The sequence below is a fragment of the Eschrichtius robustus genome, chromosome X (assembly GCF_028021215.1).
Source record: "Eschrichtius robustus isolate mEscRob2 chromosome X, mEscRob2.pri, whole genome shotgun sequence".
Lineage (NCBI taxonomy): Eukaryota > Metazoa > Chordata > Mammalia > Artiodactyla > Eschrichtiidae > Eschrichtius > Eschrichtius robustus.
The window spans coordinates 105,729,499-105,800,558 of record NC_090845.1 but is presented as its reverse complement, the minus strand read 5'-3'; the positions used below and the strand labels follow the sequence as shown (position 1 = coordinate 105,800,558).

The following is a 71,060-nucleotide window of genomic DNA, read 5'->3' as shown; positions in this document are numbered from 1 at the left end:
CTTTGGGATTTTCTATATATAGTATCATGTCATCTGCAAATAATGACAGTTTTACTTCTTCCTTTCCAATTTGGATGCCTTTTATTTCTTGTTCTTGCCTAATTGCTCTGGCTAGGACTTCCAGTACTATGTTGAATAAAAGTGGTGAGAGTGGGCATCCTTGTCTTGTTTAGCTTTTCACCATTGAGTATGATGTTAACTGTGGGCTTGTCATATATTGTCTTTATTATGTTGAGATACTGAAACTTGTTCTAACAGATACCTTTAAAATACTCAAAGAGGGCTTCCTGGTGGTACAGTGGTTAAGAATCTCCCTGCCAATACAGGGGACATGGGCTCGAGTCCTGGACCGAGAAGATCCCACATGCCACGGAGCAACTAAGCCCGTGTGCCACAACTACTGAGCCTGCGCTCTAGAGCCCGTGCGGCACAACTACTGAAGCCCACGTGCCTAGAGCCTGTGCTCTGCAACAAGGGGAGCCATCGCAATGAGAAGCCTGCGCACCGCAACAGAGAGTAGCCCCTGCTCGCCGAAACTAGAGAAAGCCCGCATGCAGCAACAAAGACCCAACGCAGCCAAGAATAAAAATAAATAAATAAATTTATTTATTTTAAAAGAATACTCAAAGAATTAGAGTTGAAAGGAATCCTAAATATAATTTTCTAGGCAATTTCTAAATTATTACAGATGTGATCTTCAGAGGAAAAGACCGTGATATGGAAATTCCCTTTTTAAGCTATTGTAGAATGTTAATAATACTCATTTTCAGAATTCTCTTAAAACAGGATGAAATCTCTATAGCTGTAGTGTGTTAGATTCTTGCTCTGGGGAGACAGAACAGTTGCTGCTCTACCGTATGTCTGTTCCTCAAGTAGAATGAAATTATGAAGTCTTCCCTCAGCCTTCTTATCTCCAGTTTCTCTCTCTTTCCTTATGGTTCCTGTTTCCCTGCATTTGCCTTGTGGTTTCTTCGAAAATATAAATCCTTCATGCTGCTTTCAGTGTGAATAGCATTTTGTTAACTCGAAAGCTTTATGCAAATGTAAGTGATTATTCTACTATTATGAAGGTGGTTGGCCGATAAGCTATACTGTTAAAAAAGCAGTCCGGTGCTGGCTTTGAATGGTTCTTAGACAATCAATTTGTTATTGAAAAATTTTAAGTGTATATTTTTATACTCTGTGGTCCATATTTTACCACTTTTCTGATTCTTACTACAATTTTTTTTAAATTCAGCTCTGATGAACATACACCAGTAGAGGACGAAGAGCCAAAGAAAAGCACCACTTCAGCTACTACTTCAGAAGGTATTTTTTAAATATAGGACATTTTTATTGAGAAGTTTAAAAAATACGTTTATAAATAGTTGAACATTAGACTTTACTCAAATCGCCTGTCATCAATTCCCTTTCAGTATTTTTAATACAATAAAATTGATGCTCAGAAACACTTCTTTAGAAGTTAGTTTTTTATTTGTATTTTATGTAGAAGAAAAGAAGAAGAAGAAGAAGTCTAGTCATTCAAAAGAAAGATCCAAGAAAAGGAGGAAGAAAAAATCATCTAGAAGAAAACACAAGAAGTATTCTGATGATAGTGACAGTGACTCTGATTCTGAAACAGACTCCAGTGGTAAGAAAGCCAACATCCTTCTGTGAGCCTTGCTTCAAAACTAGTTGTACTTCTTGAAAGCTTATTTTAGAAGAAGGTTCTTAAAAACAGTAATAGCCAAGAGTTTTAAACACTCACTGACTTTGTGTTGGGCACCCTGCTAAGTGCTTGATATGCATTATTGCTATTTAATCCACACAGTCACTGTAAGACACATCTTAGAGATGGAGAAATGGAGGCCCAGAGCAGGTTATAAGTACTGCACCCAAGGCCACACAGTTGGGATTCAAACCTAAGCCATGTGACTACAGATTGGTTGTGTGTAGCTGTACAAGGCATGTGGCACCGAACCAAGTTGGGGTTAGTCTGTGAGACGTGTGGTGCCAAACCAAGCCACAGGGGGCTGCCTCAGCCCAGTGGAGCGGCTCTTTTGTGAGATTCTCACACTCAGTGGGCGCCTTTGTGCAATTTTCAAAAAGGTGCACCACAGGGGACTCCCTCAGGCCAGCAGCTGATTTATGTGTCACACTTCCTGTGGGGCGGCACATCACAAAAAAGCCGCCTTTTTGCGCCCTCTCCTGGCTGATGACTGACAGAGGGTGCCTCTTCTGGGGACACGTTACACTAAGGCACCCCTTCCTCTGATGTCACCTGGGTTTCCTGGCCCTCACTGTCACCTTTCTTCCTCACTGCTGGAAGGCTGAGCTTTCTTGAAGCGCAAATCTGAGCATGGCGGTCCCTACTTAAAATCCTTCCGCAGTTCTCCATGGCCTTCAGGGTAAAGTCAGATCCCGATTGATCTCTCGCATCACACGTACCCTGTGGCTCTCCTGCAGCGTCCTCTTTGGCCTAAGAATGACTTTCCATCTCCTTGATACTGCACATCCTTTCTCTTGACTCTGTCGCTTGATACAGAGAGTCCATCTGCCTACAATGCTGGTCTCTCCCTGCACGCGGCTTGGCTTACTCATTGCTATGATGGGCATGCATTACTTTTGTAATGAAACTGATTTTAAAAAGAACTAGCTTAAGAGTCACCTTTTCCTGGTCAACCGTTCCTCAACCACCCTCCCCAAATCAGCCTGATTTTGAGACTCCTCTGTATGCCCAGAGCACCCCATGCTTCCCTCTCACTCAGATTCTACTTGCCTCTTTCCCTGTGTCTCCTCCACTAGAATGAGCTCCTGGAAAGCAAACCCCCAAACACACACATCATGAAAATACTCAAACACTGAGAAAAGTAAAGGGAGTAGTATTATTAATGCCATGTACAGTACTTGTCACTCAGGTTTAACATTTGTTAGCATTTTGACATATTTGCTTCAGATAGGGATTTTTTTGTTGAGATAGTCAAGGTAAATTACAAATACCACACTGCCACCCTAAATATTTCTGTATACACCTCTAAACAATAAGGACATTTTCGTATCTAACCACAATACTATTATCTCATGCAAAAAGGTTAATAATAGTACCCTATATAACCAAATGCAATTTTAATTTCTATGTCCCCCATGCCTAGCACATTTCCTAACAAGTAGAAATAAATGTTTGAATGAATTTGAATGAATTAATTTCTCTGTAACAACAAATGGAAGAGTAATAAGATATTTATCTACTCAAGAGTATTGGGGTTTTAGAATTAAAAATTTTTTTAATTATAATGTGCTTTAATTTGCAGATGGAGATACAAAAAGGAGAGCAAAGAAAGCCAAGAAAAAGGAAAAGAAGAAGAAACGCAGATCGTCAGTTTTTTTCTTTAATTTTTATTATGGAAAAGTTCAAAAATATAGAAAATTATATAAAATAGTGTAATGGACCTCCATGTAACCATCACCCAGCTTGAACAAGTATCAACTCATTGGCAGTCTCTAATGCCCGCCCCGCCATTATTTTGAAACCAATACCAGATATCATTTCATCCATAAAGCTGCGAGTTTCTCTAAAAGATAGACATTCTTTAAAAAAAAAAAAAGTACAATACTGTTAATCCGCCTAAAATGTTTAACAGTAATTGTTCATTCAATTCTCAGTAGTTTTTGGTATAGTTTATTCAAATTAGGATCCAAACAATGTACATAAATTGTGATTGGTTGATATGTCTCTTACATCTCTTTAAATAGATAGCTTCCCCTTCCCTTTTTGTTCCTGCAGTTTTTTTGTAGCAGAAACAAAATCATTTGTCCTGGAGGGTTTCCTGCGGTATGGATTTTGCTGGTTGTATTCTTAGTGTTCTTTTAACATGTTTTCTATCCTTTGTATTTCCTGTAGATTGACAGTTAGGTCTAGACACTTGATAAGGTTCAGATTTGAGTTTCTGGCAGGAATACTTCATAGGCGGTGCTGTGTACTTGCAGCAGGAGGCAGATAATATCTGGTTATCTCTTTTTGTCATATTAACCGGCATCAGTAGTCATTGTCTAGGTCCCTTATATCATTGCCAAGTGGTGATGGTCTACTTCTGGCTTTCTTTCGTCATGTATTAGGTAGAATAATTCTATATGAGAAACCTACCCTCATTAACTATTTGGTTACTCTGAAGTGTAGTTGGTATAGTAAGGGCAGAATAATTGCTTACTTTTTTTGTTTTATGAGTTTTCAAAATAATGAGTTGGGGTTTTTTAGTACCATTATGAACCCAAGGATTCAAACATATTTGATGTATTTTAATCCATTACACTGAAAATTGTTGGTGTTCAAATTGGTAAGAGCTGTTTTTTATTTTTTTTAATTTTTTTTAATAAATTTATTTATTTTATTTTATTTTTTTTGGCTGCATCGGGTCTTTGTTTCTGTGCGCAGACTTTCTCTAGTTGCAGTGAGCGGGGGCTACTCTTTGTTGCTGTGCGCGGGCTTCTCATTGTGGTGGGTGGCTTCTCTTGTTACGGAGCATGGTCTCTAGGTGCACGGGCTTCAGTAGCTGTGGCATGCGTGCTTCAGTAGTTGTGGATCGCGGGCTCCAGAGCACAGGCTCACTAGTTGTGGCGCACGGGCTTAGTTGCTCCGTGGCATGTGGGATCTTCCCAGACCAGGGCTCGAACCCATGTCCCCTGCATTGGCTGGCGGATTCTTAACCACTGCGCCACCAGGGAAACCCAAGAGCTGTTTTTTAAACTGCTTTATTTCTGCTACCTTTCTACAACATGAGAACTATATTTTATTGTTCCCTTAGGGATCTTTTTTTTTTTTTAAATAAATTTATTTATTTGTTTACTTTTGGCTGCATTGGGTCTTCGTTGCTGTGCGCGGGCTTTCTCTAGTTTTGGCGAGCAGGGGCTACTCTTCGTTGCAGTGCCCGCGGGCTTATTGCGGTGGATTCTCTCGTTGCGGCACACGGGCTCTAGAGCACAAGCTCAGTAGTTTTGGCGCGTGGGCGCTAGAGTGCAGGCTCAGTAGTTGTGGCGCACAGGCTTACTTGCTCTGTGGCATGTGGGATCTTCCCGGACCAGGGCTCGAACCCGTGTCCCCTGCATTGGCAGGCAGATTCTTAACCACTGTGCCACCAGGGAAGCCCCGGGATCTTTTTTTTTTATAGTGAAACATGATTTGGTTAAATAAGTTAGATTTTTTTAATTAAAGTTCTTCTCTAATAAGTTTGAATTAGCTGAGCACCCAGATCATTTCAGTCAGTCCTTCATTGCCTTGAAAAAAATAAGATGCCCTTTAGCATGGGAATATTAAATCAATTTATAGCAAATTATAATCATTACAGGAAGAAATATAAGAAAAAGAAGTCTAAGAAGAGCAGAAAAGATTCCAGTGATTCAAGTTCTAAAGAGTCCCAAGAAGAGTTTCTGGAGAATCCCTGGAAGGATCGATCAAGTAGGTTCTTCTGATAGACTTCGACTCAGAACAGATAAAACATTAAATTAACTGATTAGTCAAAATGTGAATATGTTTCTGAACATCTTTTGTGCAGAGCCTGAAGAACCCTCAGATTTGATTGGCCCAGAGGCTCCCAAAACACTTGCCTCTCAAGATGATAAACCTTTGAAGTAAGTTAAGAGTGTGTTTATAATCTCTAAAGTACCGTACCCAAAAGTATGGTCCTAACTTCCTCTTCCAAGCTTATCTTCCTCTACTCCCTTATTTAGATGCCAGGTTCCAACTGAGCTGAACTAAAACTTCCCTGTATTCACTGTGCACTTTCACGTTATTTCTCCCCCCAATGTGCCTTCCCTTCTTTCCCCAGCCCTGATTTCTTTACTACCCCCAATTTCTTCCTGTTAAAATGCTTAACATTCTTCAAAGCCCTTTTCAAAAGGAGGGGGCATATGCTGATTCCCAATATCTTCCCTCCACAGGTAGGTGTGATTCCTACCCCTCTTTATTTTTTATTTATTTATTTTTTACTTTGTTTTATTTTTTTTATTTATTTGTTTGTTTGTTTGTTTTGGCTGCGTTGGGTCTTCCTTGCTGCACGCAGCCTTTCTCTAGTTGCAGCGAGCGGGGGCTACTCTTCGTTGCTGTGCACGGGCTTCTCATTGCGGTGGCTTCCCTTGTTGCAGAGTACGGGCTCTAGGTGCACTGGCTTCAGTAGTTGTGGCACGCGGGCTCAGTAGTTGTGGCTCGTGGGCTCTAGAGCGTAGGCTCAGTAGTTGTGGCGCACGGGCTTAGTTGCTCCACGGCATGTGGGATCTTCCCGGACCAGGGATCGAACCCATGTCCCCTGCATTGGCAGGTGGATTCTTAACCACTGCACCACCAGGGAAGTCCTCCTACCCCTCTTTAATCCTTTAGTCCTCATAGCGTTTTCTTTCTTTTGTGCAATGTGTTATATATTCTACGTTGTATTAGTGTTATATTCTTATTAATATGTAAGTGCCATAAGAACAGAGATTATTTTTATATTACAAGCTTTGAGTTTAATAGCTATTCAAGAAGAATTCAGTGAATTGAATGAAGGGATGGTAGTTTTCAAAGTCCCCTTGAATGAAAGTTATTTGAGAACCGTTACTGTATAGCATTATTATTGGTTATAAGTCTAATAAATATGTTAATTTGAGATATATTATTTCTTTACTTTTTTTTTTAAAGGGAAAAAGGTAAAAGGAATTCGCTGGAGGCAGAAGCAATAAAGGCAATAGCTGTGGGGAAAATTGATCCATAATTGTAAACCATGAGTATATGCTCACTAACATCAGTTCTTTTATTCTTCCAAAGTACCTCTGCATTTCTGGGTTAGTGATATAGGTCACAGTGCAGTGTTCCCTAGTTAAGTTAAAGTAATTTACATTGGGCTTCCCAGCATGCTGCCCAGCAACTGTTATTCGTACTGTTCTCTGAGAGAAATGGTTTTTTGTGCTCTCTTTAGATGATGAACTTTTTATAATGAACCTTTTCTGAATTCTATATTACTTTGTAGCTATGGCCATGCTCTGTTACCTGGTGAAGGTGCAGCTATGGCTGAGTATGTAAAAGCTGGAAAACGTATCCCACGAAGAGGTGAAATTGGCTTGACAAGTGAAGAAATTGCATCATTTGAATGCTCGGGTTACGTAATGAGTGGTAGCAGGTATGTTCTTGGCATTGAGGTCAGTTTCCTTTCTCACTACCAAAATTATATTTTGGTGACAGATTTTCATTAAGTGACCATTCCTGATGAAAAGTAAAGTATAAATATTGGTTTAATATTGGTTTTGTTAGTATAAATGTAGTTGTCTAAAATTCCAAGTAGGTATGCAACTCGGCTGTGTCTCCAACTTCAAAGAATCAGTCTTTTCAGTGTCCTTTTCTAATCCATATTTTGGTACAGATAGTTTATCCTCCGGAGGATATAGTTAAATTCAGCTATTTATCACTGCCCCACGAGGAATGTGGCATTCTGGTAGTTAGGAAAGCATTTACATAAGACAGTGTTTCCTGTTTTATGAGTTTGTCTCTAGTTCTGTGTGGAGTCAGAGAACGTGGACTCTCTAGTTCTCTGGACTCTGAGAATGAAGAGCAGAAAAGGATTATGACAGAGAACAGAGATCAGTTTTAGCATGAGAAAAGGAATACAAAATTGGGAAGAGAAAGCAAAGTCCCAGGAAGAGCAAGGAGAGTGAACTAATAGGGTATCAGTACCAAGATCAAACTGAATTTTGGATTTTTTAAAACTTCATAAACTTTTAAAAGTGGGTAAACATTTTTAAGTGAAATTGGAGGCAAATATTTGTGGAACCCCTGAAGCATCTCCAGAATCTTGGAATTCTGAGGACTGATATTTGAAAACATTATACCTAAGGACTAGTAAGACAAGAAAAAGAAATTAGAGGCATAAGAATTAGAACAGAGGATATAACACTGTCATTTTTTGTGAATGATATGATTTTTTACATAGAAAATCCTAAAGAATCTTCAGATGAATTACAAATAATAGGAAGGTTTAACAAATAGTTGGATATAATGTTAATACCCAAAAATCAATTGCATTTTTATGTACCAGCAACAAAGAACTGGAAAATGTAGTTAAATAAAAAGAAAACATTTATAATAGTATCAGAGAATATGAAGGACTTAGGAATAAATCTTCACAAAAGATGTCCAAGACCTTTACAGGGAAAACTATAAGACATTATTAAGAGACATTAAAGAAGACCTAAATAAATGGAGAGGTATCATGTTCATGAATAGGAAGGCAATATTGTAAAGTTGTCAGTTCTTCCAAAATTAATCTGTAGATTCAGTGCAGTTCCAATCAAAATCACAACTGAGATTTTCATGAAACGTAATAAGATGGTTCTAAAATTTATATGTTAGACTAGAGGGCCAAGAATAGCCATCTTACTTCTGAAGAAGAGCAGGAAGGTGATTTGCCCTACCATATATGAGGGCTTATTATGAAGCTTGCAGCACTTTGGAAGAGTGGCGTAACAAATGAACTGTTCAACGGAATAAAATACAGAGCCCAGGGGCAGAGCCATACATGTATGGAACTTTGTTATATGAAAGAGCTGGTATGTCAGATCAGCGGGGAAAGAATGAACTAGGCAATAAATGGATCAGGAAGAAAATGGTTATCTGTATGGAAAAAGATGAAAGTAGAACCCTGTATCACCATATTTAAAAATCATTGCAGCTAGATCAGGAGTTAAACGTCAAAAACAACTTTAATACTCTTCGTATAAAATATGAGGAGATTTCTATTAGATCTTGGGGTGGGGAAGCATTTCTTAAAGAAGGCCAAAAAAAATGCACTAACTATAAAATAATATATTGATAAATTTGCCTGAGTTAAAAATAAGAACTTTTGTTTATCAAAAGACATCTTAAAATAAGTAAAAAGACAAGTTCCAAGCTGGGATGAGATCTTGTAATACACACAACTGATAGTTAGTATTGAGAGTATTTAAAGAATACCTATAAACAATCCAAAAGAAAAGTGGGAAAATGACACAAACAGGCATTTGTCAGAAGGAAAAAATATATGGCCTACACATACAAAAAAGATGTTCGTTATCATTGGAAATGGAAATCAACATATGGAAATACCATTTTACACCCATTTGATAGAGGTAAGTTCAAAGTTCTAACAATTCCAAGCATTTGAGAGGATGTGGATCCACAGGCTCTCTTAAGCATTGCCAGTGGTGGTATAAATCAGTACAACGATTTTGGAAAACATTCTGACATTATCTTGGGAAGTTGAGCATTCACATATTTTATGACCCAGCAACTCCATACCTACATACCCAAGAGAATCTTTCCCATGTACTAGGAGATGTGTACATTGATGTTTATTACAGCATCATTCACATGGCACTTTCCGTTCCAGATAAACTACTCACTATACCCTGAGCAACCTAAATACATTGTCGTCTCCTTGACTTACCACCTGCCACTCCCCCACCTTCACACTAACCTGAAATAATCCTCCCCTCTTCTCCTTACTCAGTTTGCTCTGTTTTTCTAGGCATAGTTCAAGCTTCATCTTGAATTGATTGTGTAGGATTGGGTACATATACATAAAAGAGGCAGGTTTTCATGAAGTTTTCCTTCTAAATAGGCAGACCTTTTGAAGATGATGTAAGAGTTTCCCTCTGCCTCGACCCCTATACTTTCCTGATTTGGTCCTTGTGCTAAAATCCCTTCTTTCTTTTCTTTGAGCTGCAACTGAATTCTAAGGAAGTTAAATCCACCCACAAAACTCACCCAAAAATTCGATTGTAGATTTAAACCTGGTTCTTTTGGTTGTATGATAAATTAGAACTTCGAAGAAGTTCCACCTGCTAGATGACAACTTAAATCTTATCTATCCTACTATCAGGTCTACATATCACTTAGGAAGTTTAATAATTTGCCTGTTCCTAGTTGTTTTACTGGAAATAACAGAACCAGACTTAGGCCCTTAGTATTTGAAATTAATAACATTCACCCTATTGACAGAACCGCAGAGATCATTATTTGAATACTAGAAATGAATCAAAGGACATGTCAGCAGATAAAATGAATGATCTTTTGAAAATCTAACTCATTACAGAAACAGTTTCTATTTGTCGGCTTTTTAAATAGACTACTCTGTATTACGAAAGGATTAGTGAGGAAGCACTATGAAAATAATTACTGAGAAATTAAGCCAAAAATAAAATTATCTCCAGGCATCGCCGAATGGAGGCTGTGCGACTGCGAAAAGAGAACCAGATCTATAGTGCTGATGAGAAGAGAGCCCTTGCATCCTTTAACCAAGAAGAGAGACGAAAGAGAGAAAACAAGATTCTGGCCAGTTTTCGAGAGATGGTATACAGAAAAACTAAAGGGAAAGAGGACAAATAAGGATTTTCTGATTGTTCATCAGACATTTTTAACAACAAAAAAGAAAGTTTGGGTTCCATATATACACACAAAAATATTATCATGATCTGAAGAAGCTTTACAGTGCTATACTGTGCCTTCTATTTAATTCTTTCAGTCCTTCTATAAAAAGCTGCTTATTGATGTAACTTTAGCAAGCTCTTTGGGTTATTTTGGATTGACCAAAACAACCTTCTGGTTTAAAAATCCAAATTATGAATGAAACTCTACTGTGTTGGGGGAGGTGGCATTGAGAGAAGGTGCTGGTGAGGTGAGAAACTGAACTCTCACACCATGGGACAGTGCTCCCATTGGCTCTACATGGTGCCCACTCCCCAACCCATCCCAACTGAACTTGTGAGAAATTATCATTCCTCTATGTTGAATGTGTTATAAATGGACTTGATAGAAACACACAGGAGGCCACTTTTGTTACCAAAATGAAGGCATGGCTGAAAAAAGCAAATCTGGAATTTGAAGGTTGACTTGTATATTACAATATTATTGTCAGCTCTGGAAGTAATGTATTTTGATTTTAGTCCCTACCTCCACCCCAAAACCAACAAACAAACCAAAGAGCAAACTAACCCACAGACTTGTTGAATTGAAAATGTGAACATTAGTTTTAAAATTCTTAATAGGTTAATTAAAAATGGTTATTTCAAATATAAAATATTGGGAAGTCTCCTGTTGTGCCAGTGTAAGTACATTATTTCCGTCTGAGCTGTGTTTAGATCATTATTTGAATACTAGAAATGGATGGGAGTCAACAATGGTCAGGAGTTTAATAAGGAAAAATATAATGAGTCATTGTTTTCATTGTTTTAACTTGGTTGCTTCATAAGGATGAAGCTAAAATGATGTTAAACGTTTTTAAAGTCTGTCCTTTGTAATAAGCAGATTTCATTTTAAGCATTGCTAAACTTCTCAGTTTATTTTTTACATCTGTCATTCAGTTTAATCTGTAACTTCATATAGAACCCCTCACTTTCTCACTTTTTTATGGCTACTGTTGGCTTTTAAGTTTGGGAGAAATGGAAAATTCTGGGACTGTGAGATCATGATCTTTTTCCTTCCCTCCTTTTGTTAAAGTTTAGTTGTTAGGACATACGAGCGAAGGGGGAGGGGATAGTAGAAGTTTTGGCTGTTTTTGTTAAGGTTGTTTTGAGCTGCATTATTATGTGCCTAGGATAAATTTAAATTATCTGAGTGATGGGGAATTTCTGACTTTGCTGTTATAAAGTGCCCTCTCTCCTTACAATAAAGTTTTTTTTTTTAAAAAAAGGTTTTTTTTTTTTGAAGAGAACACTGCATTTATTTAACCCCATAAATTATAACATCTTAACACATGTAAAATTTTTGTATTTTTAAAGTGCTTTGAAAGATATTTTTTTTTAACAAGTGGAAAATAATGTTCTTTAAAAGACATCAAACTTTTAGTGGAAAATGATATTACCAGAAGCATGTAAGGATTTGTTCATCCTCTTCAAGAAATGGGATTTTTATGTAAAATATATATGTAGCACTGAATGCCAAAATGATGGCTATGTGTGGTTGGAATTAAAAATGAGATTTGCTAATAAACCCATCGGGATGGTGTCTTAAGTCAAGAACGACCTTGAGAGGGGAGAGGGAGGGGCGTTGGGTAATCAGTGCTTCCGGAGGTGAACTTCCTTGCCTTGTGATGGGTTTGAGTTAGTGGTCAGGACAGCCATTCAGACTGACAGTCCCCCGAACTTCTGCGGCTTCAGTGACAGGGACAGGAATGTGGTTGACTTGAATATTCTTCAGGCAGCCAAAAAAGGATTTCCACGCAGGAAGCTTCAGGGTTTTCAAATTAGCTGGGACACCTCCAATGTGCAGATGCTCCTGCGTGCGGGCAGTGGGGACGGGGTGCTGTCCAGCGGTGGAACTGTAGTCTGCGTCCAGTTTCAGGTGCAGGATGTGCTGTTTTATGGTGACTGTCGCTGAGTGCCACTGTCCGTCACACAGAGATTGCTTTGGTGTGACCGATGTCAGGATCCCACCTGCCTCACTGCCCACAGAGGCCGTGACCTTTCCTGCCTCCATATAAACACATAAGTGCTCCCCAGGTTGACTTCCGATGTGAATTAGAGTTCCAGTGAGACTTCTCGGGCGAATGCTGAAAACAAGCTTAAATTCTGGCCCCAAAAGCACGGAGTTAGCTAGGATGACATGACCTCCTTCTTGAGAAAAGTAGATGCCTTTCTCCAAAGAGCCATCCAAGCAGGGAGACACCCCAAAGCTTGCAGAAGCAGTGTCCAGGGGTTTCAAATCCAACTGAAAGTTCCTCAGGCATCCCACAAAGCTGTTTTGGGGGAGGGTCTTTGGTTTTCCTGATGGAGACGATCCCAGGTAAACTGGTGCTCTGAGGCTGACGGTGGAATTTCCGGGCAAACTTCCCTCCCGGGCCCTTAGACCATCCACAACCAAGCGCCCCCTTTCTCCATCTTGCCCAAATGCCACCGTGTGCCACTTCCCATCACTGCACTTTGCTCTTGAGCTTCAGTTTTTTTCCTCCTGCGCCCAGTGCAAAGACCAGACGTCCTTTCGAAAGATAAAGAGCCATGAAGGAGTTCTTAGTGCCTGTGTAAAACACGAGCCCTCTGGACGCCGTTGTCTGCAAGTCCACGGCAAACTGTGACCTGGGTTTCAGCAACTCCTGGGGAAGCATGAATAGCAAGTGGCTGGTGGGACTGTCCCCAAACCTGAGGGCTCTGTGGCTGGCCTGGGCCTCTGGAAGTGGTGGGCAAGACTGGGCATCTCCCCTCACCTTCAAGCTCCTTGGGGAGGCGGCTGGTGTGTCACGCAATGGCTGGTGGATGTTGAAAAAATTTAAAAATTAAAAAGTAAAAAAATATTTTAAATAAATAAATAAATATCTTTCAAAGCACTTTAAAAATACAAATAATTTACATGTGTTAAGATGTTATAATTTATGGGGTTAAATAAATGCAGTGTACTCTTCAAAAAAAATAAAAGAAAAAATGTTTTAAAACAAGGCAGTGAAAATATACTTTATATACTTTATCAAAGTATAGATAAAATTTTTACTACTTAACATATGTTCTAGGAAAATGTCTAACTTTAACCCACAATTAACGAACCAAACAGCCAGTTGGCATGTAGCAACATTTATGATCCCTGAATTTGAAGTGATTTCGATTTATCATCATTGTTGCCTAGCCTAATAAATGTATTATTTCCAAAAGTTAAAAGGAAACTAGGTCCCAAATTTGTGAGTCATAATCCATCCACTTCCCTGTGTAATAAAACCTAAATTTATATTCCCCATTTAAAAATTTTGTTCTCAGGAATTCCCTGGTGGTCCAGTGGTTAGGACTCGGCGTTTTTCACTGCCGAGGGCCCGGGTTCAATCCCTGGTCGGGGAACTAAGATCCCACAAGCTGCGCAGGTGGCCAAAAAAAATTTAAAAAAAAAAAAAAGAAGAAAAAATAAAAATTTTGTTCTCTAAGAACATTACTTTTTGTTACTGGTTCCTAGAGACTGAATGGGTTTGTTCTCTGATTTTCATTCAGTAGGCAAGGTAGTTTAAATGCAACAATTTTGTGATATATGAATATTGTGGATTTTCATCGGATTCTTCTGTCTCCTCCACAGAGTAGATACTCAACAAATGCTTGTTGAATAAATGAAAGAAAATATATTAATTTATTTCAGAACTTTATCATATCTTTCATCAAGGTTTTTTCAGGAAAGATCTGCCAAAGAATAGCTTCAGTAGCATGTTCTTTGGGAAAGAGGAGGGAAGAATAAAAGGGCTAAAAGTATTTTATTTTCAGCCTATTAGAGTTACTGCTTCAAACTGTGTTTTAGTCACCTGAGCCATAAGTCAAATGGGAGGGCTATTGTATTTGAAATATATTTTTTGTTCTCCAAGGAGACTTACCTAGTTTCCCCCCTCCTCACCTGTTGCTCTGATGAGATTTTCCCTCCTTTTTAATTGATTGCACAAATGCAACAGTTAAAAAAGAAGAAGAGGGGCTTCCCTGGTGGCGCAGTGGTTGAGAGTCTGCCTGCCAATGCAGGGGACATGGGTTCGAGTCCCGGTCTGGGAAGATCCCATATGCCGCGGAGCAACTAGGCCCGTGAGCCGCAATTACTGAGCCTGCGAGTCTGGAGCCTGTGCTCCGCAACAAGAGAGGCCGCGATAGTGAGAGGCCCGCGCACCGCGATGAGGAGTGGCCCCCACTTGCCGCAACTAGAGAAAGCCCTCGCACAGAAACGAAGACCCAACACACCCATAAATAATAAATAAATAAATTTTTAAAAAAAAGAAGAAGAAAGAAAAATTACCCCCAGTCTTACCCCGTCAATTGTCTTTAGTATTCTGTGTTCCCTTCCAGTGCTTGTGTACATAAATACATATTCTGATGTACCTGTAAGTAACCACTCATAATTTTGTATTTGGTGTTTTAAAACCTTGCAGCCAGGCAAGACAACCTCACAGGGATGGTAGGAACGATCTGGCGTGAGGATGGGAAGAAGACAAGAAATAGTAAGGGTGGTGATTGAACCTTCCCTGTTTCATTGCACCCAATCCTCAAACCACCCTGGTGCCATCACAGTTGTAATGCTGTGTTGTGTTAGGCAGCACGCCCAGTTTCATAGTTTCAGAATGTATTGTTTAACAGTGAGGCTTAACTTGCAGTAAATAAAGGGGTCTGTGAGTAGGGAAACCCTTCAGACTGGTTATATTATGAGCTGTAGAACTGTTGCCATTTTTCTGTTCCCTAGTTGTGCCCATGAAAGAGGTGTGTCCAGGCTAGAGACTTAGGCTCAAATGGGGGAACAAGCAGCCAAGGACCAATCTCAGTTTGGTCTGACAGGTGAATTTTAGCAACTCCCTAAACTCAGCTTTTGTACCTGTAAGACTCTGAGTGATGCAGATAGTGATGGGAAAAACCTTTTAGAAAATAGAAGACAGGGCTTCCCTGGTGGCGCAGTGGTTGAGAATCTGCCTGCCAATGCAGGAGACACGGGTTCAAGCCCTGGTCTGGGAAGATCCCACATGCCGCGGAGCGACTAGGCCCGTGAGCCACAACTACTGAGCCCGTGCGTCTGGAGCCTGTGCTCCACAACAAGAGAGGCCGCTATAGTGAGAGGCCCGCACACCGCGATGAAGAGTGGCCCCCACTTGCCGCAACTAGAGAAAGCCCTCGCACAGAAACGAAGACCCAACACAGCCAAAAATAAATGAATAAATAAATAAATAAAATTAAAAAAAAAAAATAGAAGACAACTTACTGGTTACTCTGCTAATGTGATGGAAGTTGCCAACTGGAAGATGAATGAATGCAAAGAAAACCAATGCAGCTGGATTGTGTGCCACAAGTTTATTATTCAATAAATATTCCGTGGTTTGATGTGCAGTATCGTATTTTTAACACTCCGATGAGAAATCTATTCCTAAAATATTCTGGAAGATTCTGACACTGTTGAATTGGAAGATACTTGAATTCATTAAAATATATTTGGCCTCAATAATGTCCCTCAGGTGTTTTTCTTGAAAGTGAGTCATTCCTGGTCTGCAGAGGAAGAAAAACAAACACAACAGAAGTTTTTAAAATGAAACAAAACATTGAGCCAGGGATTGATTACCTGTATACTCTGTTACATTCCTAGTGAGCAAAATGCCTTTTGTGGGTGGGGGACAAAGGTCATCTCTGTTCCTTAGGCCCCTTCAATAAAAGGCTTAATGAGTTTATATGTAACGATTCTCTAAGAGAGACGCTGTACAAACAAAAGGAATTGTTATATGTTAGTTCCACGTGACTGTGAAGTTTCACATAGAAACAGTAGACATGACCTACCTTGGCCCCACCCTACTCCAGCAACTAATCCTCACATTTATAATCACTGAAAAAGGAGACACTAAAAATAAAAACAATTTTCTAGAACAAAGGCAGACTCCTACTTTCAGCCCATCTTAATGGAGTAGGTGGTCCAAAGAAGAAAAGTGACCATTATGTAAATTACCTGTGGCTGTGGGCCTGCTGGGCTCCTGGAGTGTGATGAGTTTTCCCACCACCCTTTTAAAGTAAGTCTCTAAAAACCGTAATTCAAAAAGACACATGCACCCGAATGTTCATTGCAACACTACTTAACAATAGCCAGGTCATGGAAGCAACCTAAATGCCCATCAACAGACGAATGGATAAAGAAGTTGTGGTACATATATACAATGGAATATTACTCAGCCATAAAAAGGAACGAAATTGAGTCATTTGTTGAGACGTGGATGGATCTAGAGACTGTCATACAGAGTGAAGTAAGCCAGAAAGAGAAAAACAAATATCGTATATTAACGCATGTATGTGGAACCTAGAAAAATGGTACAGATGAACCGGGTTGCAGGGCAGAAGTTGAGACACAGATGTAGAGAACAAACGTATGGACACCAAGGGGGGAAAGCAGTGGGGGGTGGGGATGGTGATGTGCTGAATTGGGCGATTGGGATTGACATGTGTAAAGTGATGTGTATAAAATTGATGACTGATTAAAAAATTTAAAAAAATATATCTAACTGGGAAATAAATAAATGTTAATGAACAGTGCTTTGCCTTACTACCAGCTAAAACTTTACTCGTTTGAATAAAGCTATGACCAATTTTTAAAAAAAATAAAAAATAAAGTAAGTCTCTAAATGTTCATTACCTGTGAACAAATGAATGGCTCTCAAAGACGTAAGAGACATCAATGGGTGTATCCTAAGAGAAAAAGACAGCTGTCAGCCAAGACCAGTCACACCAACTCATGATTCTTTCCATTGCTACAAGTGTCCATAAGTAGACTCTTCAATTTCTAGAATTCATTTTCCCTGTGAGTTGGAGGTCTGTAGGTAGTAGTTCTTTTTCACTTCAAACCTGTGTTCCCCAAAAGATCTTTTTGGCAACAAATACCTTAAGAGTATCCACAAAATTGAAAACAAGTCAAGAGAGGCTGTGCTCTCATTACTAGGAGCATGAGGAAGTCATGTGCCTTCTTTACGTGCTCCAGTTTACTCAACCAACAGTACCAACTTACCTTGTAGGGATGGCCTAAGAATGAAACCATATAGATGAACATGGTTCAAAAACATTTTAAAAGCAGCATAAAAATCTAGGTTGTAATGCTGTCTCAGTGGTCCCCATCCAGTGTCCCCTCCAAAATTATACTCGGAATTCTGAGTGAGAGCCAGGCTCCCAAGCCCTGTCTCTGTGTGGTCTCTTGTCATGGTCTCATTCACCTCCAGCAGCCTCACTTTCCGATCTTAGAGCTCACCAGTTAGCAAGACAGCTGATGGCGGGATATATGACCAGGAGAAGTGAGAACTCACAGATTTTACCTCTTTAGATCACTCCAGGTTCCAAACCCTCCAACTAGGTAAGTTTGTACTAGGATAGGATGAATATAGGACATAGTTGGCTCACTGTGTCGTCATATATAAAGCCTTAGAGTCAGGCAGAGCCTCAAATAACTTTGAAAGGATGAAGGCAGAGGGGAAATAACATTTTTATGTCTGCTGTATTCCAGGCATTATGCTTGGTACCAACCCTGTTCTAAGGACCCTAGCCTTGGAGTCATACATGTTATTTGGACTCCTTTCACACCAGCTATCAACATATTTCATATTCACGGTCGACCTAGTGGCTACAAGCAGTCATTCCTTCAAGTATTTATTGAGTGCCTGCTATTTACCAGGCTTTGTTTTACAGCAAGACAGAAATCCCTGCCTTTCTGAAGCTTACATTCTGGTGGGGGAGCAGAGTATAACAAGATAAGAAGTTACATAGAAGATCAGAAGGTGATAAAGTGCTATGGAGGAAAAGCAAAATCATGGGGGTGGGTAGAAAGTGCAGTGGAGGAGGTGAGCGAGCAGGCTGTGCACGTACCTAGGGGAGAGGGTTCCAGTCAAAGGGAACAGCAAGCGCAGAAGCCCTGAGGAGGGACAATACCTGGCTTATTTAAGGAGTAGCAAGATCAGAGTGGCTGGAGCAGAGTGAGGGGGAAGGAGTAACGGGAAAGTCGAAATAACAAGGAACCAGATCACACAAGGCCTGTAGGCCCTCATTACTCAAAGTATGGCCTGTGGGCCTGCAGCATCAGCATCCCCTGGGAGCTTCTTTGTAATGCAGAAGTTTGAGCCCCAGACCTGCTGAATCAGAATCTTCCTTTTAACAAGACCCCTGAGTAATTCACATGCACTTTGAAGTTTGAAAAGCATGTTGGAACATTCAAAACAGACGCGTGACATAACTTCATTTTTCCAAGGCTCACTCCGGCTGGCTGAAAAGAGACAGGATGCGGGTAAGGGTGGAAGCAGAGAGACTAGTTAGAAGCCTATTGAAATAAACTTGGTGAGAGATGATGGTGTCTTGGCCCAGGGTGGTAGAGGTGGAGTGGGAAGAAATGCTTGGATTCAGGGCCTTTTTTTTTTTTTTAATTTTTTTTTGGCTGCGTTGGGTCTTCATTGCTGAGCGTGGGCTTTCTCTAGTTGCGGCAAGCGGGGTCTACTCTTCGTTGCGGTGCACTGGCTTCTCATGGCGGTAGCTTCTCTTGTTGTGGAGCACGGGCTCTAGGTGCGCGGGCTTCAGTAGTTGTGGCACGCGGGCTCTAGAGCACAGGCTCAGTAGTTGTGGTGCACGGGCTTAGTTGCTCCGCAGCATGTGGGATCTTCCCAGACCAGGGCTCGAACCCGTGTCCCCTGCATTGGCAGGCGGATTCTTAACCACTGCGCCACCAGGGGAGTCCCATCAGGGCCTATTTTTGAAGGTAGGACCAACAGGATTTCCTAATGGATGTGAGTGAAAAAGAAGAGTCAAGGATGACGCCAAGGATTTTGGCCATCAGCTGAGATGAGAAAGGCACAGGTAGGTTGGACTTGGAAAGGCAAATAAGAAGTTCAGTTTTGGATACAATAAGTGAGATGTTTATTAAACATCCAAGTGGCAGAAATCTGGGCTGGAGATAGAAATTTGGGAATCATAAGCTAGAGGTGGCATTTAAAGCCAGGAGACTGGATAAGATCATCAAGGAGGTGAGGCTAGAGAAAAGATTCAAGGCCTGAGTTTTGGGACATTCCAACATGAAGAGGTTGGTGAGAGGAGGAGAGGCCAGTAGACCAGTAGAGCAGGAATGGTCAGTGAGGCAGGAGGAAAACCAGGAGAGAATGTTGTTCTAGAAGCCAAATGGAACATTTCACGGAGGAGGGAGTGATCAGCTATGGCAAGTGCTGCAGATGGGCCAAGCAAGACGAGGACAGAAATACGACTGTTCTGTTTCACAAAGAAGGGGCCCATCAATGGCCTTGACAAGAGAAGTCTCTATTCTCATCGAAGCCTCACTGAAGGGAACAGGGCAGAAAAGGAAAGCGCTTACCGGAGGTTTGTTTGTGTTGATCTTGATGGTGAAGTAGACACTGGCAGTGGTTCGTGCTATGGGTCTCCGAGCAGTTGGGATGCTCCAGTGTACACAGTAGATGTAGTGGAAGCTGTGAATCACATCTTCCCTCTTTAAAAACTCTGTGTAGTGCGACCAGCGGCCTTGATACTCCCAGTTCTGTTTCATAGGAAAAAATAAAAAGCACACAAAGGAAGAAAAGCAGACTTCTGTTCAAGCTGTCTAGACGAAGGCAGCGCACAACAGTAGGGGTTACAGCCCTGCTTCTGGATCCATTTCTAACACTTCTGACTGGGATTCAAACTATAGTCAACTCCCGCTTATCTCCACAGGTAGGGGAGAGAAAAGGTGGAGCTAAAATGTCAAATAAGTGAATAGTGCAGACATCGCTTGAGATTGGGCTTTGGAGCTCAGGGGCCCACGCTCAGTGTGTGTGTACATACACACCACACACATGTACACGCTAACCTCCTTCCAGACCTTTACTTGGAAGGCAACTTTGGTTAATTGGAAAATAATTAGAAAGTGCTTAGAACACGTGTTCTGCTCACTCTACTCCAGAAGACCTAAAGGTGTGACTAGAAAGTAAGGGGGCTGATTTCACAAGCTGTTTTGGAAAATCAGACTCACTTCATTGCAGCCCTAGGTGGTAGGTAAAATAAGGTCAGAAAAGGAATAGATCAGGCAAGGGATCATTCAGATCCCTCAGATCCCTTGGAGAAGCTTCCCCCTCCAAAGCACAGATCTTACTAACACCTAGGATCCACACAGGCATGATGTAGCCTTGAGTCTGGGCACCAGGCCTTGAATGCCAGAGGTGTTCCACAAGTTCAACGGAACACCGTTGCACTGGCTATTGGGGCACAGAAAGCTTCCTAAAAAAGATCTTGAATTAAGATGAAGGTCCACAGAAGGAAGGAAGTAGGATTGTCTAACAATCCCAGTGATGTAGAGAGAGAGTTTGGGAGGAAATGGTAAAAAGACTTCAGGCCTTCCTTTAAAAAAAAAAAAAAATGTAGGCTGGCCTTCTGCCTCAGCTAACTTTATTTCAAACTTATACCCAATTGGCTGTTTCAGTTAGCCAGAGAGGAGCACCAGACTCTAGATTCCTTGAGATCAGTTCTGTGTCTTCTTACATAGATCATTTTCCCTTTCAGTGAAGGAGTCCGACAGCCAACCCCATGAGGCCCGTTGGAGCATGTCTTTTTTTTCCCAACCTTTCTGTGTTATTTGATATACTTTTTCAGGCCTAATGTTTAATCTGTCACACAATCACAGACTTTGTAGCATTGGAGTGGTCCCTAAAGATCATCTAACAAGGCCCCTCACTTTGCAGATGAGGATCCTGGGGCCTAGAAATAGGAAGGGACAATCCCACACAACAGCTGGGACCCAGGCTCCCGAGCAGCCAGCTCGGAGGGCTCCCGAGCAGTGCTCTCTCCACCCCATCAGATGTCTCAGTTCTAGGATTTTCTAAAGCAGCCTTAGACACAGTAAATTCAGCTATCTCCATCAGGCCACTCTCTTCCCATTTTTATCTCTGTGCAGTGAGTGTGTGTTATCCCATGTTTTATCATTTTTACATAACATTGCTTCATATGCTTCATATACTCACTTCCAGGAAACAGTATCTCATTGTGCTACTCTACCATGGATGGCTTAGCCAATTACATATTATTGGACACTCAAAATCAACAGGCACCTGGAAGTATATGCACAAAACTGTTATCGATGATAAGTGACATTTGAGGGAGTAGATCTGAGAACTTTCATTTTCTACTTTGTGTCTTTTTGCTCAGAGTTTTTTTTTTAAATAATGATGTCTTATTTTATTGTAAAAATATTTTAAGTATGTGATAGGCATGGGGGATTTTCCAGTTTTTCTTATATTAAGAACTTATTTGTGTATTCTTGTTGCCAGATTTCATTCCTGAAGAAAATTAACCAATTATTATGCCCATTGGCAATGTATAAGTGCACCGGTTCCCTCCCCACAAACACACAAGCCTTGTGATACCAGATTTAATCATTCTTTTTTTGGGGGGGGAGCCGCACCGCATGGCATGCGGGATCTTAGTTCCCAAGGGATTGAACCCGTGCCCCCTTTCACATTGCAATACCTTAAAATCTTTTGAATTTGCATTTTTCATTGATAGTAAACTGCATTATTTCTGTCATCAAAAAGTACTTCTCCTGTTAAGGTGGAAGAAGTACATCAGACAGACCTATGATCAGAACTTCATTTTGCTGGTTAATCAGAAAGACTTTGGACAAATTGCCCAACCTCTCTGAGCCTCAAGATTCGTCATCTGTAAAATGGGTACACTGAGGTACCTATACACAGGTTTGTTGTGAGGATTAAATGAGATAATGCATGTGAAGTGCTTAGTGGTGCTTGGCACATAGCAGTGCTCACTCAGGAAATGGTAACTCCTAATTTGCTGTCCCCTGATGTATGGTGGACTCTGGGAAATCTGCAATAGGCTTGAGAAAGTTCTCCATCAGAAATGCCTAGCACTTAGATGGTAGACTTCACTTCTAGGGCTTGCTGCATTAGTGGGGCTGGGAACAGGGTGATTTTATGTCAGGAGTTATATAGAGCTTTTAGCTTTTCTGTCACCTTCTACTTTCTAATTGTCTGTGTCCTCACAACAGCCCTTGACTTAGCTTTTCATCTGTGAAGAATAATGGTATGGAGAGAATAAATCTGTTCATGTATTCAACACATATTTATAGAACATCCTCTATGTACCTGACCTTTCTAAGGCCTGGGGACAGAGCAATGAACAAAAGTCTCTGCCCTCATGGATCATGTGGTCTGGTGATGGAAAAAAGGCAATAGGGTAAATAAAATCTAATATCATAGGTAGAGGTAAGTGCTAATGAAAAAAATAAGTCAGAGGAGAGATGGGTGCAATTTTAGATCAGGTGGCCGGGAAATGCCTCAGTGAGCAAAAGGCATCCTAACAAAGACCTGAAGAGAGGGAAAGTGCAAACCATGAGAGTAGATCTCAGGGGAGAGGGTTCCGGCAGCGGGAACAGCAAGTGCAAAGGCCCTGAGGTGGGAGCATGCCTGGCAGTTGAACAGCAAGGAGGCAAGCATGGCTGGAGTGAGGAAGGTGAACGGGGAGAAGGTGGTGGGTGATGGAGTCTGAGCAGGCAGTTGGGAGGAAGGGGGGATGGAGACTCAGATTATGTCGGGCCCTATAGGCCACTGTCCGGACTGACTTTTGCCTTTTACTCAGAACCAGTAGGATCTGCAGGGGAACATTTTCCTGCTTGTTCTGTGTCCAATTTCAGTCTGATTCACAAACTTTGGGTGCAGCAGGCAGGAACTTTTGCCCAAACCCAAATGGGAGATGTGCTCCAGAGCAGGAAGGCCCAAGAGCAACTAGTACTTTGCACAGTTTCTCTTCACTGTGCTCTTGATACCCCTTGCAATGGCAATGGCGAGCCATGCCGCAATCACGGATGGAGGGTGTGGAGCCAGGAACCCCTGACCTTTTTCCTCCTTCCCACCTGACCAAGCCTTCCTGGGCCTGGGAAAGTGCCCTTAGGGTGGAAGGCTTGGATGGGCTGATCAGAGACAGCTGGAGACTTCTCCCAGGCTGGGAGAGTTTGCCTCCACCAATTTCAACTGCTTTCTCTTCTAAGGAAATACAGTGAGTGGGGATTTCAGGCCATTCTTCTTCATCCACCCCGCCAGTTATGCAAAGCCACCCAGGGCCTTCTCCCCAGAGCTGCCGGGATAAGCCACACAAATAGGTCAGAGCCAGGACCAGGAGGAAAAAGAAAAGAAATTCATGAGCATGTGCATCTGACTGTACAGTGAATACATTCCAAAGCTAAATCAAAAAGACTCGTGATCTGTGTGCATCCCCTCTGCTAATATGAGAACTCTAAAGCTGGGTCTGGAGAACCCCCGTTTTAGAGGGGCACCTCCCTCCTTAGGCCACTAGGCCCCCATTTAGAGCAGCAGCATGGGGAAATTGCTTAGCTGAGAATATCCGATTTTCCTAGGGAGGTGTACGGTGAGGACGACACAAACACCGGAAAATACAATTGGCTTTTCACCTTCAAAGACTATCCCATCTTGACTTTGCAACCCAGATGAGGACAGTTTTTATTTATTCAGGTTGCCTGTGATATCATTGCTTAGGCTTCCTAGAAGGACTCCCACCTTGCATCAAACAGGAGCCTTTTAATTGTTCTTCCCCTTTGTGTGCTGAGCTGGAGTGGTCAACGGACTTACCGAAATGAACTCCTCAATTTGTTTACGGCCCCTTTCTTCTGTGAATTCACCTTGTGTGATCCAGTCGATATTTTTGATGGGGTTTTCGGCTTCTGCAAACAAGGTATGAGTTTATTAGTTGCCTCCTAGTGTGCTGTTATATAATGAGACCATCCTTTACGCACCCCAAGAGGATTACTACCTTCCATGGACTTGATAGCAGCAGCGATGGCATTCTTGGCTAAAGCTAGAGCTAGTTCAGTTACATTTTGAGTGTCTTCTGTATCCATCATCTGGCTTGTAGGGACCTTTATCCACATCTACTTCCTTCTGAAATTTGACATTTTTAGTCACATTCATTTTCTTTTGACTGGGAAAAGAAACTCAAAAAGTTACTTTTTGCGTGTGTGTGTGTGTGTGCACGTGTGTACACTCTCGTCTAAGTACAGACTATCTCTTGAAGAATCACAAGACACAGGAAACGGTGTTGCCTCTAGGGAGGGAATTAGGGGTTGGGGTAGGAGAGAGGCCTCACTCTTTACCCTTTGTGCCTGGCTGCTGAGGTCCATATTCCTGAAAACCAAGGATTTGCCAATTCTCATAACCATGAAGACTTCAGCAAGACATAGCCGAATGATTCCTAACTTCCTTAGAGTTCCAACAATATTGATTTCTAGTTGAGTCTTTCTTAGAACTTCAGCCCCTGCTTTAGGCCACTGAGGGCAAGTGGCTCTTTAAAAAAGTATATCAAAATGATTAGAGTCAGTACAGTATAGGAGAGGTTCGTTTTTCAGGTTTTTTTCTCTTGGATTTTCCAGGTATACAATTATCTGCCGGAAACTATCATTTTTTGCCATCTCTTTTCCTACAATATATAAGTGTTAGCTTTGGGTAACACTTCCGGAAAAATGGAAGTGAAAGTGGAGATGGTGACCCTCCTTTTGCATCGGGCTTCAGTGGGCATGCTTTCTGGTGTCACACCAGTAAGTATGATGCTGGCTCATGCCTTGAGATTTATTCAGAAAACATTTGTCTGCTCCTATTTTAGTAAGATGTTTATAAGTGATAACTAAAATTTTCCAAATGCTTTTACCATTTGTTGAGACTGTGGAAATTAGAGTTATCAGGGCTGTGAAGGGTTCATCACAGAGCTAGAAGTCTTTGCACGTTTTCCATCTTTTTCCCTTGAGTCTTGGATTCTTTCTTTCCCTGCTATACTGAGGTCTCCTCACTGAGGAGCAGTCACGTACTTCTAGCGCCAGTTATAAACCCCCTGTAGGCAATCCCTGCATGAAAGTGGCTCTCTCACTCCCAGGGGAGCTATTTATTTTTGTAAAAGTAGCAACTCCCAATTTGGGGTGTGTAATGGGCCTCGTTCCATTTACCTCTTAGCACAGCGCTGTGAGATCATGGCTGGAGACCTTCCCTGTGCCCTTCCAGGCCCACTCTCCCCACCTCCCCCGCTCTCTGCCCTGGAACGCTGACCTGCCGGGACTGCAGCAGTGGGCTCTCCCATGCCCTCTGGCTTCCAGGAGGTGCCACACAATGGGGAAACCAGGCTGAAGGGAGAAGAGTGAGCTCCGGGCATGTATTCACCGGGGGCTCTCCGCCTCCAGGGTCACCTGTGGCTGGCTGTGTGGAGGAGGCGTCCATCTGTCCCAGGGCAGCTCGCTCACCACTTGTCAGTCTGGTGAGGGTAACCTTCCTCTCCCCTCAACCCCATGGCCCCAGTGTTACCAGCCCCTCCTTTCCCTACCCTCTGCCCACACCTTTGTAAATATTCCCTTTACTTAACACGTCTGGACCTCTCCTACTTTCTGTATGCCAACAATTTCCTGCTGGGGCCCTGAGTCATAAAGAGAGGGCCTCTCGTTACCATGTGAGATGAGGAAGCCAAGCTCACACCAGACCATCCGGCTCCACAGCCTGTGCTCTTAATCACCCCACTCTCCTCCCTCCAAGATTCACAAAGAGTCCTGGGGCCCTGATCTCACATTTCCGTCTGCCGTCCAGAATGTGCTCACTCTCTTTCTGCGAGCCTCTTTCAAGAAGGGTCACCCTTTGTTCCCTTTCTGGACATCGCTGGTCCCAAGGTGTGATGAGTGCTGTACAAAGCAACCCCAGTTCCCCTGGCCGTCAGGCCAGAAATGGTGTGAACAGCCTTTAAACATTCTGGGAATAATACTGACTCATGTTCATTTGGGTTTCATGTCAGCATTTTAAGCTCGTTTGCCTCTGCCTCAGTTCCCTGTTGCTGCAACTGGTGGACAGTTTTCCATCCTCTGGAGGAAAGCGGAATCTTCTCAGGCTGCCCATCCCAGAGTGAGGAGGACCTGAAGGGTGGCGGTAAGGGTGTCTGGAGGCCCTTAGCTCTAGAGAACTAGCTCTCCCCAGCCCAAGGCCCATGCCAATTTGGCCAAAGCAATTTGCCGTAAACTCTATAGTTAGACAACAATAGTTTTTTGGTAAATTGGTAAATTCGGTAGGCTTTGGTGAGTTAGCCATACAGCAACGTGATCCTTCAGAAAATGGCCCATTTGGCTACTTGGTCATTCAGCGACTTGGCTTTCAGCAAACTGCCTCTTGACAAATTGACTGGAAGCCAAATCTGTGCCCTTCAACACCTAGCAAATGAGGTAGGGGCCTTGTCTATGGAAGGACCCAGTGAGCCCTGTGCTCCAGTGGCAGAGGGCAAGGGGGGAGCAGGGCTCAGGAAAGTTCAGATATTACCCTCACACATCTGTGGGCACCAGTCTAAAGCATCCCTCCAACTGGCCTCTCTTAGTTCTTTTTCTCCCCTTCCCTTCCTAGTGAAAGGCCAGATGGGCAAAATGGGTGTGAAGGGCCAGGGCCAAGTTTGTGGTCTGAGCGATGAATGGGGAGAACAATTGCAGGTCCTTTTTGTGGAACCCTCCCACCCTTAATAACCCTCGATACCTGAGTGACCAGATCCTTGTCTGGAACAGTAGTAGCCCGGGAAGCCTCAGAAAGTCTCTGGGCAGCTTTTCCCCAGGATTCCCAGCCGGAATGTTTACAAGTGCTGCCAAGGCAACACCAATTTCAACCAATGGGAAGTAAAGCCCAAATGTTTGACTGCTTCTGTTAGTGAGAGAGGGGGATAGTCAGTCACAGCAACAATCTGACCTGCAAAGCAGGACCAGGCTGTCCTGTCCATACCCAGCTTCTCCCCAGCAGATGGGCTCGCAGGGCTGTGCCAGGAGGAGTAGTAAGCCTGCAGCTGGTATGTACTGGGGGTCCTTATTATGTGCCAGTCACCGTGGGAAGGGCTTATTTACTCCTCACAATAGCCCCATTAGGTAGGTGTCAGTGCTTTCATTACAGTTGAACAGAGGCACAGAGAGTATTAAATAAGTTGCCCCAAACTCAAACCCAGAGCTGTCCAACTTCACTGAGCTTTTACTTATTTATTCCCAAATTCTGAGGTTAGAGTCTCCCTTGTGTGCTTGATTTTTTTCAAAGGTGTCTTTTATGAATCAAGGGTGAGCTTATATTGTAATGGTTATCAGCACAGACCCAGGAACAATTTACTTAACGTTTCTTAGTTTCTTTATCTATAAAACGGGGATAACAGTGCCTATGGAATAGGGTTCTTTATGAGGATCAAATCAGATAATTTACGTAAAGACTGAGAACAGTGCTTGGTACATCATAGCCTCTCTCTATAATGGTTAGATATTATTTCTAGTAGTACTATTAATAGTAGTAGTAGTAGTAGTATAAATAGTGTTCTTTTAAATGGTGAAATCAAAAGTCATTGGCCCTGTGTTAGGACCCAGTTTTATTAATTCTCTTAATCCATGAAAGCCCTAAGTCTCAGAACCCCTGCCCTTAACCACTGTGCTTTATATATGGAGTGGTTGGTTTCTTACCATAAGACAGTTGGTCTCAATCCCAATAAAGAAAGGAAAGTGCTTTGCTAAGTGTCCTCTTTATCCAGGATGAAATGCTGAGCTCACTGCCTGGAAGACACACCCAGATCCAGGACCCACACACAGAGACCGCTGAGATGGTGTAGTGAGGTAGGGATGGACTGGGGATGGACTGGGGTGGGAGGTACTGTGGCTTAGGTGGAGGAACTCAGGCTCTGATCACAGACAGGATTTCAAACCCCAGCTCTGCCATGCACTGGCTTTGTGACTTTAGGCAGGTTGTTTCACCTCTCTGAGCTTCATGTGTACAATGGGGATCTTGATAGGCATCACTTCATAAGGCTGATAAGAAGATGAAAGGAAGCGATTCATGCAGAGCGCTCAAAACAAGGACAGGCACACTGTAAGTGCTGTTGACTGGAGAAAAGAAAAGCACAACCTAAAAGTTTTAAGTTCTGTTTTATTCAGGGACCTTACTGAGGACTATAGTCCATGAGACAGCCTCTCAGAGAGCTCTGAGGAACCGTTCTGAAGAGGTAAGGGAGGAGCCACGATATATAGGAGTTTTTGCTGAAAAAAAATAATGTTGTCAAACATCAAACGATTATTGCTAATCACAAAAAACATCTCAAGTTCATGACTTTAGTGCTTTTCTCTGTATGTGAAGATGCCAGAGTCTGGGCTCATTGAAATCATTCCTTAGATATGCATCTTAACTATCTATAGCCAGTATCCTGTTTTTCTCCTTTCTGAATTCCCCTCAGGGCGCACCGTGTTGGGCTGGGGATGCAGCTGCAGTGGCTCCTGGCTTGATGGCGGGCAACATTCTTTGTTTACTAGAGTGGCAGGCGAGTTTCTTTGTCCACAGTGCCCAATAACCATTAGGTACCACAATCATGACGATGAAGAGACAAACCATAACGGGGAGATCAAAAAGTACAGCAGTCAGAAAGAGCCGGTCACTTCCCCAAAGCTAGGAGAATGTGCCTAGGATAACAGGGGCGGGTGTGTCTTGAGCTCTCACTGTTTAGGCTTGATGCCCAGCAGCCAAAGCAGGAGTGTGGACACTGCCATTGGTGAGCCCACAGGCTCCTGATCTACGAAAACAATTGATGATAAGGACTGGCCTCAGTTCTGTTTGCTGATCTGACTCCCACAAGGTCCATCAGACCAACCGCCATGAACCTTCTAGGGCCATAGCAGGCCCTGGTCCACACCCTGCCCTCCTCCTGGGTTCCCTGGGGGAAAGAGGGGAAACTGGAAACACTAGGCCCTACGTAGATGCATTCCAAAAGAGCAGAGCTCCAGCCTCCTGCATGCCAAGCTTTTGTGGGCAGGGGCAGCAAGACCTCTCCTAAGAAGCCCCGGGGCCATTGGTGCGAGGCCCAGGGTGAGGACCTGGCCTGGAAGGGTGGGCAGTGGGATTCTTAATTGCCCGGAGGAGAGAGACTTGCAGACCAGTGATGAGAAACTCCTAGAAGACAAAATGTTTGCGCGAGGGAGCCAGGAGAGATTTCCCAGACGATTAGAAAGGCTCCTCTTGGAAGCAGGAGCTGCAAGTGGGTGGGCCACAACTTCACCTCCTACCCCCAGCCAGGCCACTCACTGAAGCGACAAATTCTGGCCTCCAGGCTGTCCAGGTTGAGAGGCCTTTTGAACTCTCAGGCAGCACTGAGGACAGGTTCTTCCAAAGCATGCCCTCCTCGGATGCCTCCTTCCCGGCGCAGCTGAGTGTGGAGAAGTGGCACGGAGCCCGGGGAGGAGCAGGTGGGGCGGGAGGAGGGCGAGCAGGAAATAAGCCTTGGCAGCCCCTCTCCCACACACACGGCGCCTGGTCCAGCCTGGCCCCTGCAAGAAGGTGGAGCCTGCGTGCAAAGATGTGCCCCGCGGACCCAGACCCGCCACGAAGCCCTTCCAGACCCTGACGGCAGCCCGGTGAGTGCGCGAAGCGTGCCCGGTCAGCTTCAGGGAGACCATCGACGACACACGGGATCAGACGTGCGAGCCCGCCTCCCGGGCTTCCTTCCTTCCGCCAGGGGAGGGAGAGGGCAGGGGCCGCACTTGCCCCCCGCATATGGGAAGTGGGGCGAATCTGTACCCAGGATGCGGTGCTCACTAGAGCGAGGAGTTGCCTCCGTCGCTGTCAGCTCCTTCCTGAATTGAGGGCAGTTGGGGGGTGCTGGCAGGGGCGATTGACGTCAGTGCGCCAGGAAGGACGCCACACCTTGGGCCTTGGATTCTATTCTTTCCCACCTGTAGTCCTTCAGTCATGTCAGTTCCCTCCCAGTTCCTGCCCTCGCCTCCTCTTGTACCCTCATGCTCACCCCGTCACCCCCTTCCCTTATTTATCTTCTTACTCTCCCAGCCCGCCCTTCCTCCTCCCGGCCTATGCCCAGCAAGGCTGTCAGTTCTCAGCGATGAAGCTCGGGCTAAATGCTGACGTTCTCCTGTCAAGTGAGCCCAGTCAGCCAGCACATATCTTCTAAGTGCTGCAAAGTGGACAGGTGGCGGGCACTGTGGTGAAGTGAAGCTGAGTGAGACAAGGTTCCCACCCTCAATGCACCTACAATCTAGGTGGGAAGATAAGGTGCGCTCACGTGAAAAGAGAACCAGTGAGTCAAATGTAGCAAGGCATCTTGGGTTGGGGCAGGTTCTAAGTGTGTGGCAGAGTGACCTCACTTCCAGTCTAAAAGGCCACCAGACTGTCCCGGGAAGGGAGAGGAGGTGGTAGGGGCCCAGGGCCTTTCCTAAACTGAGGCCCATTCTCCATCCATAAAGGCCACACACCCTGAGTACTGGACTGTGCCAGTCAGTCCCAGGTGGGTGGATCCCTGACAGTCATGATGTCATAAAGACCACTCAGAACGTTCCAGCTGTTCCTGAGCATGCAGGTCTGCCATAGGGCGAGTGCCTCACTGAACAGTGCCATGCTCAGAACACAAGTACTGTGGCAGAGCTGTTCCCGGATGGCTGGACTTTTGATGGTGATGCCTTGATGTTCTGTTCCACGGTCATAACCACACTGGGCTGCCCCCAACAGACACTGGATGAAAACTCCAGAGTTGCCCTAGAGACCTGACCCACCCACCTCGCCCCAAAGACCAGGCTCTTAGAGATGAGAGACCGGAGTGGGCTTCTGGGGGCCTGTGCTGTTTTCTGGCCTCCAGAAAAAAGGGTATTAAACCTAGAAGGAAAAAAATCTGTCTGCTAAGTGAAAGAGACACTCCCCAGCCGTGTGGTAGGTGGCACACAGGGGGACAGGCAGGTATACCAAAGCAACTCCTAAACACACGGGAAAGATTCTCGTTTTCTTGGGGGCAGTGATGCTCAGTGTTTCCATTGTCTTCCCTTTTTTCCTATTGCCTTTGGTATTACAGTCCTTTAGGGTCATAACTGAAATTGCATACTTGTATGTAAATGTTATTACCTGACTACTCTCTAGCCCATATATCATAATTGGTTTCTCCATGTTTTCTGGAACTTAGGAAGACGCCTGCCAAGAAACAGAACAACAGATGAAACAAAATGTGTTCAAACTAGTAAAGCACCAGTTACATGGGTTTACACAAGTAAGATCTGCTAGGCCATTTTCTCAGTGATGCCCTGAAAAGAACAATTAGGTCTTTAGTCCTCAATCAAGATTTGTGGAAATCCCAAAAGCAGTGACTTGGCTCTGCATTGCTAAAGAGGCTTTGGGGGTGGGAGAGGTATATTATGGCCAACAGCATCAGACACAGAGGGTACACAAATATGCCAAAGAAACCTTTAACAATTAAAGATTATGCAAACATAGCATTGGATTTATTCCTTACAGAAATTTCCTCATCTTTTATCGACAGTGCCCCATATGTGAAGGTCATAAGAACATTCTCAACCCCTCAGGGTCTAGCTCAGGCTCTACTCCAGCTTCATCTGGGAAGCAAAGGAAGAGCACATCCCAAAAGAATATTCCCGAGTATGCAAACCTCAGAGATGAAATATTGGGTCAGGGGTGTGTGGATGAGGTGGGGTGGAGGAAGGCAGCATTACACAAGCACACGGGGACCCAAGCCAAGAAGCTGAACGCCAGTGTCTTTAGATACGTAAAATCTGCATCGACATACTTGGGAAAGAAAAACCTCGATAACTGTTCCGTGTGTCTTGTGTGTCACAAAAGTGTAGTAGAATCATTTGAGTTCTCAGGTCACAAAAGTATCAGGGTGATATGAAATCTTGAAAACCAAGTGATGTTTAACTCTCCACCCTCCTCCCATCCAGAGGCTCCCTGTTGAGGACGGCCAGCTCCAGTCCCATCCGGTCACCACCTTCCCCTAGAACAGAGCAGGCCACGTCTGCCGAGAGGGGTAACCGGGCACTCGGTCCTCATGGTGGCAAGAAACTGCATTTTCCTCTCTGCTCTCAGAACACACCTTTAGAGCAATGCGTGTCCTTATCGAGGTTAGTGTGGTCTGTTGTCTTTGTTGCGGTGTTCTGTGAATCCCTAGGTGTGATCACTCATTCTAAGAGAGGACCCAAGACTGCTACCGCCACCTACACTTGGTTCTGCAGTGGGCCTGAGGGTCCTCCTACCACAGTCGGGTAAGTGCCTTTGGGCGGCCTGGGAGTGGACTGGACAGCTGTTCCAGGGGTGCTTGCAGCGCCAGCAGTGGTCCCCTCCACAGGCACAGGGCTGCCCAGTTACAAACTACTCCACATGCATGGCGTCCTGACTGTCTCAGATACCCAGGGACGTGTGCAGAGCGCGTACTATCCTCCCTTGGAAGATAGGAGACCTGAGCCTCAGAGCAGTGAAGTGACTTGCATGAGGTCACACAGCTGAAGGCGGCGAGCCTCCTGATGTGCTGATCCCCCCAAAGTTCCGAGTCTCCACAGCCCTTCGGAAAAGAAACGGTTTGTTCTTTGCCTTCTCGACTTGAAGCACGTCACTCGCAGTGAGTTGGGATACATCCATGGGATTACAAATGCCTCCAGGGATGGGATAAAGTTCAGGTTTAGAAATGAGCCGAGAGAGAATCTGGGATCTGAACTCTAATGAAAAAAGAACGAGGAACGAACGAGAGGAAAAGGGGAATTGCTCCCATAGACTCCTGACCAGAATAAATAGGAATTTTTTTTAAAAAAACAGCAACATTTCAGGACTTCCCTGGCGGTCCAGTGGTTAAGACTCTGAGCTTCCACTGCATGGGGCACGGGTTTGATCCCTGGTCGGGGAACTAAGATCCCGCAAGCCGTGCCAAAATAAAAATAAAAATAAAAAATAACACTTCCTGGCGTGTTGCTTGATGGAGACCCCGCTGCTTTCAGAGTTTCTCAATCTCAGCAGTGTTGACGTCGTGGGCTCCCTAAAACTGTCCTGGGAGAGGCTGGCCCCTGCACTGTAGGCTGTTGAGGAGCATTGCCGGCCTCCAGCCACTAGATGTCAGTAGCACCTCCCCCGACTCCCCAAGTGACAGTGAAAACGTCTCCAAACTTTCCGAATGTGCCCTGACGGGCAAACTCACCCTGGCTGAGAAGCACGTCTTTAAGTCCGTGCTCTGCAGAGCAGCCCGGCAGATGGATGCAGGTCCCCACCTCACTCTCCTGCTCGCCGCCCCCAGAGGCTTCCAGCTGCCCTGGACAAAGTCTGACACCCAAGGGAGACGGGCCAGGCCCTTGGTGTTCTGGGCCCTGCCAGCCTCTCCGGTCCCTCTTCCCTCTCCTTCCTGCCTCGCACTCTTTGCTCTAGTTCTGAACAATGACTTGCGGCTCTTTCCCACACAGCCACGCTAGTTTGTGTCCTCACGCTCGCGCTGCTTTCTCGCCTCAGTTGCTTATCTCGTAAATGCTCCCCAACCTTCAAGACTTGGCTTGGTGTGGGCATCACCTGGAACTTACCTGAAGCCCTTTCCCTTCCCCCCATCTGAAGGTTGGGTCAGATCCCAGCTGTGTGCTCCCACAGCACCTTCTGCAGACCCGTCATAGCACTCACCGCCCCATCCTGTAATTGCCTTGGAGTCCTCCGGACTGAGCTCCAGAAGGGCGAGGCTGTCTTATTCAAAGCTGGGGCACAGTACCTGGCATGTGGCATTCACTCAGCAGTGTTTATTGAAGTGAGCCACAAAGAACAGTTAAAAGTACACTAGGTTGGGAGTCTAGACACCAAGATTCTAGTCCCAGGTCTGCTACTAGCTAGCCAGGTGATGGCTTCCCATCGCTGAACCTTTGTTTCCTCATCTGAGGAATCAGAATTTGGACTAGATGTCTAAGGGTCCTTATAAGTAGGAATTGCTGATTCTAGAGTGTTGTCTTTTTTTTTCATAAATATTTCACTTAAAAGTGTTTCCCAAAGGGCAGGGCCATCCTCTTTCAACCCCCTTCTGAATGTGTATGACTTCCTCTAAACTTTTTCAAACTCTTTTCCTACTGACTATTTCATTTGACCCTAGAAATAATGAGGGCAGCCTGGCAGATATAATTTCAAACAAGAACCATTCTTCCAAACAAGTGACATAAAGGTAAACTGTGTATCAAATGTTACCATCACAGAAGACAGAAGAACACGTGTTTGTATTTCTACATGCATAGAGACCCTCTGGGGTAGTGTGACAGTGGGGCAGGTGCTGGGCAGGGGACTGGAACAAGTCTTTTCACTGAATACCTTATATTGTTGGATTTTTGAGCTATGTGAATACAGTATCTGTTTTAAAAGTTAAAGAATAAAACCATATGTATAAAATTAGCTACAAGGATATATTGTACAGGACAGGGAATATAGCCAATATTTTATAATAACTATAAATGGAGTGTAACCTTTAAAAATTGTGACTTTGTTGTATACCTGAAACTTATATAATATTGTACATCAACTATACTTCAATAAACATAAATAAAAAAGATAATAAAACCAAATGAATGGCATCGTTTACCAAGCATCCTTTCAACTGGCCTTAAAAGCAGGTGACCAATGGACCCGAGGTCAGTAGCCAGACCACATCTGTCAGAGCTGCTGTAAGAAAACCCTTCTGGCTAACTGCACTTTCAAAAAATCAAGAGAAATGCAGGCTACAACGCACCACTATAGTCTTCTAGCTTCAAAGTGTGCGTTTTAATCTGGTTTACTCCCTGGCAGTGGAGTATAAAAATAAGGCTAAATTTCATAGCAAGTGCCACAAAAAAGGGAGTGAAGAATTCTGACGCTAATGCTAAACCTGACCAACTGATTTTCTGTCACTTTGTAGCCCCTCGCTATACAGCCCTGACATTCATCTAAGGATGAATCCTCTAGTGGATGAGCCCCGCCTAGAGGTACAGTGGACAGAGAACAGACCTAAAAATCAATAGATTTAGTGACAAATTTAGAAATGTTGTCAGTAAGTCTCCCGTATTCCTATCTGTACTACCTGCCCTCTCTCTTCCTTTCCAGAGATATTTCTAATACCAGTCAGCAAAATGAGCCCTGTGTAGCACTAAATAAAGACTAGAGGTTGTATTAAACTTTTAGCCATGACCACAGCTTTCCTTAAACAGTTTCATCATCACAGGGTGGCACAATATACAGTATTCCTCTAAGAGGGACTGCCACCTCCTTCCTCTGTAAGCCCTGTCCTGTAAGATGAGGTCAACGGAAACTATACAGTGCAGGTGTGTTTAAGGTCACCAGCAGATCAAATGTTAAACTAGATAAAAGATGGGGATGACAAGTAACTTAGTTTTCTCACCCAGAGGTCCTGTGGTCACCTGGGGTGTTGATCTGTACACATGGAGTATCACCATCTTCACAGCAGTTACACCTTTTCAGATCTTCGTATCATCTGAACATGCAATTCTTTATTTCAAATGGTCGGTACACTCATTTTAATAAACATAATCACTGTTGTTGCTGCTCTACACAGCAATCTAAAATAAAAATCAACACTGAAGTGAATACTATGTGCTGGATACAGAGTGCATCAAAGTTGAAGGTGCGGTCTGGAATTTTAAGCACATAGGATTCACCCAGAAAAGGAACTAGAAAAAAAACAAAGTACTACTTTTTCTGTATTCTCCTAGCAATCTCTGAAGAAACAATGGTTTTCAGTAATATTACAATAGCAGGAACTACCATTTGTGACACATTAGGCACCAGGCACAGTGATTGGTGCTTGGTGTACATTACGTCTATAATTTTACAAGCCTCAGTTGCCTTTAGTTTTTTTAAAGTGATAAAGCTACATTGGGTAGACTGCTTGATCTTGTGTAGTACCATTTTAAAAAGTAAAGAAAACCTCTGATTTTACTTTTTTGCTTTATTTTTATTACACACTACAAAATACACTGCATGCTACACAATACACTGCATAACCTTCTAGCGGGGGTAGACAAGCATAACTGAGTTATTTTTCATCAATCAGGAAAATGCTTCCTTAATCAATGTTCTCCAAACCCTGAAAAACAGTTTAAAAAGGAAAATGTGAGAATTCTGTTCCTGTCAAAGATGTACATGTACTATAACCTACAATGATTCCTATAACCTATAATGACTCCTAATTTTCATTTTCTGACAGTAGCAAACATACCACTTTATATGAAAAGACAACCCCCCCTTCCACTTGCAATCAAAACTAAAGTAAAGCAACTATTTACCACCTGGATCCTTCTACAAAGCACCCTCAGAGTCAGAGGACAGTAAGGTAAATCCGTTTTATAAAATAACAGCCAACATCAGGAAGATATTATTAGCCCCATTCTACTTTTTTACAGGTGAAAAAAATGGAGGCTCAGAGAGGTTTAAAGTCCCTTGTTTAAGTCAGTAAGGAAGCAGTAGAGCCAGAATTCAAGTTCAGGGACCCCCAACTCCAGAACTCTTGCCCTGTAAGCATGACACTATTCAGAAGACCACTCTATCTTACTCAGTTCACAACCAAATACTTCAGAAACAACAAAGGAAAAGAGTAATCAGTGATGACATTTCTTCCAGGTGTTAAAATAACACATTCCACGTATTCTGTTTCAATTGAAGGAAGAATCACCTTGAGAGAAATTAAAATTGCATAGTCCTAGGAGCCACCTTGTAAAAATCCTAATTCATTTGGTCCAGTCAGGGTCCTAGGAATCTGTATTTTATCTCACATGCCAGGTGATCCTGATGGCATACTTTTTCTTTTCTTTTTTTATTTTTTTGGCTGTGCGGCTTGTGGGATCTGAGTTCCCTGACCAGGGATCGAACCCGTGCCCCGTGTCCCTGCCCCTTGCAGTGGAAGCTCGGAGTCCTAACCACTGGACCGCCAGGGAATTCCTCCCCCACTCTCCCTTTTTTTGGTTATTCTTGAACCATACTTTGAGAAATACCACTCTAGATGAGTAGATATATATCATCATGTTCATCAGATTAGATTCTCAAATAGCACTATACTGAGAGGCAGATCACATAGGTTGAGTCCTTATACTGTAATTTAATCACTCTGACCTTCTGTTTTCTCATCTATAAAATGGAATTAATATTTACCTAGATTTGCTGTGAAGGGTGAATTAGCAAGGAGGAAGTATAAAATAGTAAAAATTTTTACAAGAATAATGAGGATGAACTCCTACAATATATAAGAACATACTATTAAGTTGAACCATATGAAAATGCTACTGCTTGGCCATTTTTGACCCACAAAAACAGCAGTTTCATATGATTCAATCAAATATAAAATTATAGTAATTCTTTAACGTACTGGTGCAGGAACTGGCAAACCAATGGAGTATAAAAGAGTGCATTCGGGCTTCCCTGGTGGCGCAGTGGTTGAGAATCTGCCTGCTAATGCAGGGGACACGGGTTCGTGCCCTGGTCTGGGAGGATCCCACATGCCGCGGAGCAACTAGGCCCGTGAGCCACAACTACTGAGCCTGCGCGTCTGGAGCCTGTGCTCCGCAACAAGAGAGGCCACGATAGTGAGAGGCCCGCGCACCGCGATGAAGAGTGGCCCCCGCTTGCCGCAACTGGAGAAAGCCCTCGCACAGAAACGAAGACCCAACACAGCCAAAAATAAATAAATAAATAAATAAATAAATAAATAAATAAAATTAAAAAAAAAAAAAGAGTGCATTCATGAAACAGGCCCATGTGTATATGGAAATTTAGTTTACTAGAGTGGTATTTCAAATAAAAAATGGACTTTTCCATATGTAGATAACTGTGACAACTGGCTGTTTCTTGGAGAAAACTAAAGTTAAATCCTTGCTTCACATTATACCCCAAAATGACCTGTAGACAGGTCAGAGCACTAAATGTAAAAAAGGAAAAAAGACTGTAATGGTATTTGGAGAAACTGTAGAAATATATTTTTAGAATCTTGGGTACAAAAGTCATTTGTAAACAAGATATAAAACCCAAAATCCAGAATAATAAAATATGATAAACTGAACATCAAGATTAAAAACTATCTGATGAAAGCCACCATAAAGTAAAAAAGACAGCAGACTGGGAAAAATATTTGCCACATATAAAAGAGACAAAAGATTAATATCTGTAATATATATATAAGAAGCCCTATAAATCAAAAAGAAAAAGATAACAGAACAAGAAAGGATATAGGCAGATGATCCACATAATAAGAAATACAAAGGATCATTAAATATGTAAAAGACAGTGCTATTTTAGTTTGCATTTTCCCAGTCTGCTGTAAGACCTTTGGCAAAACATTAACCAGAATGCACCTCAACCCTGACAGATGGGCTAGTGTCAGAGCCATCTTACCTTTGACGCATAGTAACGATTAACTCCAGAGATGCGCCTATCTCTTTCCATCAAATTCCACTGATATGAATAATAGGCAACTCTTTTTTCCTACAATTAAAAGAAATTGTTATTGTAGTTTATAAAGATGAGTGACCCAATAGAAGGATATTAATAAGTGATATTCCAGAAAAATGGAATCACTGATATAAAAACCAAATTAACAATATAAGACCAGAATCCTAAATAAAATCGGACCACTAAACTTTAGAATTAAGATGGTAACCATGAGTTCTTACACTTTCTATTTTAACCAGCATCATTTTTTTCTTTCCTCCTTTCTTTTTTTTTTTTTTTAAAGTCATGACTACTTGTTCCCTTTGGGGACCCTAATGAGAAGAAACAACAGTGGTAGATCACAAGTGAAAGACAATCACAAAACAGAAAGTAAATACCTTTATACTCTGTACTTTAGAGATAATATGAAGGACTAATTAGAGAGGAAAATCACAATCCTAATGTGAAAAACAGGAGCATGACCTAAGTTCCTAAAGGCTTGCAAGAGAAAGTGGGAGGATAAAAAAATGTCAAAGTAAAAAAACCTAATTAAGGGTAATTTCCTGGAGGTCCAATGGTTAGGACTGGGCGCTTTCACTGCCCGAGCGGGTTTCAACCCCTGGTCGGGGAACTGAGATCCCGCAAGCTGCGCGGCGCGGCCAAAAACAAAACAAACTAACTAAGGCTAGGAAAAAAGTGAAAAACAAGAAGACCAAGATATGGATGAGAGAAATTAAAATCAAAATCCAGCAAGAAAGGAGACCAGAAGTCAGAGGGAGTGGGGCAAGACTAATTGACGCCTCTCTCCTCTGCCTAGCAGTTTGGACCTACCTCTTTCAATCTCCGGCCTTTCCAGCCCCCAAAACTCTGCTCCGCCCTCCTGCCCACGCTTCACCTAGCAACCAGCTGTTTCTTGCTAAAGTAGAATACGGTTCCCGTCGGCTTCGTTCCGCAAGCCTCTGCTTTTAGGCAATAAAAAAAAAAGGGAGGGCCGATCTCGGTATTCCCCATCTCGGAGAGAGGCTCCGGGTCCTAACGGGTTCCCGACCCCACCGCCCATTTCGTAACGCCAGCCGGTGGAGTCAGCCGCCGGGCCGGAGAAGCCGCCTTACCTTGCCCCCGTTAGTGAACCTGTGGATGCGTGCAGTGGCCATTCCCGGGACGAATAAGCACGCGGCCATGACGGCGATCCCGGGGAGAATCTCGAACCACATCGCGACACAGTTACCAAGGCCAAACACTTCCTTCCAAGCTCCTTAAAGGTGACCCGGCTTCCATCCCTTTCCGGTAACTTCCGCGGCAGCGCACGAGCGGGACGGGGTCACGTACGCGTCCTGAGGAAGCGACGGGGCGCGGCAGGGCCCAAGAGTGGCGCGCGCCCGCGCTCTCGCACACTCTCGCTCCCACAGTCGTCTTTCCGCAGACGATTTTGTACCGACTCGCGGTCGAGCGTAAGACGTGCAGTCACGTGAAGCAGCTCCGCGCCACCCAGCAGGCTACAGCCATTTCGGAGCTCGAAACTCTTAAAATGGCAGAGCAACTTTCTCCAGGAAAGACGACAGACCAGGTGTGCACCTTTCTTTTCAAAAAGCCTGTGCGAAAAGGGGCTGCAGGCCGCAGAAAGCGCCCAGTCTGCGACCAAGAGTCCGGAGACAGCAGCAGCAGCAGTGACGAAGGCAGCACTGTGGTCCGCCCGGAAAAGAAGCGGGCGACCCACAATCCGATGATACAGAAAACCCGTGGCAGTGGTAAACAGAAGGCGGCTTACGGCGACCTGAGTAGCGAGGAGGGAGAGGGGGAGAACGAGCCCGAGAGCCTCGGCGTGGTCTATAAGTCCACTCGCTCGGCGAAACCCGTGGGGCCAGAGGATATGGGGGCGACTGCTGTCTACGAACTAGACACAGAGAAGGAACGTGACGCGCAAGCCATCTTTGAGCGCAGCCAGAAGATCCAGGAGGAGCTGAGGGGCAAGGAAGATGACAAGATCTATCGGGGAATCAATAATTATCAGAAATACATGAAGCCTAAGGATACGTCTATGGGCAATGCTTCCTCCGGGATGGTGAGGAAGGGCCCCATCCGAGCTCCCGAGCATCTGCGTGCCACCGTGCGCTGGGATTACCAGCCCGACATTTGTAAGGACTACAAGGAGACTGGTTTTTGCGGCTTCGGAGACAGCTGCAAATTCCTCCATGACCGTTCAGATTACAAGCATGGGTGGCAGATCGAACGTGAGCTTGATGAGGGTCGCTATGGTGTCTATGAGGACGAAAACTATGAAGTGGGAAGCGATGAGGAGGAAATACCATTCAAGTGTTTCATCTGTCGCCAGACCTTCCAAAACCCAGTTGTCACCAAGTGCAGGCATTATTTCTGCGAGAGCTGTGCGCTGCAGCATTTCCGCACCACCCCGCGCTGCTATGTCTGTGACCAGCAGACCAATGGCGTCTTCAATCCAGCGAAAGAATTGATTGCTAAACTGGAGAAGCATAGAGCTGCAGAAGAGGGTGGTGCTTCCGATTTCCCAGAAGACCCCGATGAGGGTCCAATTCCCATTACTTAATTTTCCCATTATTCTCAAATCTCAAAATAAATGTTTTGTTGTTTTGGAAATCTTAATTCGTGTTCTTCCTTTCTAGGGAAAGTGAGAGGAAAAGGCGGGTGGTGAAGTAGGATCCTGGATGGATGGCTTGTAAAAGCATCAAGGTAGGTATAACCTGGATTTTTACCAGGTATAAATGCTGCCTGTGTGTAACAGATACTTTTCAAAACCCTTTAGCAAAAATTTGGGGGATGGGAGAAGTTCGAGAAAAGAGCTAGAATTTGCTTGAAGTGACCAAAGCTGTGATGAAAACAAGAACTGAACCTATTTATTATATCACATTTTTGCATCACGTAATAATTTACAAAAGTACTTTCATACATGATCTGTTTTGAGAGCCCATACTACTTCAATATACACCCCAGCCAAGGTGTGTCTGTTGGGGGTTGAGGGGAGCAGTGGGAGTGGGAGAATTGGGTTGGGGGACTGGTAGCCCCACAGCCTGTGCGTATGGGAAATGCTCCTTGCTCTCCTTAAAGCACCTATAGGTAATGCATCCCTTCCAGGGATGACTGAAATGGCCTGTGCTCCGCGGTCCAGTATGATAGCCATTACACTAGCTTCGTGTGGCTGTTCAGCACTTGAAATGTGGCTGGTAGCCACCGTATTGGACATGCAGTTCTAGACTGAACTTGTGAACCTGCAGACGGCAAAAATCTAACATTTTATAATCCATTGTCTGAAACTGTGTTCTCACAGACCCTGTAATAGAGCTGATCACGCCCTATTAAAGTTAATCTATGTACCTGTCTTCCCAACTAGTTTGTGAACTCCTCAGTGACTAGGCCAGTGCTTGGCATATAATAAGCACTTAATAAATAAACCCAGAGAGGTTTGAAAAAGGAGATCAGGGCCAAAGCCTTGAACCCAAGCCGAGGAGCTTTGACTATATTCTGTTGGTAATGAGGAGATAGAGACTTGGGGAGGGGAACACAATCAGACTTTTTTTTTTTTTAATGTTACTGTGCTTGCAGGCTATCGGATAGATGGCAGGGAGATGGAAGGCAGGGAGGCCAGTTAGGGCAAATGACCTGTAAATTTTTATTGATCTGACTAGAATTTGGGCTGATCCCAGGAAACAGATGTAAGAATAAATTGTGGGTTAGAGTTTTTATATTCATATTCGTTAGTCCATTTAAAGATATTCTTTGAGCAAGTACTCTGTCAGGCACCATGCCTGGCATACGGGATATTAGCAAACAAGGTAGACATAGCCCCTTACCTCATGGAGCTGGACATCAAACAGTGCAGGTGTGAAGAGTACAAGAACAAAAGTGCACTGGGTTGATCTCTCAGGATTAAGCCAATCCCAGCCTTTGGGGGAGTTCAGAATCAAACTCACTTGATATAATGTGATAACATTCTTTAACAGAATGTATTAAGTACAGTGGGGATACATGAGAAGCCTAGTGGGAAAATGGCTAAAGAAAGCATCACACAGAAAACAGCATTTAAGAGATGAGACAAAAAACCAGCAGAACAGGAAAGAGGATGTTGTAGAGGCAGATGGAGAAAGAGAAGCTTACACTGAGGTGGAACGCAAAGCAAGACAGTGTTCTAAAAAGTGTCATGGAAAGAAACAGGACAATGAGTAGCAAAAATCAGTGGTGTACTCAAGGTATTTTTCATGTTTACAAAGTTTATGATTAAATTTTTTAAAAGAAATATTTTTTATTACCTTTAATTAAATGGTGCAACTTCATTTCATAGGTGAAAACTAAATAGTTATTCCTACAAATTAAAAAAAAAATTAAATATGGAGGGAGTTCCCTAGTGGCCTAGTGGTTAAGACTCCGGGCTTCCACTGCTGTGGCCCGAGTTCAGTCCCTAGTTGGGGAACTGGGATCCCGCAAGCCTTGTGGCGTGGCAAAAAAAAAAAAAAAAAAAAAAAAAATATGGGGAGGAGAAGAAAGCGTGCCAGCAGAGATGAGTTGCAGCTGAACTCTGAAGGCGCTAACCTAGTCTGAGAGCTCAGAGGAGGCTCCCCTAGGAGATGACCCTCAAATTGAGACCTGAAAGGGGGGTGGTAGGAAGAGTATCACAGTCAGAGGGTTAGTATATACCAAGGACCTGAAGTGAGAGACTGGCTTCAGCTAAGAACTCCAAGCAGACCAGGATGCTGGAGGAAAAAGACGGATGGTAGTCAGGGCCAAGTCAGCCACCTTGCAAGTCATGTTAAGGACTCTGGACTTTATCAGAAGGGCAAAGGGATGCCATCAAAGGGTTTTAAGAAAGAAAGTAAGATGATCAGATCTGAATTTTAAAAAGATAATTCTGCAGTGTGGGAAATGGATCGTGGAGACCGGACACAAGACAGGGAGATCAGTTAGGAGGCTCGTGCACTAGTCCAGGTGATATGATGGCAGACTGGACTAGACCGGAGGCTGTGGACATTCATTTAATAAATAGTTTTTGAGCACTCACTCTATGCCAGGCATTGATTTAAGCACTGGAGATACAGCCAAAGCAAAAGCATTCAAGTCCCTGCACTCTAGAACTTACATGAGAGAGAGTAACAGAATTATACATGCATAATATATAATAGATTGAGCTAAGTGCTATGAAGAACAATGAAGCAAGGTAAGGGGCTGAGAGTGCGGGGTGGGGGGGCATGTTATTTTATATAGGGTGGTCAGGGAGGGCCTCTTCTGATAAGGTGACATTTGAGCAGAGACCTAAATGAAGCAGATATCTGGGAGAAGAGCATTCCAGACAGAACACCAAGTGCAAAGGCCCTGAGGCAGGAAAGTGCCTGACGTGTCCTAGGAACAGTGAGGAAGAAATGTAATTATCTGTTTTGGGAGCCCGTACAGAGTGGACTGAAGGAAGAGGAAAGAACTCTAAGATTAGATAAGAAAAGTAATGGGGGGGCGAGGGCAGACTGTGTACAGCCTTATGAGCCATTGTAAGAACTTGAGTTTTTATTCTCAGTGACATGGAGAGTCACTGGGAAGTTCTGAGCAGAGGACTAACATGATCTAACACTGGCTTTAAAAAGGATCCTTCTGGGGCTTCCCTGGTGGCGCAGTGGTTGAGAATCTGCCTGCCAATGCAGGGGACCCGGGTTCAAGCCCTGGTCTGGGAGGATCCCGTGTGCCGCGGAGCAACTAGGCCCGTGAGCCACAATTGCTGAGCCTGCGCGTCTGGAGCCTGTGCTCCGCAGCAAGAGAGGCCATGATAGTGAAAGACCCACGCACCGTGATGAAGAGTGGCCCCCACTTGCCACAACTAGAGAAAGCCATCGCACAGAAACGAAGACCCAACACAGCCAAAAATAAATAAATAAATAAATTAAAAAAAAAAAAAAAGGATCCTTCTGGAACTTATGGGGGATAATGGAAATGTTTTATATCTTAACTGGGATGTTTGTTACACAGGTGTCTACATTTATCCAAACTCACTGGACTGTACATGTATGTGCGTTTCATTGTATGTGATTATATCTCATTAAGAAACACCTTCAAATCAAAGGAGAAAAAAAAGAAACTGGTTGCTATGTAGAAAATAAACCAGAGCAGGAGGGTCAAGGGATGAAGCAGAGAGATCAGTTAGAAGGCTACTGCTGTTGGGACTTCACTGGTGGCGCAGTGGATAAGAATCCGCCTGCCAATGCAGGGGACGTGGGTTCGAGCCTGGGTCCGGGAAGATCCCACATGCCGTGGAGCAACTAAGCCTGTGCGCCACAACTACTGAGCCTGCGCGCTAGAGCCCACGAGCCACAACTACTGAGCCAGCATGCTGCAACTACTGAAGCCCGTGTGCCTAGAGCCTGTGCTCCACAACAAGAGAAGCCACTGCAATGAGAAGCCTGCGCACTGCAACGAAGAGTAGCCCCTGCTCGCCACAACTGGAGAAAGCCAGCACAGAGCAATGAAGACCCAACGCAGCCAGAAAAAAAAAAAAAGGCTGTCCAGGTGAGAGGTGGTAAGTGCCTCAAACCAGGTGGTGGTGAGAAGGGGTCAGATTCTGAATGTAGTTTGAAGGTAAAACTGACAAGTTGTCTTGGCAGGTTAGATATGAGGTGTAAGATAGAAGAGTCAAGGTGACTCCAAGATTTTTGACCTGAGCAACCAGGTGGAAAGTGGTACCACTTAGTGAGATGGAGAGAGGCACATAGAGAAAAGTGCATAAAACACAACTTTGCAGCATAACAAGTAGTTACATAGGAACCCCTTGCATAACCACCACCCAGGTCAAGAAATACAAAACTGACAACACTCAAGAAGCCCATCACATTATCCAGATTCTCCAGATCACACACACAGGTAACCACTATGCTGATTTTTGTGGTAATCACTCCCTTGCTTTTTTTCCATTGATCTTCCTCTTTGGCTATTTATCTCTCCTTCCCTCTCGCCCAACCAAGAATAATGTATACTTAATGTCTTTTGTTTCTCTCCCATGTACTCTTCTTTGTAACAGCTTTATTGAGATATAATTCACATATCATATAATTCACCATTTTAAAATATGCACTTGAGTGGCTTTTAGTATATTCACAAGGTTGTGCAACCATCACCACTATCTAATTTCAGAAAATTTTCAATACTTCAAAAAGAAAAGCAATACCCTACACCTGAAACTAACACAACATTGTAAATCAACTATACTCCAATAAAATTTTTAAAAATTTTTAAAAATTTGCTAATAAAAAAAAAATAGAAAGAAAAGCATACCCATTAGCAGTCACTCTCCATCCCCCCAGGCAACCAGTAATCTCCTGTCTCTACATATTTGCCTCTTCTGGACATTTCATATCAATGGAATCATATAATATGTGGCCTTTTGTGACTGCCTGCTTTCACTGAGCATGCTCTCAACGTTCATCCATGTTGTAGAGTATATCAATGCATTCCTTAAGGGAGCTGAATAATATTCCATTTTATGGTTATACTATATTTTGTTTATCCATTCATCAGTTGGTGGACTTTGGGTTGTTTCCACATTTTGGCTATTATGAATAATGATACATTCATGTACACACATTTTTGTGTGTATGTGCATCTTCATTTCTCTTGGGGAGATACCTAGAAGTGGAAATTCTAAGTCATATGGTAACTGTTTAACCTTTTTTAAAACATTTTTTTTTAACAAGTGAAATTCACATAACAAGAAATTAACCGGTTTAAAAGGAACAGTTTGGTGACATTACCTCTATATAATTCCAAAACATTTTCATCACTCCAGAAGAAAACGTCATACCCATTAAGCAAATGCTCCATATTCTCTCCTCCCAACATCTCCTGGCAACCACCAATATGCATTCCATTTCTGTGGATTTAGCTATTCTAGATACTTCATATAAATAGGATCATATAATATGTAGTCTTTTGTGTCTGGCTTTCACTTAACATAATGTTTTCAAGGTTCACTCACATTGTAGTATGTATCAGAACTTCCTTTTTGAGGCTGAATAATATTCCATTGTATGTATATACCACAATTTATTATCCATTCATCTGTTGATGGACATTTTTTATTTTCCACCTTTTGGCAATTGTGAATAGGGCTGCTCTGAAAATGTGTACATATCTCTGAGTACCTGTTTTTCAATTCTTTTGAGTATTCACCTAGGAGTAGAATTGCTGGGTCATATGGTAATGCTATCTTTTTTTTTTAATTTTTTTATTTTTGGCCGCGTTGGTTCCTCGTTGCTGCGCATGGGCTTTCTCTACTTGTGGTGAGCAAGGGCTACTCTTCATTGTGGTGCACGGGCTTTTCATTGCGGTGGCTTCTCTTGTCGCGGAGCACGGGCTCTAGGCGCGCGGGCTCAGTAGTTGTGGCGCACAGGCTTAGTTGCTCTGCAGTATGTGGGATCCTCCCGGACCAGGGATCGAACCCGTGTCCCCCGCATTGGCAGGCGGATTCTTAACCACTGTGCCACCAGGGAAGTCCCTGGTAATGCTATCTTTAACTTTTTGAAGAACTGGCAAACTGTTTTCCACAGCAGCTGTGCCATTTTATATTCCTGCCAGCAATGTAAGAGGGCTCCAATTTCTCCACATCACCAGCACTTATTTCCCTTTTTTTTTAATAGCAATCCTAGTAGCTGTGAAGTGGTATCTCATCATGGCTTGGATTTGTACTTCCCTAATAACTAATGACGACCATCTTTACATGTGCTTGTTAGCCATCTGTATGTCATCTTTGGAGAAATGTCTATTCAAGTCCTTTACCCATTTTTTAATTGGGTTTTTTGACTTTGGGTTGTTCAGTTGTAAGAGTTCTTTATGTATTCTGGATACCAGGCCCATATCAGATATATAATTTGCAAATATTTTCTCCCAATCTGTGGGTTGTCTTTTTACTTTCTTGTTGGTATTCTTTGAAGCACAGAAGGTTTTAATTTTGATGAAGTGCAATTTAACCATTTTTCTTTTGTTATTCATGCTTTTGGCATCACATCTGAGAATACATAAATCTGATAAATAAATCTGAAGTCATAGAGATTTACCCCTATGTTTCCAAGAGTTTTATAGTTTTAGCTCTTACATTTAGGTTTTTGATCCAATTTGAGTTCATTTTTGTGTATGGCATGAGATAAGGGTTTGGTTTCATTCTTTGGCCTGTGGCTATCCAGTGACGTAGCACCATTTGTTGAAAAGACCATTGAATGTTCTTGTCAGTCTTGTAAAAATATCAGTTGACCATAGACAGATGGGCTTGTTTCTGGACTCTCAATTCCATTCCATTTATCTATATATCTATTTTTATGCCAGTACCACAACGTCTTGATTACTGTTGTTTTGTAGAAAGTTTTGAAAACAGGAAGTGTGAGCCCTCCTATTGTTTTGGATATTCTGGATCTCCTGCAATTCCTTATGAATTCCTTATGAATGTTTGAGTCAGCTTGTCAATTTCTACAAATAAATCAGCTGGAATTTTGATAGAGATTGCATTGAATCTGTAGGTCAACTTAAGGAGCACTGCCATCTAAATAATATTAATTAATATCGCGAATTCCCTGGCAGTCCGGTGGTTAAGACTCCACACTTTCACTGCTGAGGGTCTGGGTTCAATCCCTGGTCAGGGAATTAATACCCTGCAAGCCTCATGGTGACGTGGCCAAAATAAATAAAGTAATTTAAAAAATTAATGTTAATCTTCTAATCAGTGAACACAGGATGTTTTTCCATTCATTTTAATCTTTAATTTCTTTTACAGTTATTCATGGTATTCATTTATAATCCTTTTTATCTTTATAAGATCATCAGTAATGTCCCCTCTTTTCTTTTTTTGGCCGCGCCACACAGCTTGTGGGATCTTAGTTCCCCGATCAGGGACTGAACCCAGGCCCTGCAGTGAAAGTGCCGAGTTCTAACCACTGGACAGCCAGGTACTTCCCTATTCATTTCTGATTCTAGTAATTTGAGTCCTCTCTCTTTTGCTATTTATTTATTTAGTCAATCTAGCTAAAAGTTTACCAATTTTATTGATCTTTTCAAAGAACCAGCTCTGGTTTCATTGATTTTTCTCTATTGTTTTTCTGTTCTCTCTTTCATTAATTTCCCCTCTAATCTTTATTATTCCCTTCCTTCTGCTTGCTTTAGGTTTAGTTGGAAAAGACACTTTTCCAGTGTGTTAAAGTAGAAAGTTAGGTGATTAATTTGAGATTTTTCTTTTTTTAATGTACAGATTTAAAGCTATAAATTTCCCACTAAGCACTACTTTTGCTGCATCTCATAAGTTTTGGTATGTTGTGTCTTCATTTCATTCATCTCAAAGTATTTTCTAATCTTCCATTTGACTTCTTTGATTCATTGATTGTTTTAGAGTATGTTTTTTAATTTCCACATATTTATAAATTTTCCAGTTTTTCTTCTGTTATTGACTTCTAATTTCATTCCACTGTAGCTAGAGAACATACTTTGTATTCTTTCTGTCCTTTTAAATTTATTGAGGTTTGTTTTATGGCCTATCATTTGGTCCATTCTAGAGAATGTTCCATGTACACTTGAGAAGAATGTACATTCTCTTGTTGGGTGGAGGGTTCTAAGAGTGGGATGTGTCTCTTAGATCTATTTGGTTTATAGCGTTGTTAGATTTTTCTATTTCTGTGTTGATCTTCTGCCTACTTATTCTATCCATTATTGAAAATGGGGTATTGAAGTCTCAAAAATTATTTAATTGTCCATCTCTCCCTACATTCCTGTCAGTTTTTCCTTCATGTATATTGGTGCTCCTTTACTAAGTGCATATATTTTATAATTGTTATATCTTCTCGATGGATTGACCCCTTTATCATTATAGAATGTCCCTCTTTATCTGTAGTAACATTTTTTTTGTTTTAAAGTCTATTATATCTGATATTAGTATAGCCATTTCAGCTCTCTTGTGGTTGCTGTTTACATGATATATCTTTTTCAGCCTATTTATATCTTTGACTCTAAAGCGTGTCTCCCGGGAATTCCCTGGCGGTCCAGTGGTTAGGACTCCTTGCTTCCACTGCAAGGGGCACAGGTTCAATCCCTGGTCGGGGAGCTAAGATGGCACACCCCCCCCCAAAAAAAAATGTCTCCTGTAGACAGTAACAGTTGGATCTTGTTTTTTTTACCCAGTGTGACAAACTTTATCTTTTGCGTTGTTTAATCCATTCACATTTACTGTTACTGTTGATAGAGTTGAATGTATGTTTGTATTTTGCTTTTTTTCATTTATGTTCCTCTATTCCAACTTTACTGCTTTCTTTTGCATTAAGTGAATATTTTTCTAATATAGCATTTTAACTTCTTTAATGATTTTTTCACATTTTTGGAATTATTTCCCTAATGGCAGCTCTAGGGTTTACCATTCATGTCTTTTTTTTTTTGGCTGTGCTGGGTCTTCATTGCTGTGCACGGGCTTTCTCTAGTTGCGGCAAGCATGGGCTACTTCACTGCCGTGCTTCGGCTTCTCATTGCGGTGGCTTCTCTTGTTGTGGAGCACAGGCTCTAGAGTGCATGCCACAACTACTGAGCCTGCGTGCCACAACTACTGACACCCGTGCGCCTAAAGCCCATGCTCCGCAACAAGAGAAGCCACTGCAATGAGAAGCCCGCTCACCACAACAAAGAGTAGCCCCTGCTCACCACAACTAGAGAAAGCCCGTGCACAGCAACGAAGACCCAATGCAGCCAAAAATAAAATTAATTAATTAATTAATTAATTTAAAAAAAAGAAATATATCCTTTATAAAAAAAAATTCAGCTTCAGATTTATACTAATTTATTTCCAGTGGGATATAAAACATTCCTATATACTTCTATTCCCTTCTACCCCTTTTTGTGATATTACTGTTACACATATTACATCTATAAATGTAAAACTAATAATACATTATTATATTACTTTATATAATTTTATGACTTTTACAGGAGCTAAGAAAAGAAAGGAGAACAAGTATATATTTACACCTTCTGTTACATTAACCTTCTTTTTATCATTTTTGATTCTCTTTATTTGTTCTGGTAGATCTGAGTTACCATCTGGAATCATTTCCTTAGCCCAATACATCTTTGTTCCACCTACCTCCTTTGTGCTATTATTGGAAAATATATTACATTTCTATATGTTATAGGCCCAACAATACACTATAGACATATCATTTTCTACAGTTAATATATAAACTGGTTAAGAGAAGAAAGGAGAAGAAATATGCATTTATACCGTCTTTAATAATTATACAACTACTGTTGGTTTGTAACCTCAGGAGTTCCCCAGGTGAAATCTGAAATTCGCCCCCTTACACGGAGGGTAAGGAGATACCAATGAAAGAGGCAGACCACTCCAGATTTGTAGGTGGCAGTTTTAATAAGCAAGGGAACTTACATAGGAGGCTTGTCTTGGGTGGTTGCAAGCTAAGTAAATCTCTGCATCCACCCACTAGAATCTTAAAAGTTTACATAGAGGCCTTAACAGGGTTCAGTCACATATTCAGTCCAGGTGGTCTCAACAATTCAGCACTACTCTCTCAAGGCTACATTCTTGAAATGGCACCTAGTGTGGGAATAGTGGGTAGAATACATATTCCACTGACTCGGGTAGTGGGGGGATAAGGAGCCTCTGATTGCCTGGGTCCAGCTTTTGGGTCAACCAACGATCACATCTTGATGACCTCCTCCAACAATTACCTTTACCTTTGTTCTTTGGGGTTTTTTGTATGGATTTGAACTAATATCTGGGGTCACTTGATATCAGCCTAAAAAACTTCCTATTTCTTGTCAGGTAGGTCTACTAGCAATGAAGTCTCTCAGTTTTTATATACCTGGGAATGTCTTTATTTCACCTTCATTTTTGAAAGATAGCTTTGCTCAATACAGGATTCTTAGCTGACTGTCTTTTTTTTTTCTTTGAGCCCTTTGAATATATTGTCCCACTTTCTTCTGGCCTCCATTGTTTCTGATAAAAAGTCAGCTTTTAATCCTATTGGGATTCCCTTGTAAATGATGAGTCATTTTTCTTTTGCTGCTTTTGAGATTTGTTCCTTGTCTTTATATTTCAGCATTTTTATTATGATGTGTCTGTTTATGGATCTTTTTGCATTTGTTTTACTTGGTTGGAGTCCATTGAGCTTCCTAGATGGGTAGATTGTTTTTCAGTAAATTCAGGAAAGTTTTTAGCCATTATTTCTTCAAATATCTTTTTTTCCCTCTTTTCTCCCACTCCTCTCTTTCTGGTACTTCTGCTACGTATATGTTGGTGTGCATAATGGTGTTCCATATTTCTCTGAGGCTCTTCATTTTTCTTCATTCTTTTTTCTCTCTATTCTTTGGATTGCATAATCTCTATGGATATATCTTCAAGTTTATTAATTCTTTCTTCTGCCAATTCAAATTTACTGTGGAGACCTGTTATATAGGCAGAATTGTTTCCCTCCCAAAAGTCGTATGTTGAAACCGCCAGTACCTCAGAATATGACTATATTGGGAGATAGGGCCTTTAAAGAGGTGACTAAGGGGGAGGGATAAATTGGGAGGTTTACACACTACTATATATAAAATAGATAACTAATAAGGACCTACTGTATAGCACAGGAAACTCTACTCAGTACTCCATAATGACCAGGACTTCCCTGGTGGTCCAGTGGTTAAGACTCCATGCTCCCAACACAGGGGGCCGGGGTTCGATTCTTGGTCAGGGAACTAGATCCCGCATGCCACAACTAAGACCCGGCACAGCCAAATAAATAAATATTTTAAAAATACTCTGTAATGACCTATATGGGAAAAGAATCTAAAAAAGAATGGATATATGTATACGTATAACTGATTCACTTTGCTGTACAGCAGAAACAAACACAACATTGTAAGTCAACTATATGCCAATAAAATTTTTTTTTAAATTGATTGGGAGTTTGGGATTGACCTATGCACACTGCTATGTTTAAAATAGATAACCATGGAGGGCTTCCCTGGTGGCGCAGTGGTTAAGAATCCGCCTGCCAATACAGGAGACATGGGTTCGAGCCCTGGTCCAGGAAGATCCCACATGTCGCGGAGCAACTAGGCCCGTGCGCCACAACTACTGAGCCTGCGCTCTAGAGCCCGCGAGCCACAGCTACTGAAGCCCGCGCGCCTAGAGTCCGTGCTCTGCAACAAGAGAAGCCACTGCAATAAGAAGCCTGTGCACCACAACGAAGAGTAGCCCCTGCTCGCCGCAACTAGAGAAAGCCTGTGCACAGCAACAAAGACACAATGCAACCAAAATTAAATAATAAATTAATAAATTATTTTTAAAAATAAAAAAATAATAAAAATAAAACAGATAACCAACAAAGACCTACTGTAAAGAAAATTAAAAATTAAAACTCAGTGGGATGAATTGGGAGACTGGGATTGACATATATACACTAATATGTATAAAATAGATAACTAATAAGAACCTGCTGTATAAAAATAAAATAAAATTCAAAAAAGCATTAAAACTTAAAATAAAAAGGTGACTAAGTTAAAACAAGACTGTTAGGGTGGGCCCTAATCTAATCTGAGTGGTGTCCTAATTTTTTTTCTTCCAGTATTATTGAGATATAAATGATATACAGCACTGTGTAAGTTTAAGGTATACAGCATAATGATGTGACTTAACATACATCATGAAATGATGACCACAATAAGTTTAGTGAACATCCATCATTTCATATAGATACAAATTTAAAGAAATAGAAAAAAATTTTTTCCTTGTGATGAGAACTCTTAGGATTTACTCTCTTAACAACTTTCATATATAACACACAGCAGTGCTAATTATATTTATCATGTTGTACATTACATCCCTAGTACTTATTTATCTTATAACTGGAAGTTTATACTGTAAACAGAGAATGTGGCCTGCCGTTCCAGTTCTACAAGGATCAAGTCATTGGCCACTGCAGTCACTGACCTACAAGGACACCCTGAAAGGAATTCAGGATGAAGCATTGTGTGTTTTGGATATATGGGCCCCTGGATAGTTAAAATGCATATGTAAGGAAAATTTTCAATGACACCATATGCTCGCACCTTCCCATACTTAGAAAAGTACTAAAATCATTGACTGAGATATTTGATCCTCATGAGCAGTAAACCTTTACCGAGATCTTGACTGCACTGTATATACTGGCTCTTCCCCTACCTCTTCGGAACTGTTTCTCAGAGCTATCTGAGGGGCTGTCTCCTGGGCTACAGTCCTCAGTAAGACACGGAATAGACTCAACTCACAGTTCTTACATTGTATGTGTTTTTTCCAGTAGCTTTAGACTACTTTCATCCAACTCCCCCCCCCCAACTCTGGTAACCACAAATCTGATCTCTTTTTCTATGAATTTGTTTGTTTTTGAAGTATAATTGACTAACACTATGTTAGTCGCTGGTATACAACATAGTGATTCAATATTTATATACATTTCAAAATGATCACCATGATAAGTCTACTTACCATTGAGCAGTATCCTTATGAGAAGAGGAAATTTGGATACAAAAACAAACATGTTAAAGCATTAAAAAAGATGGGTTTGAAAAATATACAAATAGAAATTTTATCAGCATATCTGTCTTCTACCCACTAGATGCCAGTAGCACTCTCCTGGTTGTAACAACTAAAAAAATATCATTAAATTTTGAACAAAGTTTAAAAATTATGGACTAGACACAGTCAATGAAAGAATCACTGAATTGGAATACATATCTGAAGAAATGACCTGGAACCCAACACAGTAAACCAATGAAAAAAAAAGGAAAACCTGGTTATGTGGTAGGGGGAATGAGACATTCTAACACACATCTAATAGGGAGTCAAGAAGGAGAGAATGGGAAACAGACAATATTTGAAGAGATAACAATTGAGAAATTTTTAGAAATAAAGTAAATCTTCAAGCTAAAGGAGCAACCTTAAGTACTTAGCAAGATAAATAATAACAAATCCACATCTGACATGTTGTAGTAAAACTGCAGAGCATCAAAAACAGAGAAAATCTTAAAAGATAAGAGAGGTAGAGTACCCAAAAAGTAACAAAAGAAGAATAACTACAGACTTCTCAAAAAAAAAAAAAAAGATACCAGAGATGATAGAATAAGGTGATAAAATAATATCTTCAAAGTGCTGAAGAAAATAAGTCAATCAGGAATTCTATATTCATTCAACAAACTCAGCAAGTGCAATGAATTTATTTTTTAAAAACTCTGCACCTTCTACTTGCCAGGTATTTTTCTAAACGCTTGGGATACATAGTGAATGAAATAGACAGAAATCCATGCCCTCATGGAATTGACATTCTAGTGGGGAGAGATAGGAAATAAACAATAAACAAATAGGTGAATTATGTAATAGGTAAAAACAAGTAAGGGAATTGATACTGCCTGGGGCAGGAAATGGTTTGAAAGTTATTAAAGGGTTGTCAGGGTCACCTCATTAAGAATGTGACATTGGAGCAAAGGTGAGGTACTTGGTTAAATGTATCCAGCTAAATTTTCATTTGAGAATGAAAGAAATAACAGCATTTTTAGATATATAAAGCTTGTGGGCATTTACTATTTATTCACAGACCCTCACTGACAACTATTAAAATGAAGATTTTTGCAAGAAGGAAATTGAACCCAAAAAGGAGAACAAACACAAAGAAATGGTGAGTAAAGACTTTGTAAAATCTAAATATGTACTAACTGTTAATATAAAAAGGGGAGGTTAAAAAAATGAAACCCAAATACCTTACAACCATAACAGAAAAGTGGATGGTGTGATTGGAAGGACTGGAGTTAAAGCACTGGAAACTCCATCTATCAACTCTAAACTCATTAAAAATTAAACATGCATGTTGAAATTTTAAATCAATACTAAAAAGACAGCAAAAACATACATCTAAAAACTAAAAACACAACCCTAAATAGCCAACGAGTTAATGAGAACATCCTAATGAAAATCATGAAAAAGTTAAAACTGAATAACAATAAAATACATATAAAAAACATGGGAGAGGCATCTAAAATGGAATCATGAAGAAAATTTAGTGTTAAGTGCACCTCTAAAAATATTCCAAATTAATGCATAAAGCATTCAATTCATGAAGCTAGAGAAAGAGCAGAACATCCCTAAGATAGAGGGAAAAAAATAATAATAAAGAGCAAAATTAACAAAACAAAACACCCCAAAAAAATGGGGATCATCAACAAAACCAAAAGCTGGTTCTTTGAAAAGACTAATGTAACAGACATACCTCTATCAAGATTGACCTACTGGGACTTCCCTAGTGGTCCAGTGGTTAAGAATCCACCTCCCAATTCAGGGGACGCAGGTTCGATCTCTGATCTGGGAACTAAGATCCCACATGCCACGGGGCAACTAAGCCCACATGCTGCAACTACCAAGCCCGCATGCCACAACTAGAGAGAAGCCCGTGCACCGCAATGAAAGATCCCGAGTGCCGCAACTAAGACCCGACTCGGCCAAAAATAACTTTTAAAAAACAAATAAATATAATTTAAAAAAAGATTGACCTATTAAAAAGATTAAAGGTATACATAAATAATATTGAAAAAAGATATAACTACAGATCTGATTTAAATTTAAAGCCATATAGAACACTTTGGAAACATGTTTTCATCTCCACAACACTCTGAAATCCCACTAAAATGATAATGGATAAAAGATATGGACCCACAAGGACATAAAACTTGCTTAGCTGAATGGAGGAATTATGAGACTAAGTACACGCATGGGGAAAGCCAACAGGAAATAAGCCAGTTTGTGCTGCAGAAACCCAGAAAAGTTCAGGAACTGAAGGCATCAGCATAAACAGTATTTCATGTTACGTGCAACAACTGTAATGTGCTAGGAAAAGATCTATGATTTCTATCAGTCAAACTCACAAGTACTGCTAATATTGCTATGGTTTGTTGTCTACATTCATAATTGAAGGAAATGCTAAATTTCATTTAATGGTTAGTGAAAATAAAGATGGGATTTTTTTCCATCCAATTTCACAAATTCACCATATGCACGACCTATGACCCAGCAATTCCACTCTTAGGTATACACTCAACAGAAATCCTTGTGTGAAGAATCATGTACAAAAATGTACATAATAGCCAAAAATTGGAAACAACCCAAATAGTCAAAAACAGAATGACATCCAGTAGACAGGGGAATCCAAGAAAGGCAAAATGAAGTCCCAGGAAAACATCTGTGTAGCAGGCCTAAAGATCAAACAATCCTTACAGGAGTAGAAGGGTAGATGACAGGAGGAAATATGTCTCCAAATAGAAAACAAAAACAAAAACTAGAAGATTACCTGATTTGTTTGACCTTATGGAGTATGGCTTTACATCTCTGGAAGGGTTTGGCAGAAAAATTAGTAATAGGTAATACAAGGAAACAAATCAGTCAAACTAACTAACCAAAATAGGAATTCCCTGGCAGTCCAGTGGTTGGGATTCCGCACTTTCACTGCTGAGGGCGCGGGTTCAATCCCTGGTCGGGGAGCTAGGATCCCACAAGCCGCAGGGCGTGGCCAAAAAAATAAAATAAAATAACCAAAGTAATTAATAACGCCAGGAAAAACAAAATGTCATATATGAAAGGAAGCATAATAATGGTATATTATATGTCTCAGCTAGGAACAACATTTATATAGTCATAATAATGTTAACACCGACTTAGGATTAAATGAAAGAAATAAAACTAAATGGGATAAGGGGACGTATATGCAAGAACAAGATGTGGCATTGTGAGTAAATCTTATTAGAAGCACTACTGTTATTTACTTGTGGTTTATCAGTCTGCCATAACTTGAGTGATTAATAACATATACAATTTGTGAGCTGGAACTATTTTCTACAATAGACATATTTATGACATCATGAAATTCTCCAAAACATGTTTTACAAGCTATTGGAGCTAATACATGCCTAACACAGGATGGGTAAAGACAGGTTCTTTAGCAAAATATTATGAGTCCTTAAGTCCTTATACTAAATGTCAGGGAGGCACAATAGAAAGGACCCCTATGGCTTATGACAAAGAGAAAAGCATAGTCAAATTTACTCTTACTTGGAAATTTGCCTTCAAGATGGTTAAGGTTTCTTATTTAGCTAACAAGGTCTTGAATATTCTCCAGCTTTTTTTTTAATTAGTACAGAGGAAAGTAATCTATAACAAAGCACATATTAAAAAAATAAAAAATTACTAACAACAACAAAAAAACAAAGCACATAAATGAACAGAATATCTTAGGTCCAAAAAACTGTTTTTTCTCCATCCAATATTCCATGTCTATTTTTCTCTTTTAATTGAGAGTGGACAGAAGAGACAAATAATTGTATTGTACATTTTCCCTCTCAGATACTTTCTGACTCTACTTGTGTGCCCACACATGCGTGTTTGTGGGTGGCGGTGGCTATAAGAGAACTCAACGCTCATCTTCAATAAAATTCAATAGATAATTCCTTCCTTTGTTTCTATGTGAAACTGAGTGGAGTAGGGGAAGAATTTGGGGAATTAATTAGGCAAGCAATCCTCTGTTTTAATATTTAGGAAAAGAAATCCAAATAACTTTTTAAAATTGTGGCAGAAACTAATCTAAAATTATTTATCTTAACATCATCAAGATAAATCTTTTCTATTTTTTTTCTTTTTTTTTTTTTTGGCCGTGCTGCACAGCTTTTGAGATCTCAGTTCCCCGACCAGGGACTGAACCCAGGCCACAGCAGTGAAAGCCTGGAATCCTAACCATTAGGCCACCAGGGAACTCCCAAGATAAATCTTTTCTATTTTGAATACCCTGTTCTTAGCTGGTGACTCTAAATGGTATCATTTTTTTTTAGGGAAGAAGTAGATTTATTTAGAGAGAAACACATTCCATAGACAGAATGCGGTTCGCCTCAAAAGGCAAGAATGACCCTGGGAGAAACACTCCACAGAGCGTGGGCCATTTTAGAAGATGAGAGATCAGTGATTTCATTTTTAAACTCACTATTATTCATTACTCATATGATTATCTGAACCACAGTTTAAAGTATTTGAAACAACCAAAAGGCAAAGGATTTCTAACGTCTATAAAGAGAAAACATGAACTACTGAAACCAAGCAGAACCCTGAGGGGCCTTACCTGGGACAGACCCCTCCATGTCCCTCGCATCTGTTTGCAGAAAAGCTTTAGCCTCCTAGGCCTTCCCTAGGGTAAATTTAATAAGAGGAGTGAGAAAATGCAGAAACAAAGGAAAGCAGTCAAGCAAGACAAAATAATAATAGTTTATCCATAAAACAAAGTCAAGGACCTTTAGTTTCTCCTCAAGGGCTAGAGATAATATCCTGAGCTACATCCTTGAGTTGTTTTGCAGATACTAAAACTGCCACCAATTGGAAAAAGTTAACTGCATGCTGACCACCAGCACGGAGACCCCAGACTGGCTGGAACTCAGCAGGTTGATGATTGAGATTCCCAAAACATCACTCTGTTACCTCACCATCAACCAATCAGAGAATTGTGCATGAGCTGATCACACTCCCTCACACTGTCTTTAAAAACCCTTCCCTGAAAGCCATCAGGGAGTTTGGGTCTTATAAGCATGAGCTGGCTATTCTCCTTGCTTGACCCTATGTTGGGCACCTTATAATAAACACTGTACTTTCCTTCACCACAATCCAGTGTCAGTAGATTGGCTTGACTGCATAGGGTGAGTGGACCCAAGTTTGGTTCAGTAACACTATGAGATCTTTTAACATTGGAAGCTTTTTTTTGTCTTTGGAACATTGTCCTACTTGAAATTAGGAAAGTATTAATTTTGAACCATTTTCCCCCTTAGCCTTAGAAGTTTCTGCTTAGTAGCTGTTTACCATACATAAAGAAGAAACACTTCTGGTCATAACTTTTTTGTTTTCTTATATATTCATCTTTGATGTCTTTTTCCCCTTTGGGGTTTTTTATAGCTCCAAATCCCTCAAACCTGAATTTCTATAAGTTCATTATTTCCCTTTCTAATTGTCTTCCTTTACTTCTATATCTATAGAATGTGTTACTGTACTTGTTTAATATTTGACAAAATCGCTTCATATTTTTATAATATAAACATCGTTTTATTAACATTACTGTTGCATCTGAGAATTTACCAGTATTTTTAAGATAAAAGATAACTAATTTTTTCTAGGTTTGTTTTTTTTAAAACTAGCAGCCTTGGAGATGTAATTTGGGTTCATGAATCACCTGTATTACTTACTAACCATGTAATTTTGGATTTGAGCCACCAAAATATGTCTTAATTTCACCCACTGCAAAATAGTGAAAGCAATAGCAGCCACCTCATAGGGCTGGTGTGAGGGCTAAACAAGTTCTTACACCTAATGTGCCCAGCACAGGGTAAAATTGAGCTTTTTTTCATGATTGTTTCTGTTGTTGTGAGTCCGTAAGTCTTTTGTCTAAACATAATCTCACTCTCAGTACATAGGCTCTTTCTAAGTCCATATTAGAGAATATGATTAACTTGTAATTTTTGTTTGACTTTTATACCCTGTAAATTTATTCCCCTGAGAAAATTATACATTTTCAGGATTTTAAACCTTATTTTATTTACTTACAAGTTTACATAAGTGTGGTATTCTCACTCAGAATCTAATGTCACTCCTCCAAGCCTCAGCCACCAATTTTAAACTGAAAAAAAAAATTTTTTTTTAATTAATTATTTATTTATTTGGTTGCACTGGGTCTTATTTATTTATTTATTTTTATATTTATTTTTGGCCGTGTTGGGTCTTCGTTTCTGTGTGAGGGCTTTCTCCAGTTGCGGCAAGCGGGGGCCACTCTTCATCGCGGTGCGCGGGCCTCTTCACTATCGCGGCCTCTCTTGTTGCGGAGCACAGGCTCCAGATGCGCAGGCTCAGTAGCTGTGGCTCACGGGCCCAGTTGCTCCGCGGCATGTGGGATCTTCCCAGACCAGGGCTCGAACCCGCGTCCCCTGCATTGGCAGGCAGATTCTCAACCACTGCACCACCAGGGAAGCCCCGAAAAAAAATTTTTTTAATTGAGAAATTCACTTTTGTTTCCCATGAAACTGAATTGCTTATGTCATATCTTCCATTACCTCTTGTTTTATGTCATCAGTACACATGGGGAATAGCTGGTTAACATCTTTTGTTATAATCCTTGACCAATGGGAAGGTACTTTAAATAATTATACTATGTAATCCTCCTTTTTACATTGGAGTCCAAAGTTCTCAAACATATCTTTAACTTGGCTAATATATAAAATAAGCTATTATCCTTTCCTTTACAGATAACTTTAGAATCAGCAGGCACTTATGTGGATTTTTTTTTTTTGTTCTTTACAAATTATCCAACTCCTTTTCTCATCGTCTGCTTGGGATTTGGGTAGTTTCAGAGCTGCTCTGGATCAAGAATTAATTAAAAACAACAACAAACACAACAGCATTTAAATGAAAGGAACTTTGATCTTGAAGTTGGGTGTTAGTGTTATATTGCCCATTATGCTGGGTGGAGCTGAACATCGGGCAGTCCCACATGATTCCCACAAGGAATTTTATTTGTGAAAGGAGTTAATACAAAAGGGGCAATACAACTTATAAAAAGCAGTCTGCTCAATGAAGGCCAGGGAAGAATTTTTAAACTAAGGGTTTTTCTCTGTGTATGTGTAAACATTTTCTTTCTGCTTTTCTACGGTGGGGTCCCAACCATGATATTGCCAACTTGGGAAGTGGGAAGAAGGATCTTGGAGTGTACAATCAAATGCTGAGAATCAATGATGTAAGGAACTTTGAGGAGAGTTTCTCTCTCTCTCTCTCTCTCTCTCTCTCTCTCTCTCCTTTACTCGCCCCCTTAACTGGTGAAAAGGAGCCGTAACACCCCCGCACCTTGGTTTTGTTTTTTTTATTTTGCTTTGGAATAAATAATATATTAACATGGTGCAATAACCAAAAGGTTAAAAAGGCATACAGTAAAAAATAAACATATGAAAAGGTGTTCTACTGCACTAATCATCAGAAAAATGCAAAGTAAAACTACAATGAGCAACCACTACACACCCACCAGACATTAGCAAGTGTTGGGAAGGGTGTGAAGCAATTGGGACTCTCACACACTGTTGGTAAGAGTGTAAATTGGTACAACCTCTTGGAAAACTCTTTGGCAGTATCTAATAAAGTGGAGCATATGCTTACTCTGGGATCCAGCAATTCCACTCCTAGGTATGTATCCAACGTAAATGAATATATATGATCACCAAACAACACATACTAGAATGTTCAGAGCAGCACCCCAAATATTGGAATGGATAAATAAACTGTGGTAGATTCATTCAATGGAATATTATACAGCAATGAGAATGAACAATTCAAAGCTACATACGACAACATAAATGAATCTCATAGTCATAAAAGTTGAGAGAGGGAGTTCCCTGACAGCCTAGTGGTTAGGGTTCTGGGCTTTCACTGCCGTGGCCCGGGTTCAATCCCTGGTCAGAGAACTGAGATCCCACAAGCTGCATGGTGCAGCCTAAATAAATAAACAAAAGTTGAGAGAAAGAAACTCGACATAAAAGAATACATGCTGTGTGATTCAATTTACATAAAGTTTAAAACAAGCAAAACTAATCAATGGTGTTAGAAGTTAGGATGGTGGTATTCTTGGTGGGGGAAGTGACTGAGCAGGAACACCAAGAGGGCATCTGGAATGCTGGCAATGTTCTACTTCTTGATCTCAGTGCTGGTTACGTGAGTGTATTCACTCTGTGAAAATTCATCAAGCTATATGTTTATTATTTGTGCACTTATCTGTACGTGTTGTACTTTAAAATTTTAATTAAAAAGAAACTTCAGGGCTTCCCTGGTGGCGCAGTGGTTGAGAATCCGCCTGCCAATGCAGGGGACACGGGTTCGAGCCCTGGTCTGGGAAGATCCCACATGCCGCGGAGCAACTAGGCCCGTGAGCCACAATTACTGAGCCTGCGCGTCTGGAGCCTGTGCTCTGCCACAAGAGAGGCCACGATAGTGAGAGGCCTGCGCACCGCGATGAAGAGTGGCCCCCGCTTGCCGCAACTGGAGAAAGCCCTCACACAGAAACGAAGACCCAACACAGCCAAAAATAAATAAATAAATAAATAAATAAATAAATTTATAAAAAAAAAAAAAGAAACTTCACAGGGCTTCCCTGGTGGCGCAGTGGTTAAGAATCCACCTCCCAACGCAGCGGACATGGGTTCGAGCCCTGGTCCGGGAAGATCCCACATGCTGCAGAGCAACTAAGCCCGTGCGCCACAACTACTGAGCCCACGTGCCACAACTACTGAAGCCCACGCACCTAGAGCCCGTGCTCCGCAACAAGAGAAGCCAACGCAATGAGAAGCCCACGCACCGCAAGGAAGAGTAGCCCCTGCTTGCTACAACTAAAGAAAGCCCGCGCGCAGCAACTAAGACCCAACGCAGCCAAAAATAAATAAATAAATGAATGAAAATGAAATTCCCTTTAAAAAAAAAAAAGAAACTTTACAGTGTGTGGTAGGCAAAATAATGCCCCCTTAAATTGTCTACACCCTAATCCCCAGAACCTGTGACTATGTTACATTATATGGCAATGGGAGTTAAGGTTGCTAATCAGCTGACTTTAACATAGGGAGAGTATCCTGGATTATCCAGGTGGGCACAACGTAGTCACAGGGGTCCTTAAAAGTGGAAGGGGGAAGCAGAAGAGAGAGTGAAAGAGACATAGATGAAGCATGGTCAGAGAGAGATGCTATGTTTTTTATATATATATATATATTTATTTATTTATTTGGCTATGCTGGGTCTTAGTTGCAGCATGTGGGATCTTTAGTTGCTGCATGTGGGATCTAATTCCCTGACCAGGGATCGAACCCAGGCCCCCTACATTGGGAGCACGGAGTCTTAGCCACTGGACCACCAGGGAAGTCCCGAGAGATGCTATATTATTGGCTTTGAAGATGGAGGGAAGGGCCACAAGCTGAGGAATATGAGCAACCTCAAGAATCTGGAAAAGACAAGGAACTAGATTCTCTCCTAGAGCCTCCAGGAAGGAACTCAGTCCTGCCATCACCTCAGTTTTAGTCCAGTGAGACCTCTGTTGGACTTTTAACCTACAGAACTGTAAGATAATAAATTTGTGTTATTTTAACCCAAAAAATTTGTGGTAATTTGTTGCAGCAGTAATAGGAAACTAATACAGGCGGTGTGAGGAGAGATCAGGTGTTCAGTTTTGGACATGTTCAGAGAATCTGAATGTGTTAGACATCTAAGTAGAGATGTCAAAGTAGGCAGTTGGATATATGTCTGGAATTCAGAGGAGAGGTATGGACTGGTGATATAAATTTTGGAGTTGTCAGCGAAGAGAGAAAATCCACAAGAACAGATGAGACTAACAGAGGAGTGAGTGTAGATAGAAAAGGGGTCTAAGGACTGAGCCCTGGAACACCCAACTCTGACGACTGAAATACAGCAGTTGTTTAAAGCTAGCAAGCACTCCAAAACAGGCATACACCAAGATGTAAATGCAAAGCTAAGTAGGAGTTCAGAGGCAGATACTTAAGCTAGGCTTGTACGAGTGGGCAGGTGCTGGAGGCAAGAGTGAGTAACAGATCCCAAATACAGGGAAATAGCCTTGGCAACAGGAATTAGGAACACAAGCATATGCTTGGCAACAGAAGTGAGAAAATTTAAGAATGGAGTCTGGGTAATATATTCTAGACGTCAGCAAAAATGGGTCCTTGGCCCTGAGCCAGCTTTCTGCCTTGGGTTTCTATTGCATCCTTACCTTGGTTCCTGCCTGCTGTGGGTGTCTGTGTTTCTCTCTGGCTTATCATTTGCCCTTCTCTCCCACTTCACTTTCTTTTTCCTTAATTGTACATAATAGAGATATAATATGTTCAATTGATACTAACACTTTTTTTCACATTTTAACACCTCTGAAATCAAGATACATCTTAAAATTGATAGTGTGTCATAGTTCAATTGGCAGCATTTTTTTTCTTTCTTTGTATATAAAATAATGGTTTTAGATTCGATGGTATCTTAGAGTTGATGAAATACAAACGGTCTATCATTTAGAGCAATATTTTTCTTTTTATTGAGATATAGGCTTAGGTTGGGAAATATCTCTGCAAGTTATGCCTCACCAGGGAAATGTCAATTCTAATCACCCTGGGACAGCTTTTGGAGCTTTTTCTTTTTCTTGAAGCTGCTGCTCTTGCTGGCAGCAGCCTCTTCAGGTCCACTGCTGAGTGGCTCCTCCTTGGAAGAGAATTTCCTCTTTTTCTTTTCTTTTTTTTAAATTTTCAGTACATTAAATTTACTCATAAAAACATTCTAAAATGTACAATTTTTCCTTTTTAACAAAGTATAATAAAACATTAAAAACCCCCAAAACAGAATACTTGACATTTACAAGAGAATTTCCTCTTTTTCTTGGGGACACTCTTGTTTCCTGCCTCTTTAGGGTCACTAATTGGTTCCTTTTTGGGGAAAGATTTCTTCCTCTTGTAAAGACTTCCACTGCCAGCTGTCTCTTCAAGATCACTACTAACCAGCTCCTCCACGGAAAAAGATTTTTCTTGGGTTTGGAGAAGGAGACAGATTCCATTCCATTCTCCTGAGGAGCCCCCTGGGGCTTTTGCTAAGCAATATTTTTCAAATTTTGCATTTCTTTTAATCTGAGGGGCTGAATTTCAATAAAATATAATTTACATGAAATAATATTTGCCAATTTTAAGTGTACAATTCAATGAGTTTACACAAATGTCTGCAGTCATGCAACCACCACCACAATCATGATAAAGAGCATTTTTTATAATTCCAAAAAGTTCCCTGGAGCCCTTCTGCAGTCGAGCCCTTCTGCAGTCAATCCCTTCTCCCCACCCCCGGACCCCCCTGGCAATCATTGATCTGCTTTCTCTCACTATAGTTTTACCTTTTCTGGAATTTCATATCAGTGAGATCATACACCATGTATTCTCTTTGTGTCCTGATTCTTTCACTCAGCATAATCGTTTTGAGATTCACTCATGTGGATGGACGTATCGGTTCATTTTTATTGCTGAGTAGTATTTCGATCTATGGATGTGCCACATTTTGTTTATGCATTAGCCAGTTGACAGATATTTGGGTTGTTTCCAGTTTGGGGCTATTATAAATAATGCATAACTAGCCTTTTTAAAAGCGGGAAGGGGGGCAATCCCATCTAAAGCAAGTTGGGTTTTATTTTATTTTCTCCTCCCTGTGGGGCATCAGTACCATGATAGATTCCTTTTACTTTTAAAAATGGTGATGAAGGGCTTCCCTGGTGGCGCAGTGGTTAAGAATCTGCCTGCCAATGTAGGGGACACGGGTTCGAGCTCTGATCTGGGAAGATCCCACATGCCGCGGAGCAGCTAAGCCCGTGAGCCACAGTTACTGAACCTGCGCCGTCTGGAGCCTGTGCTCCGCAACGGGAGAGGCCGCGATAGTGAGAGGCCCGCGCACCGCGATGAAGAGTGGCCCCCGCTCTCCACAGCTGGAGAAAGCCCTCGCACAGAAACGAAGACCCAACACAGCCAAAAATAAATAAATTAATTTAAAAAAAAATTTTTAAAAAAACGGTTATGAAAACAAATCTCATACATTTTGGTTATAATGATCCTTTAATGTCAGTGTTCTGTGCGTGTTTATTAAGTGTCTGAATCCTAATCAATATAAGGAAAAAAAAACTCTAAAGCCTCTGAAAGGACACTTCACAACCAATGATAGAAAATACAAGTCGTTCCCCTAGTGAGGTAAACTTTGGATAACATCGGGTTTATCTGAGGAGAACAAAGCCCACAGAAAGTATCTTTAGATCTGAAAAACACTACACTTTCAAGATTAAGGATTCCATTTACTTACAAATAGGAACCCTGAAACACCTACGACTCCAGATCTCCCGGCCAGAAGCGGGTAAATGCTTATTTATTTATTTATTTATTTATTTTTGGCTGCGTTGGGTCTTCGTTGCTGCCCGCGGGCTTTCTCTAGTTGGCAGCGAGCGGGGGCTGCTCTTCCTTGCGATGCGCGGGCTTTTCATTGCGGTGGCCTGTCTTGTTGCGGAGCACGAGCTCTAGGTGCGCGAGCTTCAGTAGTTGTGGCGCATGGGCTCAGTAGGCTCGTGGGCTCTAGAGCGCAGGCTAAGTAGTTGTGGCACGCGGGCTTAGATGCTCCGCGGTATGTGGGATCTTCCCGGACCAGGGCTCGAATCTGTGTACCCTGTATTGGCAGGCAGATTCTTAACCACTGCGCAACCAGGGAAGCCCGAGTAAGTGCTTTGTATGCCGGGATTTGTAGTCCGTGAAATACTCGTCCCAGCCAAGATGGCGGAGTTGCTAATGACTTGCCCCGAGGGAGTCTGGGTCGCAAGGGGATTGGGCGGTGCGGGGATTCCGCGGGCGGGAAGCTAAGACCAGGTGCTACAACCTTTCCACTGAAAGAAGCCGGACGTCCTGAAGTCTCGCGAGATCCTGGCGCGGCCCAAAGGAAAGCAGGGCTTCGGTTATCACTAGGGGCGTCTGTTGGGGGCGGAGCTCTGTCCGGAGTGGGCCGGGAGTCTTTAGGTGCCGGCGTAGTGGCGTTTAGGCCGAGCTACCGCGATGAGGAGCGAAACCGTGGCCATGAAGGAGGAGAAGGAGCATAGGCCTAAGGAGAAGCGAGTAACCCTCTTGACTCCCCCGGGGGCCACAGGCAGCGTCTGTGGGGCTTCGGGGGACAGCATCAAACGGGAAGATAAGCAGGATCGGAACAAGGAGAAGAAAGAGGCGTTGAGCAAGGTGTCTGGCCGGCTGTCGGCCCAGGAGAGGGCGGGACGGTTCCAACACCCGTGGAGGATGGTTGGGAAGGGGCTGCCCTCTTCCTCTCCCAGTCTCTTCCTCTGTTTCTTCACTTGAGTGAAAATCGCATCACCCTGTCTCATCCACTCGCCAGAAATGTGGGAGCCCCTCCCCGCCGAGCCCCGGGATGGGAGTGAGGGAGGGCGGGGGGATTCCCAGACAAGAAGGGTTTAGGTCAGAGCTGTGAGATTATAATGGGAGGGGTAGCGATAGTGAAAAGAATGAGGAATTGGAGGGGAATTATTGAATAGTGAAGAGGCCATCACGGGTGGGAGTAGTTTGTGATAGGAATATTAATAGAGGCTCGTTGAGGGAGTGGGTGGGTGGGGGATATTATGGTCTGGGGGCCAGATCGGGTGCATCCTTATTTGGGGAGCAATGAGGGAATTTGTGGTATTCCTTAGAATTTTGAATTCTTTATGCTGATTGAGTAAGGATTTTATTTTAGGATGTGTTGGATGTGGTAGGGAAATATTAATAAATCAAGAATTCATGGCACCCACAAAAGACCAGGGTTGGTTTACTAATTTCTTACCACTACTGAAAACGGGTGATAGAAAATGAGGCGAAAACCTAGTAAACTGTGGGGCTTCGGGTTAACAGAACCTGAGATTTTCCTTGCTCCAGGCAGTTCTCTTTTCTGAGAGTTGTGGGTTTTTTTTAAACTACGTTACTGTTATGTTTGACTAATCATTCTGAGCTTTCTGAACATTCTCTTGGGTTTTTATAAGTGATCTCATCGTTTAAAGGCCAACTTTCTTCAGGGACAGTGATTCGGGTATGACAGAAAATTGATTTGTACTAATTTTATTTTCCTTATTCATTTCTTAAGGTGGTAATACGGAGATTACCGCCCACTTTGACCAAGGAGCAGCTTCAGGAACATCTTCAGCCTATGCCTGAGCATGATTATTTTGAGTTTTTTTCTAATGATACTAGGTAAAATAAATAAATAAAAGAGGGAGGGGGTAAATGAAAAAGGTTTCTTCCATTCTTTTTTATCCTACTAATGTTTTCCATTTGATTTTGGAGCCTATCTTTTTAATATGTGCATACTTGTAATTCAGTCAGACACCTGCAAGCACATTGACATAATTGCTTTCCTCCCTGCAGCCTGTATCCTCATATGTATGCCAGAGCATACATCAACTTTAAAAACCAGGAGGACATTATTTTGTTCAGGGATCGTTTCGATGGTTATGTATTCCTTGACAATAAAGGTAAGTCCTTTTAACTGAGGGGGTTGGTTTCTTTGTCATTTGTATGTTTAAGACAATGTGTGTATCACAGTGTTTTCTCGATGCCTTCATGGCGTTTCTAAAATCCTGGGTGATAAGATGAGCAACATTTAAAGAGTTTTACACATTTGATAAGCTTATGACAGCCTTATAAATAGATAATATGACTTTTTACAGTCCTCAGGTATTTGTATTAACCTATTATTTCTGTAGTTTGATCAACTGAATGAAATTGCCACAGTTTTCTCCTCCAGTGACTGTTCTTTTGCCCGGTATTAGATGATCTGTTGTTTTGAGTATTTACTAGTTTCAACAGTGACACTGATAAATGACTCTTTAAACTTGTATGACAAATTTTAAATATTTACTTCTCATCTTGCTTCAAGGACCAACACTTATTTAAGTCAGATTCTTTATGTCAATAGTTGCCAGTTGGAGTACTGTTTAACATTCTAAGTTGTATATAATTAAAACATTGAACTTGATGATTTCCCACTTTGTATCCAGGAGTTTATAGGGAAGAAAAACTTCTGCCTTAACTCTCATTTTATTATCTGCTGCTTGCAACATTTAGCCAGAGAATGTCCAAGCTTCCATTTGCCACTTTTCTTTTGGCTTTGCAATCATAGGTGAATGATGTGTCTTTTTGTTAGGTTATGTTTTTTCAGTATTAGTTCAAAGTTGGTAAAAAGGAAATCTTTGTCAGGGAATATGCCAGTAAAAGTTGAAGGATTGCTACTGTGTTTGTCCAGCTTTTATTAATCCCCTCAAACCAGCTACTTCTCCACTCCAAGTTTATTCCAGTAGATAGCAGTGATTTCCTGGAAATCTGAGTTGTGTTTAACTTTTTTCCTTTCTTTTTTATCCCTTACATTTAAACAAGTGATGGATTCTGTCAATTTATTGCTTTTTAATATCTTGTTCATCTAGACTTAGTAATACTTTCACACTTTATATCCTCATCACCTAATGCTTAGACAACCAGTCTCTAACCTTATAGGAGTTTCCATTTTTTTCCACTTTCTGTGTAATTTAGTCTTATATTGCCATGAAATTAATCTTTTTGAAAATAGTGACTTAAGATAGCAGTTGTGAAAAAAAGTCCAAATTCCTTAGTCTGGTAGTCAGCATCTTCCATAGTTTGGCCTCACTTCTGTTTTTTTCAGCCTGTCTTCCACAATTTCCTTCTGTTTCAGTCTGGTTTATCTGTTCCTTCTCAAATATATCAATTATTAAGGTAATATGATTCTGCATTCACTAGGATTTCTAAAATCTTGTTTCCTGTGTGACTGCTTTGTGATGCCTAATGGTCAATTCTAGTAATTTATCCTGGCTTATGTTTACATGCCAAAGATCTAAGGATGGAATTTTATACCTTGTATGACATTATTCTATAGCAGGGATCTGGTGTATTTTTCCAGTAGTCACTTGGGTTTTTTTTTTAATTGAGATATAACTCACATACCATAAAATTCAATGGTTTTTAGTATATTCACAAGTTTTGTAACCATTACCACTATGTAATTCCAGAATGTTTTTATCACTTCAAAAGGAATCCTGTATTCATTAGCAGTCATCTCCCATTATCCTCTCCCCCTAGACCCTGGCAACCACTGATCTACTAACTATGGATTTCCTTATTCTGGACATTTCATATGAACTGAATCATACAATATGTGGCCTTTTGTGACTGCCTCTTTTACTTAGTATGTTTTCAAGGTTCATCCATGTTATAGTATGTATCATTACCTCATTGCTTTTTTTGTTTTTTTGCATTATTAAAAATTGTGGTAAAATGCACAAATAAAATTTACCATCTTAACCATTTTTAAATATGCAGTTCAGTAGTGTTGAGTACATTCACATTGTTCTGCAACCAATCTCTAGAACTTCTTCTTGTAAGACTGAAACTCTACCTGTTAAACAACTCCCCATTTCTCCCTCCCCCAGCCTCTTGCAACTACATTCTACCTCTATGAACCACCCTTCTGTCTATGAAGTTGACCATTCTAGGTACCTCATATAAGTGGAATCATAGTATTTGACTTTTAGTGACTAGCTTATTTCACTTAGCATAATGTCCTCAAGGTTGATCCATGTTGTAGCATGTGTCAGAATCTCCTTTTCCATTGTATGTATATACTTCATTTTCTTTATCCATTCATCTGTTGAGGGACATTTGGCTATTGTGAATAATGCTGCTATGAATGTACAAACATCTGTTCAAGTCTCTGCTTTCACTTCTTTTGAATACATACCCAAA

At 41.8% G+C, this 71,060-nt stretch overlaps 4 protein-coding genes across 7 annotated transcripts in view; 3 read left to right on the top strand and 1 right to left on the bottom strand.

Annotated features, from left to right (window-relative positions):
• The window catches only part of NKAP (NFKB activating protein), a 17,928-nt gene extending 6,874 nt beyond the window's left edge, over nt 1-11,054 (top strand). The window contains exons 3-9 of the mRNA XM_068533604.1: nt 1,238-1,308; nt 1,490-1,630; nt 3,291-3,354; nt 5,322-5,431; nt 5,529-5,604; nt 6,975-7,124; nt 10,189-11,054. Of these exons, the coding sequence (XP_068389705.1) occupies nt 1,238-1,308; nt 1,490-1,630; nt 3,291-3,354; nt 5,322-5,431; nt 5,529-5,604; nt 6,975-7,124; nt 10,189-10,363 (787 nt within the window). The 3' untranslated portion in view covers nt 10,364-11,054. The remainder of the gene's footprint in view (nt 1-1,237; nt 1,309-1,489; nt 1,631-3,290; nt 3,355-5,321; nt 5,432-5,528; nt 5,605-6,974; nt 7,125-10,188) is intronic.
• A 25,120-nt stretch (nt 11,055-36,174) lies between these two features.
• NDUFA1 (NADH:ubiquinone oxidoreductase subunit A1) lies at nt 36,175-40,078 on the bottom strand. The gene is made up of 3 exons (XM_068533909.1): nt 39,773-40,078; nt 38,625-38,714; nt 36,175-36,327 (listed from the first exon to the last, which is right to left on the bottom strand). Exons 1-3 carry the CDS (start codon nt 39,872-39,874, stop codon nt 36,307-36,309), a joined length of 213 nt encoding a protein of 70 aa, XP_068390010.1. The 5' UTR covers nt 39,875-40,078; the 3' UTR covers nt 36,175-36,306.
• Nucleotides 40,046-53,016, top strand: RNF113A (ring finger protein 113A). 2 transcript variants are annotated; one of them, XR_011072315.1, is made up of 4 exons: nt 40,046-41,203; nt 41,300-41,366; nt 48,516-48,598; nt 52,633-53,016. XR_011072315.1 is itself a non-coding variant. In XM_068533908.1 (3 exons), exons 1-2 carry the CDS (start codon nt 40,189-40,191, stop codon nt 41,326-41,328), a joined length of 1,044 nt encoding a protein of 347 aa, XP_068390009.1. In that variant the 5' UTR covers nt 40,046-40,188; the 3' UTR covers nt 41,329-41,366; nt 52,633-53,016. The 2 variants fall into 2 exon arrangements, 1 of the variants encoding a protein (XP_068390009.1); XM_068533908.1 differs by lacking the exon at nt 48,516-48,598.
• Nucleotides 53,017-67,129: 14,113 nt separating this feature from the next.
• UPF3B (UPF3B regulator of nonsense mediated mRNA decay) overlaps nt 67,130-71,060 on the top strand; it is a 16,020-nt gene continuing 12,089 nt past the window's right edge. For all 3 annotated transcript variants that reach the window (XM_068533935.1, XM_068533936.1, XM_068533934.1), the window contains exons 1-3: nt 67,130-67,499; nt 68,392-68,498; nt 68,673-68,779. In XM_068533935.1, coding sequence (XP_068390036.1) covers nt 67,323-67,499; nt 68,392-68,498; nt 68,673-68,779 — 391 coding nt within the window. In that variant the 5' untranslated portion in view covers nt 67,130-67,322. The remainder of the gene's footprint in view (nt 67,500-68,391; nt 68,499-68,672; nt 68,780-71,060) is intronic.

Excerpts from the sequence above, each read along its gene's own strand:
- RNF113A (XM_068533908.1), top strand. The coding sequence starts at position 40,189 with ATGGCAGAGCAACTTTCTCCAGGAAAGACGACAGACCAGGTGTGCACC. Across the intron at positions 41,204-41,299 it reads CCCAGAAGACCCCGATGAGG|GGAAAGTGAGAGGAAAAGGC; the intron begins GTCCAATTCCCA and ends CTTCCTTTCTAG.
- NDUFA1 (XM_068533909.1), bottom strand. The coding sequence starts at position 39,874 with ATGTGGTTCGAGATTCTCCCCGGGATCGCCGTCATGGCCGCGTGCTTA. Across the intron at positions 38,715-39,772 it reads GGTTCACTAACGGGGGCAAG|GAAAAAAGAGTTGCCTATTA; the intron begins GTAAGGCGGCTT and ends TTTTAATTGTAG. Across the intron at positions 36,328-38,624 it reads ATCGTTACTATGCGTCAAAG|GGTTTGGAGAACATTGATTA; the intron begins GTAAGATGGCTC and ends ACTGTTTTTCAG.